Source organism: Vicia villosa, linkage group LG4 (genome assembly GCF_029867415.1).
Source record: "Vicia villosa cultivar HV-30 ecotype Madison, WI linkage group LG4, Vvil1.0, whole genome shotgun sequence".
Classification (NCBI taxonomy): Eukaryota; Viridiplantae; Streptophyta; class Magnoliopsida; order Fabales; family Fabaceae; genus Vicia; species Vicia villosa.
This window is the reverse complement of record NC_081183.1, coordinates 4,789,040-4,861,128: the sequence shown is the minus strand read 5'-3', so window position 1 is coordinate 4,861,128 and position 72,089 is coordinate 4,789,040. Positions and strand designations below refer to the sequence as shown.

General features: G+C 37.9%; 3 protein-coding genes and 2 long non-coding RNA genes across 9 annotated transcripts; 1 reads left to right on the top strand and 4 right to left on the bottom strand.

Moving 5' to 3' along the window:
- Positions 1–30,525: 30,525 nt before the first annotated feature.
- On the bottom strand, positions 30,526–31,523 carry LOC131598733 (uncharacterized). 2 transcript variants are annotated; one of them, XR_009282373.1, is made up of 3 exons: positions 31,410–31,523; positions 31,138–31,310; positions 30,526–30,807 (listed from the first exon to the last, which is right to left on the bottom strand). It is a non-coding gene; the product is annotated as an uncharacterized LOC131598733 (long non-coding RNA). The 2 variants fall into 2 exon arrangements; XR_009282372.1 differs by having other exon boundaries at positions 31,138–31,517.
- Positions 31,524–31,531: 8 nt separating this feature from the next.
- On the bottom strand, positions 31,532–32,153 carry LOC131598732 (uncharacterized). Of its 2 annotated transcripts, none has more exons than XM_058871316.1 (2): positions 31,808–32,153; positions 31,532–31,672 (listed from the first exon to the last, which is right to left on the bottom strand). In XM_058871316.1, exons 1-2 carry the CDS (start codon positions 32,141–32,143, stop codon positions 31,652–31,654), a joined length of 357 nt encoding a protein of 118 aa, XP_058727299.1. In that variant the 5' UTR covers positions 32,144–32,153; the 3' UTR covers positions 31,532–31,651. The 2 variants fall into 2 exon arrangements, with proteins under 2 accessions (XP_058727299.1, XP_058727298.1); XM_058871315.1 differs by having other exon boundaries at positions 31,813–32,153.
- Positions 32,154–38,831: 6,678 nt separating this feature from the next.
- Positions 38,832–39,829, bottom strand: LOC131598731 (uncharacterized). Of its 2 annotated transcripts, XR_009282371.1 has the most exons (3): positions 39,716–39,829; positions 39,444–39,616; positions 38,832–39,113 (listed from the first exon to the last, which is right to left on the bottom strand). It is a non-coding gene; the product is annotated as an uncharacterized LOC131598731 (long non-coding RNA). The 2 variants fall into 2 exon arrangements; XR_009282370.1 differs by having other exon boundaries at positions 39,444–39,823.
- An 8-nt stretch (positions 39,830–39,837) lies between these two features.
- On the bottom strand, positions 39,838–40,459 carry LOC131598730 (uncharacterized). 2 transcript variants are annotated; one of them, XM_058871314.1, is made up of 2 exons: positions 40,114–40,459; positions 39,838–39,978 (listed from the first exon to the last, which is right to left on the bottom strand). In XM_058871314.1, exons 1-2 carry the CDS (start codon positions 40,447–40,449, stop codon positions 39,958–39,960), a joined length of 357 nt encoding a protein of 118 aa, XP_058727297.1. In that variant the 5' UTR covers positions 40,450–40,459; the 3' UTR covers positions 39,838–39,957. The 2 variants fall into 2 exon arrangements, with proteins under 2 accessions (XP_058727297.1, XP_058727296.1); XM_058871313.1 differs by having other exon boundaries at positions 40,119–40,459.
- A 14,898-nt stretch (positions 40,460–55,357) lies between these two features.
- On the top strand, positions 55,358–58,273 carry LOC131595114 (uncharacterized). The gene is made up of 3 exons (XM_058867386.1): positions 55,358–56,503; positions 56,621–57,191; positions 57,681–58,273. The coding sequence occupies exons 1-3, from the start codon at positions 55,358–55,360 to the stop codon at positions 58,271–58,273; spliced, it is 2,310 nt and encodes a 769-aa protein (XP_058723369.1).
- The last annotated feature ends 13,816 nt before the right edge of the window (positions 58,274–72,089 follow it).

The following is a 72,089-nucleotide window of genomic DNA, read 5'->3' as shown; positions in this document are numbered from 1 at the left end:
GAGAGAGTGAAGAGTAAAGATGGTGGAGCAGTGAAAGCAGAGAAATGGGGAATGAATTGGTTCTGGAACGATGGAGATTTGAATGGGAGAATAAGATGAAGATGGGAGAGAGTGGTGAATTGTGATGAAATGGTGAGAAAGGTGATTTCTCGAGAAAAATGGTGGAGAGGTTTGATTTATAGAGATTCTTCAGGCTAGTTTCTCTTCTGATTTTCTGTTGAATTCTGTTATCAGTTAGTTACAAATTGGTTCCAATTCTGTTATAAGTTTGTTATGAATCAGTTAGACAGTTAGAGGTGGTTATAAGGTAGTTAGTTATAGGTTTGAAATTGTTAACTGGTGGATGGAAAAAGAATTGAAATTGGTTTAGGGAATTTTCTGTTAAATGCTGTCAGGATTATAGATTGGTTTAGTAAGTAACAGTGAGCTTAATGAATGGAAAATCGGTTTTGGGACTGTGTTAGGCACTGAAGCATCTCTTGAATGAGCTTGGTTTACATTGTGGGTCTGATTTGAATGTGGTGTGTATGTTGATTTTGTTTGAATTTGATTATGCAGGTTCAGATTGTTTTGGCAGCAGATTTGTATGTTGATGGACATATGAAGGAGACTTTTGGAGCATAAATAATTTTAACATGAAGGACATGAAGATTAAGACCCGTCCCTTTTCCTTATTTGATATCTTTGGTGTGAAATCTTCGTGTAATAAGGGACTGGTTTTGTAAAGATGTAAAGATGTAATAGCCTTGAAAAATGTAATGGTATTCTACTCTTCACATGTGATATTTGAACTTCAGATTTTCCTTCAATGCTTCAATTTAAATTCCCAAATATTTCCCCACATTGCAATATAGAGTAATCCTTTTAATCAACTCTCGACAACACACAATTGTCTTAAGAACTTCAATTCACTTTGATTACCTCTGAACTCGAATCCACTTTGAACTTTAATGAACGATTTTCTAATCCATTTGTTTCTTCAATGAAGCCTTAATTAAAAAGAATCCGTGAATTATATGTTATATCTTTGCCAACTTCTTGATTTGATGACAAAAATAATCCCCATTAAGAAATTCCATCGGTGATGAAACTTGAAGACATGAGACCTTAATCTCATCTTTAATTGATTAAACTCAATAAGCTTAGGTAGAAAATATTTAAAACCCTGATATTTCAACATCCTTGATCTTCAGCCATATATATTAATTAATGATGCATGATGTTAGATGACCTAATAGATGTATGCGGATGAAATGCGAAGCTTAAGCCAGTTAGAAGAAAAATTAGATGGGCAAATTTTGGGGTGCAACAGCTGCCCCTATTTAATCGTCTTAAACCTGAAGGAGAGATTGGCGTTAGCCTTTCGAGCATTCAAGGTGGAAGAAGGTTAAATACCAAGTGAACCTGAAAATTTGCCTTATGAGAGATAAGATCCACTGGGGAAGAAAATGGTGTCAACTCCACTAAGGAAAAGTGTATCAACTCTGGGTTGAGCAAGTTAACTCTGGGTTAGAAATGAAATAAACATCAGCTCTGGGTTGAAAAAGAAAAGTGGGTCAACTCTGGGTCGAAGAATAGAGGGAAGTCAACTCGGGGTTGAATAAGAGGTAAACATCAACTCTGGGTTGAGAACGGAAAGGGAAATCAGTATTAATGGGACAGGATAATAGGCATCAACTCTGGGTTGAGAAAGAAAGCAAGGAAATCAACTCTGGGTTGAACAGGAGAAAAGATAACGGTCAACTCTGGGTTGAGTGAAAAAAAAGACAAGGATCAACTATGGGTTGAGTGGGAAAGAGAAAAGAAAACCGTCAACTCTGGGTTGAGTGGGAAGAGACAAGTGATGGCCGTCAACTCTGGGTTGAGTGGAAAAGAGAAATCAACAAGAAATATCCGTCAACTCTGGGTGAGAGGGAAAAGAAACAAGAGATAATCGTCAACTCTGGGTTGAGTGGGAAAAGGATAATCAATTCTGGATTGAACAAAGGATAACCGTCAACTCTGGGTTGAGTGGGAAAAGACAAATGATAACCGTCAACTCTGGGTTGAGTAGGAACAAGAAACAAAATATCTGTCAACTCTGGGTGAGAGGGAAAATATAATTAACTCGGAGTTAAAAGATGGAGGGAAGGTCAACTCTGGGTTGGATAAGAGATAAACATCAACTCTGGGTTGAATAAAAGATAACCGTCAACTCTAGGTTGAGTGAGAAAAGGGAAGGATCAACATTCTGAGTTGAATAAAAGAAATGATAACCGTCAACTCTGGGTTGAGAAAGATGTTACCGTCAACTCTGGGTTGAATGGGAAAGAAAAATAATCAATTCTGGATTGAACAAAGGATAACCGTCAACTCTGGGTTGAGTGGGAAAGGATAAAAGATAACCGTCAACTCTGGGTTGAGTGGGAAAAGAAGAAATCAATTCTGGATTGAATAAAAGATAACCGTCAACTCTGGGTGAGAGGGAAAGGATGATCAATTCTGGATTGAATAAATGATAACCGTCAACTCTGGGTTGAGTGGGAAATGATAGCCGTCAACTCTGGGTTGAGTGGGAAAGAGAAAAGATAACCGTCAACTCTGGGTTGAGTGGGAAAATATAATTAACTCGGGGTTAAAAGATGAAAGGAGATTCAACTCTAGGTTGAACACTAAAACATCAACTCTGGGTTGAAGAAAGATGAACATGATTGACTTTGGAAGATGACACCACAATGGTAACTCTGAGTGATCCAGTGGAATTTGAATGCTTTTAAGGGACCTCATCTGATGAGTAATTTGGCTTATACTTCATATGCAATGTTTGATTTATTTTATGCACTTCTGGAGATGCAATGCAATGGATTCTATATGCAGTGTACTGATTGATCAGGGTTTCTGCTTTGTATGGAATAGATTAGGTGGAGTTCTGAAACTCTGTTTGAGAATCAAGATAGGGTGGATGCCCCTGATTTGTTGGTGATTGGATCATGCGGGAGAAATGATAATGAAAATGCAATGATATGCATGATGTATGTAAGATTATGAATGGAATGATTGTTTCCAAGATACAAGGAGTTGATGGAGGATGCCCTTGTAGAAAGGTTATTGCTTGTGAAATTGTTGGTGAAGGTGAGGTGTTTGGCTTGACCCCTCGACACTTGTCTCGATATCTGACACTTGATTGAAGATGAAGAGATGAATTGTTACTAGCTTGCCCCAGCTTGTAAGATTTCTTGAGATAGAACTTTGACATGCTTGAAACATGGAGATTTTGCAATGGTGTGCCCCAGTATAGATCATGGAATGGATGCCCCAGCTTGAAGGGAACTCTTCCACCTAATGGATGTTTCAGATATTTGCTCAGTAGATGACCAACCTTTGCTTTTGTAAGATTACTCGATGGAATTTCAATGTTGAACTTTCCTTGGTATCAAGTAATTACTTTCAAGTTAGAGACAATTCTGTTTTGAAAAGGATAATGAGAATGCAATGCACATGTTAATCTCAAAGAAGAGTTTTATTTGTCAAAATGTTGTACTGATACTAACACAAATGACACAGCAACATTAGGAGTCAGTTTGACATGATTTTAAAGTTTGTATGCTTTTGGAACGAACCCTGCTTCAATTAGGACTTTAGAGGGTTGTAATGTGGCCGGGTTCACGGTTTAAGAAACAAAGGATAAAGGCTCAAGTTCTACTTAACCCACCCCTTCTTCGTGATGTCCTCCAGTCCTACGTCCAGCTAGTTCGACACGAGTGTTCACCTTTCAGGATGGAATGTGATGGATGAGGATCCTTTATGGCTTTGACGGAGGTGGCAGCCACCCTTTGGTGCTTTTTGTTGATGGTTACGACAACTTGTCCCTCGGAGGATTTTTCTTTTTGTTCTTGTCTTTTGCTTTCCCTAACTTTTGCCTGGACAAGAAGTTTTCTTGATTTTGGTTTTCGTTGTCCAGCGGGATATGCCCTAATTTTTGCCTAAGTCATTTGCTTCAAAGCTTTTTCTTTTTGACTTAGCGGGCTATTGTTTCTTTCTTTTTTGATCATGATTCAATACTTTCTTTTCATTCTTTTTGTCTCGTTCGGGAACAAGTTGTATGACTTTTGTGATTGAGTTGAAGAAAAGGTTGTGACTGCCTTCTTCTTAGTGAATGAGAGACATCCATTGTGGATTGTGCTCTTCTTCTTTTGTTGTGAGATATGATTGATCCTTTGATGGAATACCTGAAAGATGAGCGCTCGGTCGAACTAACTGAAGACTACCCTGCCCTTGGTTAAGATTGAGAGTTTTGTATTTTTGAAAAGAAACTACTACTCCTTAGGCTCAAAGGGGTTGACGAAGGTTTCACTCCCTTATAACTCCGGTGTTTAGGAATTGAAACAATGCCTGTACATCGTCAGCAGGATCTCTGTTCCAAAAGCATACAATTAGTAGTTCATGTGTTTTTGATTTTTCATCATTCTCCCTTTTTTAGTTGCTTAAGACAAGTGAGTGAAGTATCAATGAACATAATGACAAAGATGAAATGATTTGAGAAAAACATGTATATTGCATTATTTTTATTTATTCAAACAGAATGAGTTTCTTACAATGAGAAGTACTTGATAACAACAAAAGTAATACAGTTGAAAATGCTTGAGAAGTCTAAGCAATGGCAAGATTGGCCTTATTCTGATGCATATGAAATGTTCTCTGACAAACATAAAGTCTTTAGGCTCCACTGGTGGAAGGTGCCCCATGGGTTTGTTTGATAATAGCTTGATCTTGGCTGTAATTCCCCATGATTCTTTGTCTGTTGTCTTTTGTCAGATATCGGTATAGAGGAATCGTCTTGACTGATCTGATGGAGAGGAAGAGTGCAAGAGTCTTGGTAACCATGGATGCATATGCATGAATGCAAAATGTTGATGATGATGCAAATGCGACATAAATCAGGATCAAGGATCAAGGCTTTTTGGATAACAACTTCTCATGGTCAATAAGATATGGTCGAATCCTCCAGATTCAGAGGTTCGACGTTGCTTTCTGGATAAACAGCTTGTTCATAAGTCAAAGATGGTCGAACCCTCCAGATTCAGAGGTTCGACGTTGATTCTGATAGATAGCTTTTGCATAAGTCATATAAGGTCAAACCTCCAGATTCAGAGGTTCGACGTTGATTCTGATAGATAACTGATGTTGAACTTCTGCATAAGTCAAATGTCCCAGGATCAAAGGTTCGACGCCTTTTTAAATACCAGGAGAACCGATAGTCACCAACAGAACATGTACCTGTATCTGTAAAGGATATGATTCCCTCCCCACTCACGGGTGTAGTCTAGGTCAGGGTAGGTCAATATGGCAACCAGCGTTATCAGTTGTCCTGAGATACCACCATTGTTGCATCTACATGCCAACGATGATACCCCATTTGAACCTCGACTGGGCGTGGGTCTCATGATCGCACTAGACAAGACCTGACATCTCATCGGCGTCATGACTATCCACTCTATCCTAGGTATCCTATGTGTCAACTCTGGCCTGGGTATTGGGCCTTTTACCTCATAGAAATAACCCACCCAACCTGCAATCAGAGAAAATATGTGGCCCCCACGGGGACCCATAATATAGTCCAGAATGCGAGAAAATAAACATGATATGCGAGCAATAAATAGTCATGATATGCAAGGCATAAAGAAATAAAGCAATAAAGCAGTAAAGCAATAAAGCAATAAATCAATAAATGAACACCCAAAGGAAAGAAAGCAAACACAAGCTAGGATTGACTAAGCTAGTTCCCCAGCAGAGTCGCCAGCTGTCGCACGCTCGCGAAAAATGAAACAGAGTCGCCACCAATATATTTATCCCAAAGAGGGAAAGGAATATCAGAAAACCTGGAATAAGGAAAGGAAAGGTCTTGCGACCAAAGATCGGGTAAGAAGTCGGTTACGCGAGGGGAAGGTATTAGCACCCCTCACGTCCGTGGTACTCCACAGGATCCACTTATGTTTGTTCTATTCTAAGGGTGTATAAATCTATAGTTTAATGCTAAAGGAATACATGCAAATGAATGAAAAGAAACACGGGGAAAATAAGGTTTTTAAATAGTTGTGCTCGCTTAGGCCCCGCGACCTAATGCCTACGTATCCTTTTCAGGAATCAGAGCGCCGTAGTTCGGCTCTTTAGTTTTTGTTTGTTTTTGTGTTTTTTAGTTGAACAGTTACATTCGCACTCCGCTGCTCGACCTCTGGAGTCTTAAGCTGGGAATGGAGCGGAAATAACGTGTCCGTTTAGGAGAAAGAATGCCCTGAAGGCAAGAGAAAGAATGCCTCGGAGGCAAGAGAGAGAAGAAAGATTGGTTTGTATTTTTTAGATGTAATTCCATGATGGACGATAACCTACTACAAGGCATCGCATCACTTCCTCACTTTGATTAGCTCTGAGCCTTTATTAGATATTTTGAAATGTTTTTGGTTGGGTGTCTTTTAAGGGAAATTAATTTGTGACTTGAATCATGCCATAAAAGAGGGTTTTTGTATATTTAGAGAATGCACATCGAGGCCTACGCCACAATCGTTTCTCTAAATGAAATACAATTTTTGAATATTTAGAGAATACACATCGAGGCCTACACCATAATCGATTCTCTAAATAAAATATAGTTTTTAAATATTTAGAGAATGCACATCGAGGCCTACGCCACAATCGTTTCTCTAAATAACGGTTGAGAAATACACCGAGGCCTACACCTCAATCATTTCTCTTCCGCTAAGTGGAAAAGAACATACATCGGGGCCTACGCCCCAATCATTTCTTTCACACTAAAAAAAAGGCATTAGCATGATTCGCGTCGTCCTTTATTAATGTTTTGAAGTTGAAAAGGAAAAGGAAAACTAGCCTAAAATGAAAACTAGCCTAAGTACGAAGGGAATTTCTACCTAATGTTATCATGGTTTCTACCTAAGGTTAGGATAAAGGAACATGAAAGTAAAGTCACGATTATAAGTCATAAGATTGAGTAAGGATACATTGGCACAAAATTATACACAAGCATGAGGTAGCAAGTCAAAAATATAGTACAAAATGAAATAAAATACTACTATTTTTTATATTGATTTTTATGGGAGAAATTGAATTACAAGTAAGACTAAAAGCAAATAGCCTAAAACTAATGTTTTTTGTGATTATTTTTATATGTACAAAATCATGTATTGAAATCTAAGAATTAGTGGAAAAATTAGCAATTAATCAACTAAAAGAAATGGCGAAAAAACTAATAAAATCTAAAATAAAAATGTGAACAGGGGTGCAATCCTGAATTGCAAGGTGTAAGGAGTAAGGGCGCTGAGCCCACTGGTACAGGCCCAAAGTGAGTATTTTAGTTTACAGATTTTTGTATGCTCAAAAAAAGGGTTCACGGGCCAAGGGGAGGTGCAATAGTACCGGTGGCCCAAGGTTATTTTGTGAAGATTTCATATGAATATCTATCAGATCCAATTTTATATCTCAATTAAATCTAATTAATTATCAATTATGTCCTAAATTAATTCAGACTTTATGGTAAGTAAGTAGTTAAATCATATTATTAATAAAAAAATTGAAAGAGGGATTTAGGGTTAGAATTGAGACCGTTAGACTCCCTTCACTCAGATATGCTTGCGACGTTCCCATTCTCTTCATTCAACGAACTCAGCGGCGGCGGCTGTCTCACTCTCCCTCTGGCTAGAAGTTTCCGCCGTGAATCGATAGGAAATAATCAATGCCTCTTATCTTCGTTTCGCTCTCTCACTGTTCTGATTCCTTCATCCTTTAACATTTTCGATGCTCTCAAACTCACCGTGAAACGGCACCGGAACCTCCTTCAATCTTCTTCTCTTTCGGATTCTTTTTTCTGCGTTTCAGATTGGCTACGATGAAGGGGTCTTGATAGCTATTGTTGCTGTTGTGAAGCGATGATGAATCGCGATGATTGAAGGTGATGATCGGAGCAATGTTGGTGAAAGCGGTTTGAAGCGTGAAGATGGAAAGTGATTGCAAACGATGACGAAGATGATGATAATTCAAGGATACAGATGATCTCGCGGTGAGTTTTCTTGTCACAACCTTTTTCTTGCTATACTATCCTGTGAATCTCTTCTCTTTCGGTTGAACTTTGCTGTCTTCTTGTTGTTGAAGATTAGTGGGGATAGAAGAGATGGTGTTTGCAAGGTGAAGAAGACGATGAGTGGCTGAAGGTTGCAGAGAGAGTGAAGAGTAAAGATGGTGGAGCAGTGAAAGCAGAGAAATGGGGAATGAATTGGTTCTGGAACGATGGAGATTTGAATGGGAGAATAAGATGAAGATGGGAGAGAGTGGTGAATTGTGATGAAATGGTGAGAAAGGTGATTTCTCGAGAAAAATGGTGGAGAGGTTTGATTTATAGAGATTCTTCAGGCTAGTTTCTCTTCTGATTTTCTGTTGAATTCTGTTATCAGTTAGTTACAAATTGGTTCCAATTCTGTTATAAGTTTGTTATGAATCAGTTAGACAGTTAGAGGTGGTTATAAGGTAGTTAGTTATAGGTTTGAAATTGTTAACTGGTGGATGGAAAAAGAATTGAAATTGGTTTAGGGAATTTTCTGTTAAATGCTGTCAGGATTATAGATTGGTTTAGTAAGTAACAGTGAGCTTAATGAATGGAAAATCGGTTTTGGGACTGTGTTAGGCACTGAAGCATCTCTTGAATGAGCTTGGTTTACATTGTGGGTCTGATTTGAATGTGGTGTGTATGTTGATTTTGTTTGAATTTGATTATGCAGGTTCAGATTGTTTTGGCAGCAGATTTGTATGTTGATGGACATATGAAGGAGACTTTTGGAGCATAAATAATTTTAACATGAAGGACATGAAGATTAAGACCCGTCCCTTTTCCTTATTTGATATCTTTGGTGTGAAATCTTCGTGTAATAAGGGACTGGTTTTGTAAAGATGTAAAGATGTAATAGCCTTGAAAAATGTAATGGTATTCTACTCTTCACATGTGATATTTGAACTTCAGATTTTCCTTCAATGCTTCAATTTAAATTCCCAAATATTTCCCCACATTGCAATATAGAGTAATCCTTTTAATCAACTCTCGACAACACACAATTGTCTTAAGAACTTCAATTCACTTTGATTACCTCTGAACTCGAATCCACTTTGAACTTTAATGAACGATTTTCTAATCCATTTGTTTCTTCAATGAAGCCTTAATTAAAAAGAATCCGTGAATTATATGTTATATCTTTGCCAACTTCTTGATTTGATGACAAAAATAATCCCCATTAAGAAATTCCATCGGTGATGAAACTTGAAGACATGAGACCTTAATCTCATCTATAATTGATTAAACTCAATAAGCTTAGGTAGAGAATATTTAAAACCCTGATATTTCAACATCCTTGATCTTCAGCCATATATATTAATTAATGATGCATGATGTTAGATGACCTAATAGATGTATGCGGATGAAATGCGAAGCTTAAGCCAGTTAGAAGAAAAATTAGATGGGCAAATTTTGGGGTGCAACAGCTGCCCCTATTTAATCGTCTTAAACCTGAAGGAGAGATTGGCGTTAGCCTTTCGAGCATTCAAGGTGGAAGAAGGTTAAATACCAAGTGAACCTGAAAATTTGCCTTATGAGAGATAAGATCCACTGGGGAAGAAAATGGTGTCAACTCCACTAAGGAAAAGTGTATCAACTCTGGGTTGAGCAAGTTAACTCTGGGTTAGAAATGAAATAAACATCAGCTCTGGGTTGAAAAAGAAAAGTGGGTCAACTCTGGGTCGAAGAATAGAGGGAAGTCAACTCGGGGTTGAATAAGAGGTAAACATCAACTCTGGGTTGAGAACGGAAAGGGAAATCAGTATTAATGGGACAGGATAATAGGCATCAACTCTGGGTTGAGAAAGAAAGCAAGGAAATCAACTCTGGGTTGAACAGGAGAAAAGATAACGGTCAACTCTGGGTTGAGTGAAAAAAAAGACAAGGATCAACTATGGGTTGAGTGGGAAAGAGAAAAGAAAACCGTCAACTCTGGGTTGAGTGGGAAGAGACAAGTGATGGCCGTCAACTCTGGGTTGAGTGGAAAAGAGAAATCAACAAGAAATATCCGTCAACTCTGGGTGAGAGGGAAAAGAAACAAGAGATAATCGTCAACTCTGGGTTGAGTGGGAAAAGGATAATCAATTCTGGATTGAACAAAGGATAACCGTCAACTCTGGGTTGAGTGGGAAAAGACAAATGATAACCGTCAACTCTGGGTTGAGTAGGAACAAGAAACAAAATATCTGTCAACTCTTGGTGAGAGGGAAAATATAATTAACTCGGAGTTAAAAGATGGAGGGAAGGTCAACTCTGGGTTGGATAAGAGATAAACATCAACTCTGGGTTGAATAAAAGATAACCGTCAACTCTAGGTTGAGTGAGAAAAGGGAAGGATCAACATTCTGAGTTGAATAAAAGAAATGATAACCGTCAACTCTGGGTTGAGAAAGATGTTACCGTCAACTCTGGGTTGAATGGGAAAGAAAAATAATCAATTCTGGATTGAACAAAGGATAACCGTCAACTCTGGGTTGAGTGGGAAAGGATAAAAGATAACCGTCAACTCTGGGTTGAGTGGGAAAAGAAGAAATCAATTCTGGATTGAATAAAAGATAACCGTCAACTCTGGGTGAGAGGGAAAGGATGATCAATTCTGGATTGAATAAATGATAACCGTCAACTCTGGGTTGAGTGGGAAATGATAGCCGTCAACTCTGGGTTGAGTGGGAAAGAGAAAAGATAACCGTCAACTCTGGGTTGAGTGGGAAAATATAATTAACTCGGGGTTAAAAGATGAAAGGAGATTCAACTCTGGGTTGAACACTAAAACATCAACTCTGGGTTGAAGAAAGATGAACATGATTGACTTTGGAAGATGACACCACAATGGTAACTCTGAGTGATCCAGTGGAATTTGAATGCTTTTAAGGGACCTCATCTGATGAGTAATTTGGCTTATACTTCATATGCAATGTTTGATTTATTTTATGCACTTCTGGAGATGCAATGCAATGGATTCTATATGCAGTGTACTGATTGATCAGGGTTTCTGCTTTGTATGGAATAGATTAGGTGGAGTTCTGAAACTCTGTTTGAGAATCAAGATAGGGTGGATGCCCCTGATTTGTTGGTGATTGGATCATGCGGGAGAAATGATAATGAAAATGCAATGATATGCATGATGTATGTAAGATTATGAATGGAATGATTGTTTCCAAGATACAAGGAGTTGATGGAGGATGCCCTTGTAGAAAGGTTATTGCTTGTGAAATTGTTGGTGAAGGTGAGGTGTTTGGCTTGACCCCTCGACACTTGTCTCGATATCTGACACTTGATTGAAGATGAAGAGATGAATTGTTACTAGCTTGCCCCAGCTTGTAAGATTTCTTGAGATAGAACTTTGACATGCTTGAAACATGGAGATTTTGCAATGGTGTGCCCCAGTATAGATCATGGAATGGATGCCCCAGCTTGAAGGGAACTCTTCCACCTAATGGATGTTTCAGATATTTGCTCAGTAGATGACCAACCTTTGCTTTTGTAAGATTACTCGATGGAATTTCAATGTTGAACTTTCCTTGGTATCAAGTAATTACTTTCAAGTTAGAGACAATTCTGTTTTGAAAAGGATAATGAGAATGCAATGCACATGTTAATCTCAAAGAAGAGTTTTATTTGTCAAAATGTTGTACTGATACTAACACAAATGACACAGCAACATTAGGAGTCAGTTTGACATGATTTTAAAGTTTGTATGCTTTTGGAACGAACCCTGCTTCAATTAGGACTTTAGAGGGTTGTAATGTGGCCGGGTTCACGGTTTAAGAAACAAAGGATAAAGGCTCAAGTTCTACTTAACCCACCCCTTCTTCGTGATGTCCTCCAGTCCTACGTCCAGCTAGTTCGACACGAGTGTTCACCTTTCAGGATGGAATGTGATGGATGAGGATCCTTTATGGCTTTGACGGAGGTGGCAGCCACCCTTTGGTGCTTTTTGTTGATGGTTACGACAACTTGTCCCTCGGAGGATTTTTCTTTTTGTTCTTGTCTTTTGCTTTCCCTAACTTTTGCCTGGACAAGAAGTTTTCTTGATTTTGGTTTTCGTTGTCCAGCGGGATATGCCCTAATTTTTGCCTAAGTCATTTGCTTCAAAGCTTTTTCTTTTTGACTTAGCGGGCTATTGTTTCTTTCTTTTTTGATCATGATTCAATACTTTCTTTTCATTCTTTTTGTCTCGTTCGGGAACAAGTTGTATGACTTTTGTGATTGAGTTGAAGAAAAGGTTGTGACTGCCTTCTTCTTAGTGAATGAGAGACATCCATTGTGGATTGTGCTCTTCTTCTTTTGTTGTGAGATATGATTGATCCTTTGATGGAATACCTGAAAGATGAGCGCTCGGTCGAACTAACTGAAGACTACCCTGCCCTTGGTTAAGATTGAGGGTTTTGTATTTTTGAAAAGAAACTACTACTCCTTAGGCTCAAAGGGGTTGACGAAGGTTTCACTCCCTTATAACTCCGGTGTTTAGGAATTGAAACAATGCCTGTACATCGTCAGCAGGATCTCTGTTCCAAAAGCATACAATTAGTAGTTCATGTGTTTTTGATTTTTCATCATTCTCCCTTTTTTAGTTGCTTAAGACAAGTGAGTGAAGTATCAATGAACATAATGACAAAGATGAAATGATTTGAGAAAAACATGTATATTGCATTATTTTTATTTATTCAAACAGAATGAGTTTCTTACAATGAGAAGTACTTGATAACAACAAAAGTAATACAGTTGAAAATGCTTGAGAAGTCTAAGCAATGGCAAGATTGGCCTTATTCTGATGCATATGAAATGTTCTCTGACAAACATAAAGTCTTTAGGCTCCACTGGTGGAAGGTGCCCCATGGGTTTGTTTGATAATAGCTTGATCTTGGCTGTAATTCCCCATGATTCTTTGTCTGTTGTCTTTTGTCAGATATCGGTATAGAGGAATCGTCTTGACTGATCTGATGGAGAGGAAGAGTGCAAGAGTCTTGGTAACCATGGATGCATATGCATGAATGCAAAATGTTGATGATGATGCAAATGCGACATAAATCAGGATCAAGGATCAAGGCTTTTTGGATAACAACTTCTCATGGTCAATAAGATATGGTCGAATCCTCCAGATTCAGAGGTTCGACGTTGCTTTCTGGATAAACAGCTTGTTCATAAGTCAAAGATGGTCGAACCCTCTAGATTCAGAGGTTCGACGTTGATTCTGATAGATAGCTTTTGCATAAGTCATATAAGGTCAAACCTCCAGATTCAGAGGTTCGACGTTGATTCTGATAGATAACTGATGTTGAACTTCTGCATAAGTCAAATGTCCCAGGATCAAAGGTTCGACGCCTTTTTAAATACCAGGAGAACCGATAGTCACCAACAGAACATGTACCTGTATCTGTAAAGGATATGATTCCCTCCCCACTCACGGGTGTAGTCTAGGTCAGGGTAGGTCAATATGGCAACCAGCGTTATCAGTTGTCCTGAGATACCACCATTGTTGCATCTACATGCCAACGATGATACCCCATTTGAACCTCGACTGGGCGTGGGTCTCATGATCGCACTAGACAAGACCTGACATCTCATCGGCGTCATGACTATCCACTCTATCCTAGGTATCCTATGTGTCAACTCTGGCCTGGGTATTGGGCCTTTTACCTCATAGAAATAACCCACCCAACCTGCAATCAGAGAAAATATGTGGCCCCCACGGGGACCCATAATATAGTCCAGAATGCGAGAAAATAAACATGATATGCGAGCAATAAATAGTCATGATATGCAAGGCATAAAGAAATAAAGCAATAAAGCAGTAAAGCAATAAAGCAATAAATCAATAAATGAACACCCAAAGGAAAGAAAGCAAACACAAGCTAGGATTGACTAAGCTAGTTCCCCAGCAGAGTCGCCAGCTGTCGCACGCTCGCGAAAAATGAAACAGAGTCGCCACCAATATATTTATCCCAAAGAGGGAAAGGAATATCAGAAAACCTGGAATAAGGAAAGGAAAGGTCTTGCGACCAAAGATCGGGTAAGAAGTCGGTTACGCGAGGGGAAGGTATTAGCACCCCTCACGTCCGTGGTACTCCACAGGATCCACTTATGTTTGTTCTATTCTAAGGGTGTATAAATCTATAGTTTAATGCTAAAGGAATACATGCAAATGAATGAAAAGAAACACGGGGAAAATAAGGTTTTTAAATAGTTGTGCTCGCTTAGGCCCCGCGACCTAATGCCTACGTATCCTTTTCAGGAATCAGAGCGCCGTAGTTCGGCTCTTTAGTTTTTGTTTGTTTTTGTGTTTTTTAGTTGAACAGTTACATTCGCACTCCGCTGCTCGACCTCTGGAGTCTTAAGCTGGGAATGGAGCGGAAATAACGTGTCCGTTTAGGAGAAAGAATGCCCTGAAGGCAAGAGAAAGAATGCCTCGGAGGCAAGAGAGAGAAGAAAGATTGGTTTGTATTTTTTAGATGTAATTCCATGATGGACGATAACCTACTACAAGGCATCGCATCACTTCCTCACTTTGATTAGCTCTGAGCCTTTATTAGATATTTTGAAATGTTTTTGGTTGGGTGTCTTTTAAGGGAAATTAATTTGTGACTTGAATCATGCCATAAAAGAGGGTTTTTGTATATTTAGAGAATGCACATCGAGGCCTACGCCACAATCGTTTCTCTAAATGAAATACAATTTTTGAATATTTAGAGAATACACATCGAGGCCTACGCCATAATCGATTCTCTAAATAAAATATAGTTTTTAAATATTTAGAGAATGCACATCGAGGCCTACGCCACAATCGTTTCTCTAAATAACGGTTGAGAAATACACCGAGGCCTACACCTCAATCATTTCTCTTCCGCTAAGTGGGAAAGAACATACATCGGGGCCTACGCCCCAATCATTTCTTTCACACTAAAAAAAAGGCATTAGCATGATTCGCGTCGTCCTTTATTAATGTTTTGAAGTTGAAAAGGAAAAGGAAAACTAGCCTAAAATGAAAACTAGCCTAAGTACGAAGGAAATTTCTACCTAATGTTATCATGGTTTCTACCTAAGGTTAGGATAAAGGAACATGAAAGTAAAGTCACGATTATAAGTCATAAGATTGAGTAAGGATACATTGGCACAAAATTATACACAAGCATGAGGTAGCAAGTCAAAAATATAGTACAAAATGAAATAAAATACTACTATTTTTTATATTGATTTTTATGGGAGAAATTGAATTACAAGTAAGACTAAAAGCAAATAGCCTAAAACTAATGTTTTTTGTGATTATTTTTATATGTACAAAATCATGTATTGAAATCTAAGAATTAGTGGAAAAATTAGCAATTAATCAACTAAAAGAAATGGCGAAAAAACTAATAAAATCTAAAATAAAAATGTGAACAGGGGTGCAATCCTGAATTGCAAGGTGTAAGGAGTAAGGGCGCTGAGCCCACTGGTACAGGCCCAAAGTGAGTATTTTAGTTTACAGATTTTTGTATGCTCAAAAAAGGGTTCACGGGCCAAGGGGAGGTGCAATAGTACCGGTGGCCCAAGGTTATTTTGTGAAGATTTCATATGAATATCTATCAGATCCAATTTTATATCTCAATTAAATCTAATTAATTATCAATTATGTCCTAAATTAATTCAGACTTTATGGTAAGTAAGTAGTTAAATCATATTATTAATAAGAAAAATTGAAAGAGGGATTTAGGGTTAGAATTGAGACCGTTAGACTCCCTTCACTCAGATATGCTTGCGACGTTCCCATTCTCTTCATTCAACGAACTCAGCGGCGGCGGCTGTCTCACTCTCCCTCTGGCTAGAAGTTTCCGCCGTGAATCGATAGGAAATAATCAATGCCTCTTATCTTCGTTTCTCTCTCTCACTGTTCCGATTCCTTCATCCTTTAACATTTTCGATGCTCTCAAACTCACCGTGAAACGGCACCGGAACCTCCTTCAATCTTCTTCTCTTTCGGATTCTTTTTTCTGCGTTTCAGATTGGCTACGATGAAGGGGTCTTGATAGCTATTGTTGCTGTTGTGAAGCGATGATGAATCGCGATGATTGAAGGTGATGATCGGAGCAATGTTGGTGAAAGCGGTTTGAAGCGTGAAGATGGAAAGTGATTGCAAACGATGACGAAGATGATGATAATTCAAGGATACAGATGATCTCGCGGTGAGTTTTCTTGTCACAACCTTTTTCTTGCTATACTATCCTGTGAATCTCTTCTCTTTCGGTTGAACTTTGCTGTCTTCTTGTTGTTGAAGATTAGTGGGGATAGAAGAGATGGTGTTTGCAAGGTGAAGAAGACGATGAGTGGCTGAAGGTTGCAGAGAGAGTGAAGAGTAAAGATGGTGGAGCAGTGAAAGCAGAGAAATGGGGAATGAATTGGTTCTGGAACGATGGAGATTTGAATGGGAGAATAAGATGAAGATGGGAGAGAGTGGTGAATTGTGATGAAATGGTGAGAAAGGTGATTTCTCGAGAAAAATGGTGGAGAGGTTTGATTTATAGAGATTCTTCAGGCTAGTTTCTCTTCTGATTTTCTGTTGAATTCTGTTATCAGTTAGTTACAAATTGGTTCCAATTCTGTTATAAGTTTGTTATGAATCAGTTAGACAGTTAGAGGTGGTTATAAGGTAGTTAGTTATAGGTTTGAAATTGTTAACTGGTGGATGGAAAAAGAATTGAAATTGGTTTAGGGAATTTTCTGTTAAATGCTGTCAGGATTATAGATTGGTTTAGTAAGTAACATTGAGCTTAATGAATGGAAAATCGGTTTTGGGACTGTGTTAGGCACTGAAGCATCTCTTGAATGAGCTTGGTTTACATTGTGGGTCTGATTTGAATGTGGTGTGTATGTTGATTTTGTTTGAATTTGATTATGCAGGTTCAGATTGTTTTGGCAGCAGATTTGTATGTTGATGGACATATGAAGGAGACTTTTGGAGCATAAATAATTTTAACATGAAGGACATGAAGATTAAGACCCGTCCCTTTTCCTTATTTGATATCTTTGGTGTGAAATCTTCGTGTAATAAGGGACTGGTTTTGTAAAGATGTAAAGATGTAATAGCCTTGAAAAATGTAATGGTATTCTACTCTTCACATGTGATATTTGAACTTCAGATTTTCCTTCAATGCTTCAATTTAAATTCCCAAATATTTCCCCACATTGCAATATAGAGTAATCCTTTTAATCAACTCTCGACAACACACAATTGTCTTAAGAACTTCAATTCACTTTGATTACCTCTGAACTCGAATCCACTTTGAACTTTAATGAACGATTTTCTAATCCATTTGTTTCTTCAATGAAGCCTTAATTAAAAAGAATCCGTGAATTATATGTTATATCTTTGCCAACTTCTTGATTTGATGACAAAAATAATCCCCATTAAGAAATTCCATCGGTGATGAAACTTGAAGACATGAGACCTTAATCTCATCTTTAATTGATTAAACTCAATAAGCTTAGGTAGAGAATATTTAAAACCCTGATATTTCAACATCCTTGATCTTCAGCCATATATATTAATTAATGATGCATGATGTTAGATGACCTAATAGATGTATGCGGATGAAATGCGAAGCTTAAGCCAGTTAGAAGAAAAATTAGATGGGCAAATTTTGGGGTGCAACAGACATCTCTTCACGTGTTTATAACAATCAGATTCCATTGTCAACCAATAGTATCCTGCTCTTAAGATTTTCTTGGACATCGCATGCCCGTTTGAATGAGTTCCAAAGGACCCTTCATGCACTTCATGCATTAACATGTCTGCTTCGTGTCTATCCACACATCTGAGCAAAACCATGTCAAAGTTTCTTTTGTATAGCACATCTTCATTCAGGAAGAAACTGTCAGAAAGTCTCCTTAGAGTTTTCTTATCTTTGTTTGATGCCCCAAGCGGGTACTCTTGAGTTTGAAGGAAGCGCTTGATGTCGTGGAACCACGGTTTATCATCGATGACTGCTTCAGTTGCAAACACATAGGCGGGCCTTTCAAGGCGTGTAATTCTGACTTTAGGCATATCGTTCCAATGATTGACTTTGAACATGGAAGATAGAGTAGCCAAGGCGTCTGCCATTCGATTCTGATCTCGAGGTATATGATGCAATTCAACTTTGTTGAAGAAAGTCAACAGACGTCTTGCATAATCTCTGTAAGGAATCAAGCCAGGGTGGTAAGTTTCCCACTTGTCTTTGATTTGGTTGATCACAAGGGCTGAATCTCCATATATGTCGAGGATCTTGATCCTTAAGTCAATGGCTTCTTCGAGACCCATGATACAAGCTTCATATTCTGCGATGTTGTTGGTACAATCAAACAGTAGTCTGGCGGAGAACGGGATATGAGTACCCTTAGAGTGATGATGATTGCCCCAATTCCATTGCCATAAGCGTTTACTGCTCCGTCAAAAATTAGGCCCCATCTTGATCCAGGATCAGGACCTTCTTCTGGTAATGGTTCGTCATAATCTTTCATTTTCAAGTACAAGACATCTTCATCAGGAAAGTCAAACTTGAGAGATTGATATTCATTAATTGGTTGATGCGCCAAGTGATCGGCGAGAATGCTTCCTTTGACCGCTTTTTGAGCACGGTATTCAATGTCATATTCGGATAACAGCATTTGCCACCGGGCAATCCTTCCTGTTAAGGCAGGCTTTTCAAAGACGTACTTGATCGGATCCATTTTGGAGATTAACCAAGTAGTATTGTTGATCATGTACTGGCGGAGACGTTTTGAAGCCCAAGCCAAAGCACAACATGTTTTTTCGAGCATGGAGTAACGAGACTCACAGTCTGTGAATTTCTTACTCAAGTAATAGATGGCATGCTCCTTCTTACCGGTTTCATCTTGCTGTCCAAGCATACAACCCATGGATTCTTCTAACACGGTAAGGTACATGATTAGTGGTCTTCCTTCAACTGGAGGAATCAATATTGGTGGTTCTAACAGGTACTCTTTGATACTGTCGAACGCTTTCTGGCAATCTTCAGTCCATACAACCCCTTGATCTTTGCGGAGAAGCTTGAAAATTGGCCCACAAGTAGCAGTCATTTGAGAGATAAATCTGGAGATATAGTTCAATCGTCTGAGAAATCCTCTTACTTGCATTTCAGTCTTTGGTGCAGGCATCTCCTGAATAGCTCTGACTTTGTCGGGATCTACTTCAATACCTCTTTGGCTGACAATGAAACCCAAGAGTTTTCCAGATCTAACCCAAAAGTACATTTGTTAGGATTCAAGCGAAGCTGATATTTCCTTAATCGTTGAAACAACTCCAAAAGGTATTCAATATGTTCTTCTTCTGTGCTGGACTTGGCTATCATGTCGTCCACATACACTTCGATTTCTTTATGCATCATGTCATGGAAGAGAGTAGTCATCGCCCTTTGGTAAGTTGCGCCTGCATTCTTTAATCCAAATGGCATCACTTTGTAGCAAAAGGTACCCCATGGGGTGATGAAAGATGTCTTCTCCATGTCTTCAGGAGCCATCTTGATCTGATTATAACCGGAGAACCCGTCCATGAAGGAAAAGACGTTGAACTTAGCGGTGTTATCAACCAGCATGTCGATATGTGGTAAAGGAAAGTCATCTTTTGGACTGGCCTTGTTCAAGTCACGGTAGTCAACACACATTCTGACCTTTCCATCTTTTTTCGGAACTGGCACTATGTTGGCCAACCATTGAGGATACTCAGAGGTGACAAGAAAACCTGCGTCGAGCTGCTTTTGAACTTCCACTTTGATCTTGTTAGCCATATCAGGGTGAGTCATTCGCAATTTCTGCTTAACCGGCGGACATTCTGGCTTCAATGGCAAGTAATGCTGAACAATATTGGTATCCAACCCAGGCATGTCTTGGTAGGACCAGGAGAACACGTCAACATATTCTTTGAGAAGGTCTGTCAACTTACTCTTGATATCAGTATCAAGCAGCGATCCAATGGTCACTTCTTTTTTGTCTTCTTCAGAACCCAAGTTAATCTTTTCTAAAGGCTCTTTGTGAGGCAGAATGGCTCTTTCCTCGTGCTTAAGTAATCGAGAGATCTCGCCCGGGATCTCCTCTTCTTCCTCTTCTTCGGCTTCGAACACAGGAAACTCAAAGTTGGGAGAGGGCATAGGATTATTGCATTCAATAGGTTTATCAATAGTAAATCTGCACATGTGATTTATATTTATTTCAGAAAATTTATGAATGCAGGAGTGTATGCAGATATTTTTTGAAAAGGTTTTTTTTTTATTTTGGTTTTTTAGGATTACCATTTCCAGAAAAAAGCAAAAATAAAACATATAATGTAGGGAATTCAAAATGACACTTTATTTATGATTCATTTTTGAAACAAAGCCCTAAACACAAACTCATTTGTCTTGGGCAGGACAAAGAAGGAAACTTTTTAAACAAAGCCCTATACACAAAGTTATTTGGGCGGAACATTTAAAAGCAAAGCCCTATAAAACATCTCTCTGCTTTGGGCAAGGCAGGAGGTCAAAATAACAGCGAGGTGATTACTTTGAGCGGCGAACAACATTCGGAACGTCGACAGCTTTCCAGTAGCAACGAACTCCTCTGTGTATTATGTATTCAGGAAAATTCTCTCCAGAATTATCTTCAGTATTGACATTGACTGCTGGTCGAGCAGGATTTGAAGGTCCTGGTTTGTCAACCTTGTTCTTTGTAGAGTTGAAACCGTCTTCTTCTACTTCTTGAAGAGCATATGATGAGTCACAGTCTTCAGAATTTTCAGGATGTTCTTCCCAGTCTTCAGGATGAAGAGACTCATTGTCAGCGACACTTTCTGAGTCAACTGCGGGACCATCTTCCCCTTCATCTTCAAAAATGGCATTTATGTGATAATAACCATCTTCAGGATTATAAACCTTGGCAGGTGCATTGAATCCGAAATCTTCAGTAATTTCAGGCTGCTGAGAAAATTGACAAGGCTGATAAACCTCCTCTGGTTGACTATTATATTCAAAGGAATCTCCCCATCCAGTTGGTTGGATATCCTCAATCGCAATCTTTGAACTTTCAGGTGCAGTGTATTTCACCATATAATCAAATTTTCCACTTGGTTGTCCCAAGGTATCCCAGATCTCTGCAGGAATAGGCTCAGTTTCTTTGCCTTTGGATTCTTCTGAAGGAGGATATGGTTCTTCCTGAGATATATATCCCGAGTCATTGAGATAACATTTCCATTCTCCTTCAGGATCAGGTAGACCTTCTTCGATGCATTCTTCGATAAGGACATTAACCTCTTGAGGAATTGGGTTAAGGAATCCTCCACTAATGAATGTTTCTTTGATCGGACGAAGGGTTTCATCTTTCTTAGTGCAGTTTGAGAATGTCAGTGAACATCCGAGACCTGCTCTGGTTTCATTCTTGGTAGGGATCACAACTTGCCCCCAGCCAGTGGTAGTTCCATCTTTTACTACTTTCACTGCCTCTTTGTAAGAAGAGATTGATGCTTTCTTCTTGGAAGATTCGTCTTCTAACGAGAGACCTTGGAACTGAGTTCCTTCCACATCATGAGCACCGATAAAAGAGAAATTGGATTAATGGCTCACCATCAAGGCTTGTTCTCCACTGATTGTTACCAATTTTCCATTTGTTACAAATTTTAACTTCTGATGGAGCGTAGAAGTTACTGCCCCTGCTTCATGGATCCATGGTCGTCCTAACAGACAGCTATAAGCAGCTTGGATGTCCATGACCTGAAAGGTGATTTGAAATGTTTGTGGACCAATTGTCATAGGAAGATTGACTTCACCGATAACACATTTTCGCGATCCATCAAATGCTTTGACTACTACACCACTGAATTTCATAGGCATTCCTTAGTAAGACAAGCGAGCAAGAGTCGTCTTTGGCATCACATTCAAGGAAGATCCGGTGTCTACCAACACATTGGATAAAGAGTCTGACTGACAGTTCATAGAAATGTGCAAAGCAAGATTGTGATTTCTACCCTCCTCGGGGAGTTCTTCATCACAGAAGCTTAAATTGTTGCAAGCTGTTATGTTAGCTATTATCCCATCAAAGTGGTCAACAGTCACATCATAATCTACAAAAGCTTGATCCAAGACTCTCATCAGGGCTTCCCTGTGGGCTTCTGAGTTTAAAAGCAATGAAAGTATCGAGATCTTTGAAGGAGTCTGCATAAGCTGATCCACAATCTTGTATTCACTTCTTTTGATAAGCTTCAAAATTTCATCAAAGTCAGGATTCACATTGGTTCCAGTGGACTGACCAACATCAGTGTTTGTATTACTGACAGGAGTTTCCACAGGATTTCCTACTGGTGTAACAACAGGATTTTGTCCGGCTGCAGGAGCAACAGGCTGCTTTGGAGGTAGTGGAGTATACACACGTCCACTTCTTGTTACTCGACTCACATCAGCGATGTTTACAACAGATGAAAGAGTAGGTAAAGGAACTTCTTGTCCATCCTTTATCATTGTGGCATTGTAATTGTATGGAACTGCCTTGTCAGAGTCATAGGGAACAGGTCCAGGTAAACAAATGATCAAAGGAGCAATAGGAACCTTCGGCTTGTTGTAAGTAACTTCCATGCGCTCAGGCATGTTGAAATGAGGAACGATGACGTTAACTGTAGGCATTTCCGAGTTGATATCTGAGACTAAAAGCTCATGCGGATAACATCCTATCATGTTAACTTCATTTTCATCCCTATTTCTGTAGATCTGAATAGTACCATTATCCAACAGTACTTGGAGATCTCTTCTCACAATGGAACATCCATGGGAATCCACACAACATATGCTACAGGAACCGTAGTGATGCATGCGGAAATTTTGTCCTTGACAGAGAGTGGCGTACATTTGTACCAAATCTGCTCTTGAGTAATTGATATTATAGACTCGGTATGGACCAGGACATCCGTACACCATGTTTACAACATGCCCTCCATGATTGGGCAGCGGATTTGCTTGCACATTAGGATTCAGATTTCTGAAAGAGAGGAGATTAGATCTAACCAACCTCTGAACTTCATATTTCAAAGCTATGCAATGCTCAAGGTCATGGCCAGGTGCTCCTTGATGATAAGGGCATGAGACCTCAGCTTTGTACCACCATGGTAGTTTCTCAGGTACTGGTGGTGGTGCTCTAGTTTGAATGAGACCTTTTTCAATCAAAGCAGGGTACAACTCTGTGTAGGTCATTGGAATCGGATCAAACTGTGGAGCTCTTTGCACACGATTCAGACTGTTATTAAACTGTTGATCCTGTGGTCGAGGCTGTTGTTGTTGAAACTGCGGAGTAAACCCCGGATTCGGTGCTGTGTTAACGACTGGCGCAATAGCAGCTACCTGTCGTGGACGATTGACATTTCCTTTTGGCCTCCCTTGGGATACCATGTCAACACTTTGTTCTTTCTTCTTTTGGAAACCACTTCCGAACTTTTTGGTTCCGCTTGAAGATCCACCTTCTTTAGTCAGACGTCCGGTTCGGACTCCTTCTTCTAGACGCATCCCCATATTTACCATTTCGGTGAAATCACTTGGAGCACTAGCAATCATGCGTTCATAATAAAACGGACCAAGAGTATTCAAGAAGATCTTGGTCATCTCTTTCTCTTTTAACGGTGGATTAATCTGAGCAGCAGTTTCTCTCCATCGTTGGGCATATTCTTTGAAAGCTTCATGGTCTTTCTGAGCCATGGATCGAAGCTGGTCTCTATCCGGAGCCATATCCGAGTTATACTTGTATTGTCGGACAAAGGCCTCACCTAGGTCATTGAAAGTCCGAATATTAGTGCTATCCAAGCCTGTGTACCACTTCAGTGCGGCACCAGTCAAACTGTCTTGAAAGTAATGGATAAGCAACTGATGATTATCTGCATAAGTAGACATCTTTCTGGCATACATCACAAGATGGCTTTGTGGACAAGAACTACCTTTGTACTTCTCAAAGTCAGGGACTTTAAATTTAGCAGGTATTTGTACACTGGGAACCAAACATAGCTCCTGGGCATTCTTTCCAAACAAATCTTTTCCACGGATAGCTTTAACTTCTAGCTGCATCTTGTTAAACTGCTCTTGGAGATCTCCCACAAGATTACGCTGATTCGTGCTATCACCCTGATCATGATAAATCTCATTACCATCATAAGGAACAGTGTGAACCGTAGGGGTCGGAATTGTCATAGTGGGCTGAGAGAGTGCCATAGTGATTTGGGAAAAAGTTACCCCTGAATGTGGAATAAACGCCGAACCTTGTGCAGCAGGTGCTTCAGTTGTAGCTGTTTGAACCCCAGAGAAATTATGGCAGAAACCTGTACCGAAGCTGAAAGGCGGGCCCCAACCTTCTGGCATGGAGAAAGATGGAATACCGAATGCAACTGTAGAAACTGGAGCAGTGACTTCAGATGTTACTGTTGCTTGACTGTTAGGTGGCGGCGGCTGATTCTGTGCGGCCATTAAGGAGTCAACCAGAGTAGTGAGACTTTCCAAATTTTCCTGAAGGGTGGTCACCGTACCACGAAGCTCAATATTCTCTTGTTCAGAGTGTTCCATTACTCTTCTTCTACTTGAACGAGTATTGTATCTGTGATCTGATTGCGAACGCGGTCGAGAAACTTTGAGACGCGACAGCTTGACGATCTATTGGAGAAAGATCCAAAAGATGAGACTCTATACAACAGACTCGATATGCAGAATGATGTATGCAAAAAGAAATTTTATGATTTTTCCAAATATTTTAAAGATTATTTCCTTGCAAACATTTGAACACAAACAATTCTTTTATTCATTTTTTTTTAATTAATATTTTTTTTTATTGCAATAATGGGAAATGTTACAACATTGGAGCGTAGCTCCTTACAAAAGCAAATGATAAATAAAAAGCTAAACAATCCTAAGCATCTTCATCAGACGAAGAACCAAATGCGTTGTGCAGCTTGAGCTTCATGATTTCTTTCCCATAGTGAGCTTTCAACTCGGCCTTTTCAGCTCTCAGTTTGTCAACAACATTCTTCCAATTGTCAGGCATCGGAGCGTTGCTTGTCGAGGCTTCAAGATTTTTCTTGCTTTCTTTGATGTACCTCCTGATTGCGGCATCTTTCCGACGGATCTTCTCATCTTTGTTCATGAGCCATCCATCCTGATAATAGAGAGTTTCTTCATGTTCTTTCACTCTTTTCTTCAACTTTCTGTTTTCCACCTCAGTGCTACGAAACTTTTCTTCCCAAGCATCTTTTTCTGTCCTCATTTTAGCCAAAGTGTCTTGGTATTCCTCCATAGTGGGAATGTTGGGTCGTTGAGATACTGCAGGAAACATGGGTTTTTCATAAGCATAAGGCATTTGGAACTCTTTTGCTCTTTTCTTTACCCAGCAGGTGTAGGCGTCCATGGCAATGCAATTTCTTTCCTCACCTTTTTCTTTCCATCGGACGTCGTACCAAGCTCTCACCATTCTCGCTTTCAACCTTTTAGGATTATCCCCTTCTCGGTAGAAGTAGCCTTCCACTGTAGGACCAACGGGTTTAATTGAATTTGCATACCCGAGTTGTCGTCGGGCTAGGACCGGATTGTAGTTAATTCCTCCTTGTGTACCAATGAGGGGTACGTTGGCGAACTCTCCACAACTGTCAATGGTTTCTGTACCACAGCGAGCCAAGGTATACCAATGAATATCATTATTAGTAAGAGACATAAGTCTTCGAGGCCAACGCAAACCTTCTTGGTTTTCCGTGAAAATAGGAGACTCGGGTAAGTGTGAAACAATCCATTTGAACAACAAAGGTGCACAACATACAATGATTCCACCGCCTTGGCGATTCCTGTGATGGACAGAGAAATACATGTCACCAAGCAAAGTCGGAACAGGATTTCCAATCAGAAAGATCTTTATGGCATTGATATCAACAAAGTTGTCGACATTGGGAAACAGAACCAACCCATAGATGAGCAAGGCTAGTACAGCTTCAAAAGCTATCATGCTACCAGTTTCGATGAAATCAAAGGCTTTCTTTATAAGGAAGTGTGAGGTTAAACCCGGGAGGTTTCCTTTGGTAGTCCAATTACTCTCTACTTCAGACTTTTTCATGTGGATACTTGCTGCAATGACGTGTGACTTAGGAATGGCTTCCAAACCATTGAAGGGTATTTTGTCAGACACAGGAATACCCAAAAGATTGGCATATTCTTCCAAGGTCGGTACCAACTGGTAGTCTGGAAAGGTAAAACAACGGTAGACGGGATCATAGAACTGAACCAGAGTTTTGAGAAGTCCTTCATCAACATGAGTGTTCAAAATAGGCAAAAGCTTTCCATAACTTTTCCTAAAATTAGAAGGATCTTGTACAGAAGATGCTAACTCTATCAGTCTTTCTACATCAGGTGCTTTGAAACCGTACTTTTTGGTATACCTTTTTTCCATAACTTAATCCTATAATGTTTGCAAAGAAAATTCTCTAAATTGTTTTTGGAAAAATCATGTTTTTTATGGAAAAAGATGGGTTTTTTAATGAAGGTATGAATGCATGAATGCATGGATGCCACATATTCAAACATGGTGAAACAAACATGGTAACGCAAACAGGGTAACGCGAACATGGTAACGCATACATGGCAACACAAACATGGTAACGCAAACATGGTAACACAAACATGGTAACGCATAGGTTCAAAGGTCCAACGTCACGAGCATGAGGTCAGAGAACCAAAAATGGGATAGTTCTAGTTAATCACCTGCATGACATGTTCTACTGATACGTCAGAGTCTACATTTTTCTTTCGGATATTACCGGCCTTCCACAATTAAACTCATGAGCCAGTAATATTCTCAAGAAAAACTCGTCTGAGTGTGGTTCTCCGCATGACAACTAATCCAAGTCTTCACCTGAATAGTTTCTGCACCACAACCTAATAAGGCAAGGATGGGTTGGGGTTCTACGGTCTCTCAGCTTCTACAGTTCAATGAAAGTAACAATGTCTTCGCTACGAAACATGCTAAACATATATTACCAACAAGGAACCTCCACTGAGCGGAAGGATTCTCACGTGCGCCTGCACATGACTATACCCTCCACCTAATTTCTTATGTGTACTTAATCCGGGTTAGGATTTGTCCATAATGTATCACTTGTAACAGAACCACACAAGTAACAGAACCAGAACCACAAATATAACAAAAAATGAAATGAAAAATAAAGCAAATAGAAATAACCCTTCCTTTGGAAACAATAAAAAGATGGTCCCCAATGAAGTCGCCATTTTTCTGTCGCGGGGAAAAATCGTTGTCTTTTTTCGGGATGAGACACCTGATGCCTTCTTTGGGCTCGAGTGCTCAAAAAATGATTTTTCTTTTGTACGGACCAAACTTTTTATTATTTCCAAAGGAGGAAAAGGAAAAAAGCTGCAATAACCTAAAAGTGGGGGGAGAGATCTTTGGGTAAGAGGGTTGGTTATACGAAGGGAAGGTATTAGCACCCAACGTATCTATAGTACTCTATAGGTTTCTTTGCTTTGTTTTTCATTCCATGTTGTTGAGAGGTTCTTGTGAAAAAGGTGGGACCTAAGGTGTTTGTTTGATTATGCTCGCAAAGATCATCGCGATCCTCTGCATACATATCCCTTAGAGGGAATCAGAGCATCTGTAGCTCGGGGTCTACGGGTGCTAAGGTTTGAATGGTTTTTTTTGTTTTGTTTTGATCGCCAAGGATCGACCTTGTGCCTACGTATTCTCAAAGGGATGTTGAGAAAGTCAGAGCAATCGTAGTTCCCACTTATGCTAGTGGAAGCAAAGGAAAATAGACAAATGTCGTCTAAATGCTAGATGTATCTAATCTATATCATCACATACATCTGTTTGATTTTTGTTTGAAAATCTTTTCATTATAAGCCCTGGGCCATGCCACTTATGGCGCTTAGAATGATAAAGATGTTTTTGTTTGTTTAACCAGCCTTGTGGCAAAAACTTTCAATGAAGTCAGCCTTGTGACAAAAAGTTTTGATTAATCAGCCAACCTTGTGGCAAAAGATTCAATGAAGTCAGCCTTGTGACAAAAACTTTGATTAATCAGCCAGTACGGTGGAAAAACGATTTGATTGATTAGCCAGCCTTGTGGCAAGAAAAAGTTTGATTGATTAGCCAGCCTTGTGGCAAAAAAAGTTTGATTGATTGATTGTTTGTGATGATATATAAGAGATACTCCTAGCATAGAGATGAAAAATGTCTAATCTCCTAGGGTATTTGTTTTTGGATATTGGGGGATGCTTATAAGAAGCCCGTGGGTCCTTGTACGAAGCCCAATAGGAGGCTATCCGAGGGTCCTTGCATTGTAAGCCCAAGAGGAGGCTATGGGAGGGACAATCCAGGGTCCTTGCATTGTAAGCCCAAGAGGAGGCTATGGGAGGGTCACTCGTTTGTACAAAGCCCAAAGGGAGGCATGGTATAGTTGGTTTGAGCTCTTAGAGCGATTTCACCGGGAAACCATACTCTATGTCCTAACCTAAACTAGGGAGATTCTTTGCACGAAGCCCAATAGGAGGCTATGGGGAACCTAGTGTTGTACTAAGTTGAACAAGTATATATAACACAATCACAAGTATGGACAAGTACGAACAATCATGAACAAGTACATGAACAAATATGAACAGTTATATGAACAGATATGAACAAGTATGAACAAGCACATACATATGACAAAGTGTGTGTATATAATGGAGTTTATGAAGGAAATATACCTGTAAGCATGATCCATTTGTATACACGGGGGCTCGGGACTCATACTCGGGGAGAGGTCCATTGAGTTTATTCAACAGTTATGTAAACAGGTATTTACAAAAGGCTTGGGACTTATACCTACATGGAGGCCCATGGTATTTTTGGGAAGATTTAAAGAAAACCTTCATTTTTGATTTGTTATTAAAAGTTAAAAAACAAACTGATCGAGGTATGTACAAAAAAGGTGTATGTACAAAAAGGATGTACGATGAAATACCTAATTTCATGTACAGGAATGGGACTTATACCTATGTGGAGGCCCATGTTTTATTTTATAAAACATGGTTGATTCTTTTATTAACAGACGCATCGTTTGAAAAAACAGTTTGAAAGTTTGTTTTGAAAGAGTTTTCTGTACAAAGAAAAACTGTAAAAAGAAAGAAGAAAAGGGACTTATACTCTCTAATATTCGAGAGGCCCATGTTTTATTTTCATAAAACATGGTGGATGGTTTTGAAAAAAAAAGATGTGAGATTTGTTTGTATGAAAAACTGTTTGGAAGTAATTTGGAAAAAAAGTTTTCTGTTTAAAGAAAAACTGTACAAAGGAAGACGAAAGGGACTTATACTCTCTAATATTCTAGAGGCCCCACATTGTTTTGAAAATCAATTGATCAATTAAAAAGATTTAATCAATAGTTTCCTTTGAAAATAAAAAAGAAATGGTTTATCGTTTTTGAAAAGAATCGCGATTGCTTGTTTTAAAACGATTTGAATTTTGAAAGAAGTCAATTTAATCAAGATAAACAAAAGATTATTCTCAATTAACACTTAGATGATTAGGGTTTGCTTCAAAAAATATTTACAAGTGATTAAGTTTGAAAATCAAATAAAAAATAGTATTTAAAAGTATTAAAATTACTTAAAAACAAGTCATTTTAAAACTATTTAAAAATGTATCAAATAAATATTTTTTGATGATTTTTTTTATATTCTTAAAATATATATATTAAATAAGAGGTGTGTAAAAAATGAATGAAAAATGAATTGATTTGGTTAGTTAAATAATTAATTGAAGTTGTGAAAAAAAATCAAAGAAAATAGGTGTTGCACCCCAAAATTTGCCCTCCTAATTTTATTTCTAATTGGCTTATGTTTCTCATTCATTTACATCTTAGGTCGTCATAACTCATGCATCATTAAATCAATAAAGTTGTCTTGGGTTCAAGGATCTTGGAGATTGGGGTTTCTACTTCATTCAAGTATGATTCAGTAAATGTTACTTCGGGTGTTGGATTATAAGATTAAAGCTTTAATTTTTGGGCAGTATGAATCTCTTCTTCATCTAAATTCTCATGAGATTTCATGCCAAGGTGTTCCTTGATGCTTCCACCATCATTTATTTCAAGGAATCCCCATCGTGTGTTCACCAAAGCAAGATATTTTAAGGCCGAGAGCAATTAACCTGGATTAAATCTGATGGTTGAAGATAAGAGTTTTAGCGCAAGACTAATTTAGTTTGATCATAGGGATCCCTTGTTTGGAATTATTCAATGTCATGAATTTAAATGTATGTTCAAATAACTTGATTAGAGTGGGTTGTAAACATGTTGAGTTTGGAGAGAAAATTCGTGCGGGCTAATATGGAGTGTAAGAGTAATTGGAATTCTTTATTCAAAGCTCTTTCAAAGATCACCACAATTTCAACAACAAATGTATTCGTCATCCATTCTCAATATCACATCATTCAAAACCAACATTATTCCAAATATATTCATTCAAGTTCAAATTTACAAATGAAATCCATTATTTACAAACCATACCAATACCCTACTGTTTGTCTACTTTTGGAACATGGAACAGAAAGAAAAAAGAAACATCATATGCTCACTTCTAAACCTAAAACTAATCCCAAGTTCCTCTTCCTTTTTCTTCATGCTCTGCAGCCTGCACTTGAAGTCGAACCGAGCCCGCTGCATGATAAATTCACTTCAGCCCCATATTCCATCTTCAAAACTGAGCCTGTACCTGCAAATCAAACCAGAAAAATGTCATATACACCAATATCAAACAGCAGCCACATCCATATCAAAAACCAGTTTCAGCCAGTACTAACAAACACTGCATAACTCACCTCTAACCAGTTTCAAACCACCAACTAACCTTCCAACAGAAAGCTAACTCATCCTAACAGTTATAACAGAATTGTAACTTCCCTTGTAACTAACTTCTAAAACACCTAACAGATTCCTAAACCAACTCATAACAAACTTAAAAACCTAACTAATTCAGTTATAGCCAATAGAAAAGCTAACAGAATTCTAACTGAATTAACAGAAACTTCAGAAGAGAACCAACCTTTCATCCCTATATAACAGAGACTTCAATCATTCTTGAGCCTCTCCACCATTTTCACTCCATTCATTCTCTCAGTTCCACATCACAAACTCCACGCTTTCACTCTCTTCCATACTCACCCATCTTCAAACTCTGCAACCTCAACCTTCATCTTCATCGAATTAACTCCAAACCTGCACCTCACCATCATCACTATCACAAGCCAAATCCTAAATCCACACATAACAGAATTGAAGAAGAAAATTGAAGAAGGAGAAGAAAAGGGTCAACACCTGAAGATTTCATCATCGTCAATCCATACATAAGTCCGCAAACCTCAATCTTCCTCACAACTTCGCTTTCGTATCGCCTCGACATCACTGCAAATTCTCCAAGAACGAGCCTCACCCAACGTTCATCTCAGCATCACAACCATCGGCGTCACTCTTACTCTTCACCTTCAATCTCCCAAAGAAACGCTCCCATCCACCAACTCCATTCGTTCATCTTCAACAAATTCCTTCAAACAGCATCATCATCTTCGCCTCATCTCTAACTGCAATAACATCAACACAACAACAAATCGTAGAATAACAATCAACAGAGTTTCAAAGCAAAAATTCAGAAATAGAAGAAGAGAAGAAGAAGAAGAAGAGCAAAGAACTGAAGAATAATGGATGCTTAATATTACCTCACCTCTGGTTTTCCTCAACAACCATCTTCGGCTCACATTCAGGTAAGTCTTCGAATCGCTATTTCCATCATTCATCTTCTTTTGCGCCATTGTTGATGCTATACGGTAGATTGTGGTCTTCTGATTGTTTCCCCCATGAATTGAGCAGTAGCGTCCATCATCATCTTGTAATCGCTTTCTTAGGCTTCTTAGGGTTTTGTTGTGAATCAAATACAGAGAATTGAGGGACGAATTAGAAAGAATGAGGTTGGGATTAGAGACGGAGATCGAGGTAGAAGAAGGGTTAGTTGCGGCGGCGTTCATAACGCTCGCCGGAGAGGAGGGGAAGGCCATCGCCGTTTCCACGAAGGAGAAACGAGAACGAGAAGTTAAGAGAAAGAGTTGAAACGGCGCAAAGCCTAACCCTAATCCCCAATTTCTCTTTTTCCATTATTTCCATTATTAATTTGTTTTTTTAAATTTTATTTTTTTCTGTATGAAAATCTGATAAAAACAATCCCTGGGTCGTAATTGCTAAGCACACACCTATGAAGCCCATACAACTTCTTTGACAAGAAAATCAAACAATAAAATCGCACATGGGCCGTTTTACCATTTACACCCCACTGGCCCGTGCTATCCATTTTTGGCCAACAATCTGAAACAAAAATAATGTCCTGGGCCTGCCTCAATGGGCCAGCGCCCTAACTGCTATTACACCACTATATTCAGTGCTGCACCCCCCTATATCTATTATTAGAATTTAGTTTTTAATTAGTTTTTTGCCATTTTCATTTTGATAATTAATACTAATTCTCTCTTATTAATTTTGAGACCTTGATAGAATTTTTGTCACATATAAAAATAGTAAAATAATCACAAAAATAATAGTTTTAGGCTTGTATTTTTAATTCACTTGCTTGATTAAATTCTTGTCTTTTTGTCACATAAAAAAATCAATAAAAATAAATAGTCCTTTAAATTTGATTTTTTGTACTATGTTGCATCGTTCACTTTCATGTCTTGTACCATATTTTCAAGTGTTTATGTTAGCCATTTTACACTAATTCTTGTATCGTTATTTACTTGTATTTTTACTTGTAATTTCGATCTCCGCTTATGCTTATATTCTCATGTCGCTTTTTGCTCCTAACATTTAGGTAGAATCATAACATTAGACTAGTTTTCATTTTAGGCTAGTTGTCCTTCTTTTCTTTTCAACTTTTAAAATACTTAATAAATATCGATGAAGATCATACCGTTACTATATTTCATAGTAAGAAAGAAATGATTGGGGCGTAGGCCCCGATGTATGTTCTTTCCTACTTAGCGGAGAAGAAATGATTGAGGTGTGAAGCCTCGATGTATTTCTTAACCGTTGTTTAGAGAAACGATCGTGGTGTAGGCCTCGATGTGCATTCTCTAAATATTCACAAAAGAACTCTTTTTGTATCTCCTTTACTTAGCGGAGAAGAAATGATTGAGGTGTGAAACCTCGATGTATTTCTTAACCGTTATTTAGAGAAACGATTGTGGCGTAGGCCTCGATGTGCTTTCTCTAAATATGCAAAACAAAACTCTTTTTGGTATGATCTAAGTCACAAATTAATTTCCCTTAAAAGACACCCAACCAAAAACATTTCAAAATATCTAATAAAGGCTCAGAGCTAATCAAAGTGAGGAAGTGATGCGATGCCTTGTAGTAGGTTTTCGTCCATCATGGAATCACACATAAAAGACACAAACCAATCTCTTTTCTCTCTTGCCTCCGAGGCATTCTTTCTCTTGCCTTCAGGGCATTCTTTCTCATTAATCGGACACGTTGTTTCCGCTCCATTCCCAGCTTAAGACTCCAGAGGTCGAGCAGCGGAGTGCGAATGTAACGTCGTTCACTAAAAAACACAAAAACAAACAAAAACTAAAGAGCCGAACTACGGCGCTCTGATTCCTGAAAAGGATACGTAGGCATTGGGTCGCGGGGCCTAAGCGAGCACAATTATTTATAAACCTTATTTTCCCCGTGTTTCTCTTCTTTCATTTGCATGCATTCCCTTAGTAATTAAGCTTTAGATGTATACACCCTTAGAATAGAACAAACATAAGTGGATCCTGTGGAGTACCACAGACGTGAGGGGTGCTAACACCTTCCCCTTGCGTAACCGACTTCTTACCCGATCTCTGGTCGCAAGACCTTCTCTTATCCTTATTCTAGGTTTTCTGATATTCCTTTCCCTCATGGGATAAATATATTGGTGGCGACTCTGTTCATTTTCGCGAGCGTGCGACAGCTGGCGACTCTGCTGGGGACCTAGCTTAGTCGATCCTAGCTTGTGTTTGATTTCTTTTCTATGGGTGTTCATTTATTGATTTATTGCTTTATTGCTTTACTGCTTTATTGCTTTACTTCTTTATGCCTTGCATATCATGACTATTTATTGCCTGCATATCATGTTTATTTTCTCGCATTCTGGACTATATTATGGGTCCCCGTGGGGGCCGCATATTTTCTCTGTTTGCAGGTTGGGTGGGATTTCTATGAGGTAAAAGGCCCAATACCCAGGCCATGAGTGATACCTTAGGAACTAGGAATAGAGTGGCCATGACGGACAGAAGACGTATGTCTGATTGATCCGATCATGTATCCACGGGCAGAGCTTGGTTGAACGAGGCAATATCGTATGATAGCGCCTACTTTCAATCCTCTGTTGGCTTTTTGACCTACCTTATACTAGATCACACCTGTGAGAGGGGTTGGGAAATTTTGTTTTGCAGGAAAACAAGCCTCCATCCCACCCTATGCCCGTTCAGACTATCTATCATAATCAACGTCGAACCTCTGAATCTGGAGGGTTCGACCTTATGTGACTTATGCAAGGTTATCTATCAGAATCAACGTCGAACCTCTGAATCTGGATGGTTCGACCGCCTTTGACTTATGCACAAGCTATTTATCCAGAAAGCAACGTCGAACCTCTGAATCTGGAGGATTCGACCATATCTTATTGTCCATGAGAGGATGTTATCCAAGAGGCCTTGATCCTTGATCCTGATTTATGATACATTTGCATTTTCATTAACATTTTTGCATTCATGCATGTGCACCCATGGTTACCAAGACTCTTACCTTCTTCCTCTCCATCAGATCAGACAAGACGATTCCTCGACACCGATACATGACAAGAGACAATAAACAAAGAATCATGGGGAATTACAAACAAGATCAAGCTATTATCAGAGAACTCCATGCCCCCTAAAGGGGGCACCTTCCACCAATGGAGCCTAAAGACTTTGTGTTTGTCAGAGAACATTTCATTTGCATCAAAATAAGGCCAAGCTTGCCATTGTATAGATTTCTCAAGTATTTTCAACTGCATTACTTTTGTTGTTATCAAGTACTCCTCATTGTAAGAAACTCATTCTGTTTGAATAAATAAAAATAATGCAATATACATGTTTTTCTCAAATCATTCCATCTTTGTCATTATGTTCATTGATACTCCACTCATTTGTCTTAAGCAACTAAAAAAAGGAGGATGATGAAAAATCAAAAACACATGAATCACTAATTGTATGCTTTTGGAACAAGATCCTGCTGATGATGTACAGGCATTGTTTCTATCCTCAAACACCGGAGTTATAAGGGAGTGAATCCTTCGTCAACCCCTTTTGAGCCAAAGGAGTAGTAGTTTCTTTTCAAAAGATACAAAACCCTCAATCTTAACCAAGGGGCAGGGTAGTCTTCAGTTAGTGCGACTGAGCGCTCGACTTTCAGGTATTCCATCAGAGGATCAATCATATCTCATATCCTACAACAAAAGAGCACAATCCACAATGGATGTCTCCCATTCACTAAGAAGAGGGCAGTCACAACCTTTCCTTCAAGTCAATCACAAAAGCCATACAACTTGTTCCCGAACGAGGCAAAAAGAGAATGAAAAGAAAGTATTGAATCATGATCAAAAAAGAAAGAAGCAATAGCCCGCTAAGTCAAAAAGAAAAGCTTTGAAGCGAATGACTTAGGCAAAAACTGGGGCATATCCCGCTGGACAACAAAAACCAAAATCAAAAGAAACTTTCTGTCCAGGCAAAAGTTAGGGAAAGCAAAAGACAAAAGCAAAACAAAAATCCTCCAAGGGACAAGTTGTTGTGACCATCAATAAAAGCACCAAAGGGTGACTGCCACCTCCATCAAAGCTACAAAGGATCCTCATCCATCACAATCCTTCCTGAAAGATGAACACTCGTGTCAAACTAACTGAACGTAGGACTGGAGGACATCATGAAGAGGGGTGGGTTAAGTAGAACTTGAGCCTTTATCCTTTGTTTCTCAAACCGTGAACCCGGCCACGTTACAACCCTCAAAAGTCCTAATTGAAGCAGGGTTCGTTCTGAAAGCATACAAACTGTGAAATCATGTCAAAACTGACTCCTTATGTTGCTGTGTCATTTGTGTTAGTATCAATATAACATTGACAAATAAAAACTTTTCTTTGAGAGTAACATGTGCATTGCATTTCTCATTATCTCTTCCAAAACAGAATTGTCTCTAATCAGAAAGCAAGTACTTGATACCAAGGAAAGTTCAACATTGAAATTCCATCGAGTAATCTTACAAAGGTAAAGTTTGGTCATCCACAAAGCAAATATCAGAAGCATCTATCTGGTGGAATAGTTCCTTTCAATCTGGGGCACTCATTCCATAATCGACACTGGGGCAGACCATTGCAATCTCCGTGATTCGAGTTTTCTCAAAGTCATATCTCAAGAGATCCTACAAACTGGGGCAAGCTAGTGACAATTCATCTTTTCATCCCCAAGCAAGTGTCAGATATCAAGACAAGTGTTGAGGAGTCAAGTCAACACCTCGCCTTCACAAGTGCTATCCTTCAAGCAACAACTTTCCACAAGGGCATACTCCATCCACTCCTGGCATCTTGGAAACTATCATCCCATTCATACTCATACAATCATCATGCATATCATTGCATTCTCATTATCATTTCACCCGCATGGTCCAATCATCAACAAATCAGGGGCATCCACCCTATCTTGAATCAAGCAGAGTTCAGAACTCCACCTAATCTATTCCACATCGAAGCAGAAGCCCTGATCAATCAATCAGTACATTGCATATAGAATTCATAGCATTGCATCTCCAGAAGTGCACAAATAAATCAAACATTTGCATATGAAGCATAAGCCAAGTTACTCATCAGATGAGGTCCCTACAAGCATTCCATTGATAGTCCACTGGATCACTCAGAGTTACCATTGTGGTGTCATCTCCTAAAGTCAATCTTGTTCATCTTTCTTCGACCCAGAGTTGATGTTTTTGAGTTCAACCCAGAGTTGACTTTCCCTCCATTTTTTTTTTTTTTTTTTTTTAACCCCGAGTTAGGGATCTCTTTCCCACTCAACCCAGAGTTGACGGTTATCATTTGTTCAATCCAGAATTGACTATCTCTCTTTCCCACTCACTCAGAGTTGACGGCTATCCTTTATTCAATCCAGAGTTGATCCTTGCTTTCCCACTCACCCAGAGTTGACGGTTGTCTTCTATTCAACCCAGAGTTGACCCTTATCTTTTTTCACTCAACCCAGAGTTGATGGTTATCCTTTATCCTTTTTCCCGCTCAACCCAGAGTTGACGGTTACCCTTTATTCAATCCAGAATTGATTCCTTTCCCTCTCAACCCAGAGTTGATGGTTATCCCTTATTCAATCCAGAATTGATTTCTCTCTCTCATTCAACCCAGAGTTGATGGTTATTCCTAATTGATCATCTTTCCTCTTTCAACCCAGAGTTGAATTACCTTCTCTCAACCCAGAGTTGATGTCTACCTATTGTCCTCAACCCAGAGTTGATTTCCCTTCATCCTTCAACCCAGAGTCGACCCACGTTTCTTTTTCAACCCAGAGTGGACGTTTATTTCATTTCTAACCCAGAGTTGATTTACTTTCTCTCAACCCAGAGTTGATGTCTATCTCTTGTTTTCAACCCAGAGTTGATTTTCTTTCCTTCTTTCTCAACCCAGAGTTGATGCCTATATCTTGTCCCATTAATACTAATTTCACTTTCCGTTCTCAATCCAGAATTGATGTTTACCTCTTATCCAACCCAGAGTTGACCTCCCTTTATTCTTCGACCCAGAGTCAACCCACCTTTCCTTTTCAACCCAGAGTTGATGTGTATTTCATTTTTGACTCAGAGTCAATTTGATCAATCCAGAATTGATACATTCTACCTAAGTGGAGTTGACACCATCTTTTCCCCAGTGGATAACATCTCTCATCAGGCAAATTTTCGGGTTTACTTGGTATTTAATCTTCTTCTACCTTGATTGCTCGAAAGGCTAGCGCCAATCTCGCCTTCAAGTTTGAGGCGATTAAATAGGGGCAGCTGTTGCACCCCAAAATTTGCCCTCCTAATTTTATTTCTAATTGGCTTATGTTTCTCATTCATTTACATCTTAGGTCGTCATAACTCATGCATCATTAAATCAATAAAGTTGTCTTGGGTTCAAGGATCTTGGAGATTGGGGTTTCTACTTCATTCAAGTATGATTCAGTAAATGTTACTTCGGGTGTTGGATTATAAGATTAAAGCTTTAATTTTTGGGCAGTATGAATCTCTTCTTCATCTAAATTCTCATGAGATTTCATGCCAAGGTGTTCCTTGATGCTTCCACCATCATTTATTTCAAGGAATCCCCATCGTGTGTTCACCAAAGCAAGATATTTTAAGGCCGAGAGCAATTAACCTGGATTAAATCTGATGGTTGAAGATAAGAGTTTTAGCGCAAGACTAATTTAGTTTGATCATAGGGATCCCTTGTTTGGAATTATTCAATGTCATGAATTTAAATGTATGTTCAAATAACTTGATTAGAGTGGGTTGTAAACATGTTGAGTTTGGAGAGAAAATTCGTGCGGGCTAATATGGAGTGTAAGAGTAATTGGAATTCTTTATTCAAAGCTCTTTCAAAGATCACCACAATTTCAACAACAAATGTATTCGTCATCCATTCTCAATATCACATCATTCAAAACCAACATTATTCCAAATATATTCATTCAAGTTCAAATTTACAAATGAAATCCATTATTTACAAACCATACCAATACCCTACTGTTTGTCTACTTTTGGAACATGGAACAGAAAGAAAAAAGAAACATCATATGCTCACTTCTAAACCTAAAACTAATCCCAAGTTCCTCTTCCTTTTTCTTCATGCTCTGCAGCCTGCACTTGAAGTCGAACCGAGCCCGCTGCATGATAAATTCACTTCAGCCCCATATTCCATCTTCAAAACTGAGCCTGTACCTGCAAATCAAACCAGAAAAATGTCATATACACCAATATCAAACAGCAGCCACATCCATATCAAAAACCAGTTTCAGCCAGTACTAACAAACACTGCATAACTCACCTCTAACCAGTTTCAAACCACCAACTAACCTTCCAACAGAAAGCTAACTCATCCTAACAGTTATAACAGAATTGTAACTTCCCTTGTAACTAACTTCTAAAACACCTAACAGATTCCTAAACCAACTCATAACAAACTTAAAAACCTAACTAATTCAGTTATAGCCAATAGAAAAGCTAACAGAATTCTAACTGAATTAACAGAAACTTCAGAAGAGAACCAACCTTTCATCCCTATATAACAGAGACTTCAATCATTCTTGAGCCTCTCCACCATTTTCACTCCATTCATTCTCTCAGTTCCACATCACAAACTCCACGCTTTCACTCTCTTCCATACTCACCCATCTTCAAACTCTGCAACCTCAACCTTCATCTTCATCGAATTAACTCCAAACCTGCACCTCACCATCATCACTATCACAAGCCAAATCCTAAATCCACACATAACAGAATTGAAGAAGAAAATTGAAGAAGGAGAAGAAAAGGGTCAACACCTGAAGATTTCATCATCGTCAATCCATACATAAGTCCGCAAACCTCAATCTTCCTCACAACTTCGCTTTCGTATCGCCTCGACATCACTGCAAATTCTCCAAGAACGAGCCTCACCCAACGTTCATCTCAGCATCACAACCATCGGCGTCACTCTTACTCTTCACCTTCAATCTCCCAAAGAAACGCTCCCATCCACCAACTCCATTCGTTCATCTTCAACAAATTCCTTCAAACAGCATCATCATCTTCGCCTCATCTCTAACTGCAATAACATCAACACAACAACAAATCGTAGAATAACAATCAACAGAGTTTCAAAGCAAAAATTCAGAAATAGAAGAAGAGAAGAAGAAGAAGAAGAGCAAAGAACTGAAGAATAATGGATGCTTAATATTACCTCACCTCTGGTTTTCCTCAACAACCATCTTCGGCTCACATTCAGGTAAGTCTTCGAATCGCTATTTCCATCATTCATCTTCTTTTGCGCCATTGTTGATGCTATACGGTAGATTGTGGTCTTCTGATTGTTTCCCCCATGAATTGAGCAGTAGCGTCCATCATCATCTTGTAATCGCTTTCTTAGGCTTCTTAGGGTTTTGTTGTGAATCAAATACAGAGAATTGAGGGACGAATTAGAAAGAATGAGGTTGGGATTAGAGACGGAGATCGAGGTAGAAGAAGGGTTAGTTGCGGCGGCGTTCATAACGCTCGCCGGAGAGGAGGGGAAGGCCATCGCCGTTTCCACGAAGGAGAAACGAGAACGAGAAGTTAAGAGAAAGAGTTGAAACGGCGCAAAGCCTAACCCTAATCCCCAATTTCTCTTTTTCCATTATTTCCATTATTAATTTGTTTTTTTAAATTTTATTTTTTTCTGTATGAAAATCTGATAAAAACAATCCCTGGGTCGTAATTGCTAAGCACACACCTATGAAGCCCATACAACTTCTTTGACAAGAAAATCAAACAATAAAATCGCACATGGGCCGTTTTACCATTTACACCCCACTGGCCCGTGCTATCCATTTTTGGCCAACAATCTGAAACAAAAATAATGTCCTGGGCCTGCCTCAATGGGCCAGCGCCCTAACTGCTATTACACCACTATATTCAGTGCTGCACCCCCCTATATCTATTATTAGAATTTAGTTTTTAATTAGTTTTTTGCCATTTTCATTTTGATAATTAATACTAATTCTCTCTTATTAATTTTGAGACCTTGATAGAATTTTTGTCACATATAAAAATAGTAAAATAATCACAAAAATAATAGTTTTAGGCTTGTATTTTTAATTCACTTGCTTGATTAAATTCTTGTCTTTTTGTCACATAAAAAAATCAATAAAAATAAATAGTCCTTTAAATTTGATTTTTTGTACTATGTTGCATCGTTCACTTTCATGTCTTGTACCATATTTTCAAGTGTTTATGTTAGCCATTTTACACTAATTCTTGTATCGTTATTTACTTGTATTTTTACTTGTAATTTCGATCTCCGCTTATGCTTATATTCTCATGTCGCTTTTTGCTCCTAACATTTAGGTAGAATCATAACATTAGACTAGTTTTCATTTTAGGCTAGTTGTCCTTCTTTTCTTTTCAACTTTTAAAATACTTAATAAATATCGATGAAGATCATACCGTTACTATATTTCATAGTAAGAAAGAAATGATTGGGGCGTAGGCCCCGATGTATGTTCTTTCCTACTTAGCGGAGAAGAAATGATTGAGGTGTGAAGCCTCGATGTATTTCTTAACCGTTGTTTAGAGAAACGATCGTGGTGTAGGCCTCGATGTGCATTCTCTAAATATTCACAAAAGAACTCTTTTTGTATCTCCTTTACTTAGCGGAGAAGAAATGATTGAGGTGTGAAACCTCGATGTATTTCTTAACCGTTATTTAGAGAAACGATTGTGGCGTAGGCCTCGATGTGCTTTCTCTAAATATGCAAAACAAAACTCTTTTTGGTATGATCTAAGTCACAAATTAATTTCCCTTAAAAGACACCCAACCAAAAACATTTCAAAATATCTAATAAAGGCTTAGAGCTAATCAAAGTGAGGAAGTGATGCGATGCCTTGTAGTAGGTTTTCGTCCATCATGGAATCACACATAAAAGACACAAACCAATCTCTTTTCTCTCTTGCCTCCGAGGCATTCTTTCTCTTGCCTTCAGGGCATTCTTTCTCATTAATCGGACACGTTGTTTCCGCTCCATTCCCAGCTTAAGACTCCAGAGGTCGAGCAGCGGAGTGCGAATGTAACGTCGTTCACTAAAAAACACAAAAACAAACAAAAACTAAAGAGCCGAACTACGGCGCTCTGATTCCTGAAAAGGATACGTAGGCATTGGGTCGCGGGGCCTAAGCGAGCACAATTATTTATAAACCTTATTTTCCCCGTGTTTCTCTTCTTTCATTTGCATGCATTCCCTTAGTAATTAAGCTTTAGATGTATACACCCTTAGAATAGAACAAACATAAGTGGATCCTGTGGAGTACCACAGACGTGAGGGGTGCTAACACCTTCCCCTTGCGTAACCGACTTCTTACCCGATCTCTGGTCGCAAGACCTTCTCTTATCCTTATTCTAGGTTTTCTGATATTCCTTTCCCTCATGGGATAAATATATTGGTGGCGACTCTGTTCATTTTCGCGAGCGTGCGACAATAGGGACTAAAAAATTGGTTTTGTCTCCACAAGGGTTTGAACCCACAACCTCACGCTCACCACTCAAAAACATGACCAACTGGACCACGTGCGTGGTCTGTTTAGTATTTGCAACGAATCAGTTATATTTTTGAATCAATTTCTAATTTCAGTTTCAAAATCAGGCGCCAAGAACACAAACCCAATTCAAATTTGAAAATTCTGAAAACTGAGTTGTTTGGATCAAGTGAATAGCCTATCTTGCTCGATTTTTCACCAGGAACATGATGGTATCATTTAATTGCATTTATTTTATCTCTAAGGCTATCAATTTTCTGATGAACACGAAGAACCCTAATTCTGAGTTTCAATATGAAATCGTGTGAGTGCATGATAAGTTGCAATTGATTGAGGGTTAATGATCCATACATATGCAGAAACAAGATGGTATGGCAGTTTTTCATTTATGATGCATGTATGATAGAGTTTGAAGTTCAAGTAGCTTACCTTCAAAAACGACAAAAGTGAGAATCGAATTCTGCAATAGAGGTGTTACAGATGCTTTGTGATGATCTGGATAGCTTCAATGATGATTATGGAAGGTGTCTGGATGCTTGAAGTGAATTGAAAGCATCTGGATCATTCCATGGAACCCGATCTGCAGTAGAGTCAAGTATGAATCGAGCTTAATGATTCTGAGGTTTCTGGGCATGGATGATGATTGGAATAGTTCACATGAAGTATATGGATGATGTTTGGATGCTTAGCTTGGACAGAATTGGCCTGGAACTGATTTTGGCATGATAAGGCTTAGGTTATGCATATTTGGAAGTGAGGTAGTGATTTTGAGTTTTAGGTGTTTTTGGAGTGTGTGAGTGGATCAAACACATCCCATATGATGTTTGTGGTTTGTGGGAAGCATCACTTTGGTCAGAAATTCAAAGGTTTAGAGTTGAGCATTTTACCTCTTTGAAACTTAAGAAACTTGCATTCTAAGAAATAAAGAGAAAGCCTATAATTTGTGAGACTTTGGTGTGATTTTGAATGAGGTTTGGACCTCTACTATTTATAGGCCAAAGAGTCCGCACTCAGAGCTTTGCAACTTGCTTCAAAGTTTGATGATTTAGCTTAAGGGATAGAAAGGAATCTTTTACATTTAATGCATGTGGTTAAAAGTGTGAAGGCAAGCTTCTACAATACTATGTTTTGATGAAGACAACTATCATAAGTATGCATCAATAAAGGATGAGCAAAAAGATCAAATAAGCAATGGATCAAGTATTTTTAAAAGAAACAAGATTCAAGATTTCCTCAATGGTTTCAAGCTTGGTTGATCTAAGGTATTAAGATTTATGGCAAAGCAAGTCTATTAATGCATAACAAGTGTTTTCAAACATATATACATCATCTATAAATCTTACATACATCCTAGAATCATTTCAAACCTTTCCATAAAGGATTTTGAGTTTTTCTTTCTTAGGAACCGGGTTCCAAATTGGAGGAACCGGTTCCCCAAGACTTCTGCCAACTTTTATTTGCGCTAAAAGAGTCAGGAACCGAGTTCCAGTTTTTGGGAACCGGTTCCCCAGTTCAAATTTTGAATTTCTTTTTAACGTTGGGTTAGGGAACCCGGGTTCCATATTTTGGGAACCGGTTCCTCTGTGCGCAGTTTGAAAAATTATATTTTTTCCAACAGCTTTTATGTCATACCTCTTCACCCTTTGTATTGGCAACCTTCCATGGATTATGATCTTTTGTAGGGGTGTTTTAGAGGCTATAAAACACAGAATTTCAGATTTATCAAATCACCTCTTTCATTCAAAAATTCATACAAATCTTATACATCAAGAAATCTTCATATAAACACCAAGTGTCATATACTTCAAATTTCATTGAAACCTCTTGCATATATTTTCTTTTAATATTGCAAAGAAACATTTCATACCATTCATAAACACTTGTGTTACATTAAAAGATTTGTTTACTTGAAAGGGAAGATCAATCAAGTGATTGATTAATTGTATCAAAACTTCTACTCAAAAATATATTTTGTTATTATTGATTTGCTATCCAGGATTGTTGGAAGCAAGAGTCTTTGATTAGTGAGAGGATTGTTCTCATAATCAAGTTGGTAAATCCAAGAGGATTGTTCTTGGTAGTTGTAACCTTGTTGTCCATAGTTTTGGAAACAAGAGGTATCCTTAGGGAGGGTGTTCTCTTAAGGACTTATTGAAATCCAAGAGGATTGTTCTTGGTGGTTTTGTTAGAAGATTGTAGGAGGAGTCTTAGTATAGGCTTGTACAAAGATCTAACAATAGTAAAATCTCTTTCGTGTTTGAAAGGGGACTGGAGTACTCTCGGATTGTGAGGGGAACCAGTATACATCATTGTGTTCTTTACTTTTCCGCAATTTACCGCTTTCATCACTATTATCAAGGAAAGAAAAGAACCATTCAAAAACCTTCAAACACTTAACCAGAAAAATAAGTACAAGTATTCTAAAAACCGGATAAATTTTCAAAGTCCTAATTCACCCCCCCTCTTAGGCGCACTCTTAAACTTACAATTGGCATCAGAGCAAGTTATAGGTAACTTGTTCCTAAAGATCCAGAATGGCTTCCGCAAATCAGAATCCAGTTTTTAGAGATGGTGGTAGTAACAACAAGCCTCCATTATTTTGTGGTGAATACTTTGACTTTTGGAAAATCCAAATGAAGGCTCATTTAGAAGCAAAAGGAGAAGAAGTATGGGAAGCAGTCCAAAATGGTCCCTTTGTTCCTACAACTATCGTTGATGGTGTTGAATCAACAAAGCTTAAAGTTTCATGGAACGATGATGATAGAAGGAAAGTTCTTGCTGACAAAAAGGCGATCAGTCTTCTTCATGGTGCTCTTAGTATGGATGAATTCTTCCGAATATCAACATGTACAACATCAAAGGAAATTTGGGATACTCTTGTAGAAACTCATGAAGGTACCGCTGAAGTTAAAAGATCAAGATTGAATACCTTAAGCCAAGAGTACGAACTATTTAGAATGAAGCCCAGAGAAACTATTCTCGAATTGCAAAAACGATTCGTTCATTTGACAAATCACTTGAAGGCACTCGGTAAGACTCTCCCTACCGAAGAACTAAATTTAAAGGTGCTCAGATCTTTAACAAGAGAATGGCAACCGAAAGTAACGGCGATATCCGAGAAAAAGAATCTATCAAAGATGACTTCCGCAACCTTGTTCGGTAAACTTCAAGAATATGAAACAGAACTCGGAAGACTTGAAACGCATGAAATTCAAATGAAAGATTCAAAAGATATTGCCTTGAAGACAAGAGTCAAGCATCATGATAGCAATCAAGAGGATGAATCCACTAGTGAAGAAGATAATGAGTTTATCAAAAAGTTTGAAAAATTTCTAAGAAAAGAAAAGAAAAAGGAGATCATTAAAGATGAAGTACCAACAAGGAAGATTAAATGCTTTGAATGTGGAGAAAGAGGACATGTCAAAAGTGAATGCCCTAAACTTGTAAAGAAGGACAAATACTTCAAGAAAAATAAAGATAAAAAATCAAAGAAAGCATATGTAGCATGGGATGACAATGAAATAAGTTCATCTTCAGATGAAGAACATGTGAATCTTGCATTGGTAGCAACACACCATTCTGATGATGAAGACAATGAGGTTAGTAATGAATTTTCTCTTTTTGATAATGATGTTCAAGATGCTATAAATGAATTGTTAAATGAGTGCAAAATTCTCTATAAAACTATCTCATCTCAAAAGAAAATAATATCATCTTTAGAAGAGAAGGTTAAGATAATAGAAGAAAAAGATGACAAAGAAAAAATGATTAGTGTTCAAGAAGATAGTGTTGCATGCAAGAATTGTGAATCATTTTCTTTTGAAATTGTTCAATTAAAGAGAGTCCTTGAAAGGTATGAAAAAGGACAAATTGGGTTGGAAGGTGTCCTTAGGCAACAAAGATTCCCTAATGATAAAAGTGGTCTTGGATATGCAAAGTCTAAATCAAGTACTAGTAAAACTATCTTTGTGAAGACAAGTGAACAATTCAACAAATTGAATAAAGTACAAAAGGTTCATCATCATCCTAAAAGGTTTCCTAAAAAGAAACCATATGTTCCTAGATATAGAAATAACTTTGAACCTACTTGTTTTTATTGTGGTATTATTGGTCACACACCCAATGCTTGTTATGTAAGGAACTTTAGTGTTCCTAGTGGACATTATGTATGGGTGAAGAAAGGAACTAACTATGATGGACCCAAAGCACATTGGGTACCAAATCAAACTTAATTTGTTTTGTAGGTTTGCTTGAGGACCACTTAAAATCTATGGTGTTTTTATCAAGTGGTGGTTCTAAGCTTTTGATGGGAGACATATACTAACTTTCAAATCTAGTTCTAAAATCCAAGAGTTATTTCAAATATGGGGAATACCTTAAAGGAAGAATTCTTGGTAAAGACAAAGTTGAAGCACTAATTTTCATATCAATTGAAGATGTACTTTATGTTGAAAAACTAAAGCAAAATCTTTTTAGCAAAAGTCAACTTTGTAACAAAGGTTTCAAGATCAAATTCACTAAGAAAGAATGCTTGATCATTGATGAAGTCACCAATGAGGTAAAACTCATGGGTAAAGAATTATTTGTGTTCATATTTTATAATAATTTATCTTTTTCCCATCCTTTTTGATAATGACAAAGGGGGAGAAGATATTTGTGTATATGTGTATGCTTGCTTGTACCTAACATTTGCAGCCACAAAGAAATAATATTTCTCAAGAATCAAGGGAGAGCTTTGATCAAGGGGGAGTTATCAAATTTAGGGGGAGCATTCACATAAGAGCATTACACTTCATATTTCAAAGGTTGTCATCATCAAAAAGGGGGAGAATGTGAAGGCAAGCTTCTACAATACTATGTTTTGATGAAGACAACTATCATAAGTATGCATCAATAAAGGATGAGCAAAAAGATCAAATAAGCAATGGATCAAGTATTTTTAAAAGAAACAAGATTCAAGATTTCCTCAATGGTTTCAAGCTTGGTTGATCTAAGGTATTAAGATTTATGGCAAAGCAAGTCTATTAATGCATAACAAGTGTTTTCAAACATATATACATCATCTATAAATCTTACATACATCCTAGAATCATTTCAAACCTTTCCATAAAGGATTTTGAGTTTTTCTTTCTTAGGAACCGGGTTCCAAATTGGAGGAACCGGTTCCCCAAGACTTCTGCCAACTTTTATTTGCGCTAAAAGAGTCAGGAACCGAGTTCCAGTTTTTGGGAACCGGTTCCCCAGTTCAAATTTTGAATTTCTTTTTAACGTTGGGTTAGGGAACCCGGGTTCCATATTTTGGGAACCGGTTCCTCTGTGCGCAGTTTGAAAAATTATATTTTTTCCAACAGCTTTTATGTCATACCTCTTCACCCTTTGTATTGGCAACCTTCCATGGATTATGATCTTTTGTAGGGGTGTTTTAGAGGCTATAAAACACAGAATTTCAGATTTATCAAATCACCTCTTTCATTCAAAAATTCATACAAATCTTATACATCAAGAAATCTTCATATAAACACCAAGTGTCATATACTTCAAATTTCATTGAAACCTCTTGCATATATTTTCTTTTAATATTGCAAAGAAACATTTCATACCATTCATAAACACTTGTGTTACATTAAAAGATTTGTTTACTTGAAAGGGAAGATCAATCAAGTGATTGATTAATTGTATCAAAACTTCTACTCAAAAATATATTTTGTTATTATTGATTTGCTATCCAGGATTGTTGGAAGCAAGAGTCTTTGATTAGTGAGAGGATTGTTCTCATAATCAAGTTGGTAAATCCAAGAGGATTGTTCTTGGTAGTTGTAACCTTGTTGTCCATAGTTTTGGAAACAAGAGGTATCCTTAGGGAGGGTGTTCTCTTAAGGACTTATTGAAATCCAAGAGGATTGTTCTTGGTGGTTTTGTTAGAAGATTGTAGGAGGAGTCTTAGTATAGGCTTGTACAAAGATCTAACAATAGTAAAATCTCTTTCGTGTTTGAAAGGGGACTGGAGTACTCTCGGATTGTGAGGGGAACCAGTATACATCATTGTGTTCTTTACTTTTCCGCAATTTACCGCTTTCATCACTATTATCAAGGAAAGAAAAGAACCATTCAAAAACCTTCAAACACTTAACCAGAAAAATAAGTACAAGTATTCTAAAAACCGGATAAATTTTCAAAGTCCTAATTCACCCCCCCCTCTTAGGCGCACTCTTAAACTTACAAAAAGTTACTAAACCATGGTTAAATCCCAAGCTTCTTATCCTCTTCCATTCTGATCTCATATCAGAAAATATCTCTCAATTATTGCTTCTATGCATCATTGCTTGAACCATAGGTCATGTAGTCTTGAAACTTAGTGAAAAATGGTGAAAACTCAAGTGAAAAAGTTCACTAATGTCAAAATTCAAAACCATAGCTACACTTCATATTTTTTCATGCTCTTGGACATTTTGGAAAGCTCATATTACACACTTCAAAACCCTAGTTGAAAGTTTCTTCAAGACCTTTAAGGAAGTGGGTGAAAAAGATCCATGAACTTTGAAGAAAATGAGGTTTTAAGTGAAGTTTTCAAAAAGTACCAACTTTGAAGCTCCATATCTCTTAAATGGTTGATCTTATGGAAAAAAAAATTATATGTGTCAAAGTTGTTTATTGGATCAAAATCTACAACTTTCATGTTGGAAGTTTTTTTCAGTTTGTAGGTGAAATTTTGAGTTATTCCCTTCCAAAGTTTGGAAAAAACCATGGAAAACACTTAGAAATTTTTCTAAGTATGGAAAGTCAAACTTTTGACTTTTTGATTCTTGATTGATTTTCTTGATTTTTCTTGATCAAATGACTTCTCATATCATATATTGATGATTTAAAACTTCAAAAGTCATGGTTGACCAAAATTCCCCAAAAGTCAATGGTGATCTTGTACAGTTGACTTTTTCAGACGAATCGCGTTTCTGGAGATTTCAAATGAAACAGGCTATCCTCACCAAATGAATGGTATGAATGAATCACATTGAAGTATTAGAGGATATTGAGCCATGGTTTGAGTTGTGGCACCATGTCCTGATTAAAAAGTCAGTTGTCCAGTGACTTAGGTCAAAAACCCTAATTGTCGACCTAATGAAATTGATGACTGTGGACCTTGAATTGAGATGCAATTTCCATGGGATATTGCCATAGGGATTATTTGCAGATGATTGAAATCTTTGATTGACTTCCTGGGGATTTTTAGGGCTTCCCAAATGTGATCCCTGATTTCAGTCCCTGATAGTTCAAAACCCTAATCTGATGATTTGAAATTTCACTGTTGATCATTCCTAGTGTAGGAGATGTTATGAGCCAATGGATTAGGTCAAAATGATGCACTTGGGGTCTTGAGGTCATGTCCCAAGTCATTAAGTCAAACCCTGAGCAAAAGTCAGGAGTATACTATCTTCAGTCAAAACCCTAATCTGGTTGATTCAGAGCCTCTGAGCTTGTTGAAATGAATCTTTGAGGACCAAATGTTGATTGTTGATGAAGATGATTCATTTGAAATGGAGGGAGAACAAAACCCTAATTGATTGGTACTTGTACTGATGAGTGATTTCCTGATTAAACCCTGCCGAGTCACAAGTAACAAACACAAGCTATGCAATTTGTTAGAGATGCAAATGATGCATATGCAATGATATGAGGTGGTATCTTAGGTCAAAAATTGGGGTATGACAGATCTCATCCAGAAACAGACAGGATGCCAGCTCTGATACCAATTGAAATTCTGGTAAGACAGACTCAGAATGTCATACACAATGTCACGACATCTTTTCTGTCATCAGCTTAGCTGAGGCAGTACATACAGATCCCCCAATTTTTATTATTTCTAACATCCATAAGTCTGGAAGTGTTGGGATCACATATCAGTTCAGTTACCATAAACAAATCTGCTTTGCAGAGATTCTGTGTTAGCGCAGTCACTAAATCACACACTGATGTCATGCACGATGTTATGACATCCAAACTGAACTTACAAATAAACAATGCAGAAACATAAATAACACAGAGAATTGTTTACCCAGTTCGGTTCTAACTAACCTACTCTGGGGGCTACCAGGCCAGGGATGAAGTCCACTATTAGCAGTATCAATTCAGAGCTAAACTCCCAGTTTACAACTCCTCACTTAATCACTACCCAATGACCCCTCTACCTAGGTTCTCACTAGATATGGAATATCTCCATTCCACTCCCAATCATAGCAATGATGTCTAGCACTCAACAACTCAGCCACTGCATCGACAGCTTAATCACCAACAATTTAAGTATACATAATTGAGTAGTTCCAAGAAAACAATCTTCACTCATTGCTTCACAGCTTCTGAGTGAATAAAATAAACCTCTTACCTACAGGCTTCGAGGCACAAATTAGTGACCATCCCACAGCCTGGGTGGTTCACTTACACAACAAACCCTAATGGCTACATTATGATCGTTAGGTTTACAAGGCTACAAAGATTCCTATATATAACCTGATCCTAGTTGGACTTGGGCTTAAAATCGCAGCACTCCTTGCTGTTACAACTCAGCAGATTTCTTCTGCTACAAACAAGGTCTTTTAATCATAAGTTACCTAATTTATCTCCTAAATTAGTAACTATTGAAACTTCAATCTTAGATTTGAATCTTCAATATTCTGACTTGATTCTTTGACTTTTAAGACTGCGCCACATAGGACTACATAATATCCACATGTAATATTCTGTATCTTTTAAAACCAAAACTGAATCTTCCTTCCTCAGTTCTGCAGGCGCGATGTCATGGTTAATGTCATGACATTCCTTGTAACATCTTGTTTCAGTACCTGTTTTGTTCTTTTTAATATTTGCAAGAGTACAATACATTACATTCATCTGCTATTATGTTTTAGCCAAGCATGGATGCCAATAAGACAATAATACAGAACAGAGCATTAACACAAACCGACGTAGGTAAGGGCGTAGTAAGTCGTTCATGGAAGACTGAAATGAACTAGGAGCGTTAGTGAGACCAAAGGGCATCACTAAGAACTCATAATGTCCATCAAAGGTACGAAAAGCTGTTTTGTGTGTGTCCTCCGGTTTAACCCTGATTTGGTGGTAACCAGATCGTAAGTCGATCTTAGAGAAAATAGATACTGAACCCAGTTCATCACATAGCTCATCTATGGTTGGGATGGGAAAACGGTCGCGGACAGTCACTGCATTTAGGGCTCTATAGTCAACACAAAAACGCCAAGAACCATCTTTTTTCTCACCAATAACACGGGGGAAGAGTAAGGGCTAGTGCTGGGTTTAATTATGCCTTCCTGTAGCATATCATGTATGATTGTAGTCATGGCATCCTTTTGTGAATGAGGGTAGCGGTATGGTTTCACATTAATGGGGCTGTATTGGGTAGGAGGGGAATTTGGTGGTCATGGTCTCTTGAAGGTGGTAGGCCTTTTGGGTGGTTGAAGATGGCAGCATAGGTTTGTAACACTTTTGAAATTGGGGTTGGAAGGTTTTTGGAAACAGAGTCAAGGGTAGGGTTTGTTGGGGTGGCTGAGTTCTGTCATTATCTGGTGAAGGCTGGTATAACAATAGGTGAATGGAGGCAATGGAATCAGTGTGGAGAAGGTGGCAAAAATCATTGTAGGTTGAGGGAGATGGAAGGGAATTTGTGTCGCCAGTAATTGTAATTTCATTGCTGTTATGGGTAAAAGAGATCTTAGGAATGGAAAAGTCAGCCATGAGTGGTCCTAAGGTACGTAACCATTCCATGCCGAGCACAACATCTGCCCCCTCTATGGGAATGAGGTGGAAGGATATAAAAAAAAGGTTATTTTGTAACGTGATAGAAACTTGGGGACATAAACCAGAGCAAATGAGTTTTGAACCGTTACCCACCATGACAGAAAAATTTGGAATGGGCTTTGTAGGAATTTTAAGATGTTGAGCAATCCTAGGCTGGAGTATGTTATGAGTACTGCCAGTGTCAATCAGAATTGTGACACCAAGCCCATTAATAAGGCCTTTAAACTTGAGAGTCTTGGGAGAAAATTGCCCACTAATTGCTTGGGATGAGAGTTGGAAGTATGTATCCTCGGTGGGTGCAATTACTGCCTCAACATCCGTAGGTTCGATGGTTAAATTCGAGATTGGTTCTTCATCATCTATTAGTAGTAGGAGAAATTTTCCCGCTGAACATTTGTGTCCGGTAATAAACTTTTCGTTGCAATTGAAGCACAAGCCTTGTGCTCGACGTTCTTGGAGTTGGGCGTTAGAGAGGCGCCAAATGGGTAGTTTAGAGGTTTGATGATTGAGGGCTGGTTTAGGAATGGGAGTGGGCTGGGCTGCTGGGTTTGTTGATGAAAAACAACGGTTAAAATGGTTAGGGTAGGTTTTATAGGTTTTTGGTTTGGTGTCGTGAATTTTTGATTCAATCAATTTTGCTAACCCGATTGCTTGCGAAATTGAAACTGGTTTGTGGATTGCAAGTTCATTCTGGATTTCTGGAATTAGGCCAGAAATGAAGCAGTTCAAAATAGCCTCATGAGATAAGCCAATAACTTGGTTGCCCAACTTTTCAAAAGATGCTTGATAATCAACAATAGAACCAGTCTGTTTGAGTTTAAATAGTTCCGCTTGATGGTTTTCATAGGCGGAAGGCCCAAAACGTAATTCAAGTGCGCGGGTAAAGGAAGGCCAATCTGTTAGTAATTGATTATGATGTAACCATTTAAACCAACGTAGAGCATCGCCCTTCATGTAAAATGACATCATAGATAATCTTGTCTCCGCGGGAAGTTGATAAATATTAAAAAATTGATCCGCTTGAAACAACCATTCAAGGGGATTAGTTCCATCAAACATGGCTAATTCCAACTTCGGGGTGCGAAAAGAGGGTATTTGTGGGGCTGGGGAAAAAGTTGTGTATGGGATCTGTTGGGAAAAGGGTGGGTAGAAAGTCTGGTTAGGGTTAAAAGTGGTTGAGTAAAGGGGAAAAGGTGGTAAAGTAGATGTACGGGAGTGTTGTGAGATACCTGAGTGTGAAGGGCCTGCGTGAACAGTAACGCCGGAGCCAAGGAAAGTAGCGCCCGGAACAGTAGTTTCGTGAACAGTAGCGGAACTGCCTTGCTGTTCCTTCTGCTTAAGAACCTTGTTCAGCGCAGACATGAGGTTCTCGTAACAGGAATCTGCTAGACGTTCGTTATTGTCCAACCTTGTGTTGATTTTTCCCAGATTCTGTTGGGTAGCATCCAGATCTGAATGAACTTGTAGGAATCTTTCATCCAATTGCTATTGGTTGTCTTGCATTGCATTATTTAGGTGGAGTTGTGCTGTTTGGACAGCTTGGTCAACAATTTCATGGTGAAAGGGTTGGTTGGCTTTGGGAGGGGCCATGGATTCAAGATGAAAGCACCAATGATAATTAGGGTTTAGCAGCTATTCTCTATACTAGGGTTAAACATTAGGGGAAAACATAAAACAAGAATAAAATTTATTGAATAGATTTTTCTGCCTCCTTTAGAAAACTAAGAGGAGTTTAAATACACCATTAAGTTGCTGGATCAGCTAATGGGCTAGGCCCAATTTAGGGAAATAATAATAATAAAAGTATCTTTAATAAAGCAATACTAGAATTCACTTAGGAATATAATCCTTCACCCAAAAAGGCTTGTGTGTGCAGCGCTTGGGCCTGTTAGTGTTGGGCCCGCTATCAATTTCCTTTTCGACAGAAGAAAGATTTTTGCTAATATTCCTAGGTTTCAATGGAATCTTAGTCTCGTATAGAAGAATGAAGAGGAGGGTAGAGGGGGTGGTTCATGGATTATGCAAGGCATACAAGGCAGGTGGCTCATAATCATGGATGAAGTGTCTTTGAGAAGAAAGATTGGAGAATTTTTGCAGAAGTTATGCAGAACTTGGGACCACGTTCTCAGGAAGTGAAAGGTGGTGGAAATACATCTTGTTGGTTGAACTTCTTAGTAGAGGAAGAAGACGTGCGTAGATTTAAGAAAGCTCGTGTAGAGATAGTGAAGAATTCGGGGACAACGTACAACATGAAAGATATTTTCCACAATGAGGGTCTGTTCTCTAACGCATTTAGGTGCAAACTATTGCCTTTTCGAAGATCTGGTTGATGGAGAGGTTACAAACTTGATTGCGGAGCGTAATATTTGGTGGGGGAAATGGTTCAAGAAAGTAAGATTGCGGCAAACTAATGATGTTGACCCTAAGAGCCTAATATGGCTAAGGTGTTATGGAATTCCTTGTTATGCTCGGAGCTCTAGTTTCTGAGTTTATCTCAGCAACATTAGGTTTTTATGCTAACTATGATGTTAACACCTTCACGAATGTTAGTATGGACACGGCAAGGATCAAGATAAGTGACAAAGCATAAAGCTGATGTGGCAGAGTGATGTACAATTGTCAGTTACATGATACTTTCAGTTAGGTTTTAGTTAGGTTTATAACTACCTATATAAGCCATAATGTAACTAACTTGTATCATATTGAATAATCTACAATCTTTTTTTCTTCGTCTCTTAGCTTAGCTCAAGCTTTTCTTCTTCTGCTTTTACACACTCCATCAATGGAGTTTTTCACCATCTTCACGGTGGTTTCAGTTGCTTATATGGTATCAGAGGAGGTTGATCCTGCTCTGCATTCGCTGCGATTCATAATCTTTCTTTTCTTGTTCATGATGATCAGTGTGCTTTCTTGAAGCAATCACTGTGACCTTGCTCTTCTTTTATTTTCTTCGTTTATCAATTTCTTTTGATTCTTGATCGACGACGAGGAACAACAACAATCAAAATCAGGATCATCTTGATCCATATTATGTGCATCCTTCAGAAAATCCATCAACTGTGTGTGTAACTCCGGCGCTATCCAGTGATAATTACCATGCTTGGTCGATGAAGATGAGACGTGCTCTTGCCATGAAGAACAAGTTCAGATTTTTTGATGGTTCTATAGAAGTTCCTGGAAAAGATGATCTGAACTATGTAGCTTGGCAAAGATGCAACAATTTAGTTCATACATGGATTATCAATTCAATAACACCATCTATTTCTCAGAGTGTGGTGTTCATCGATAATGCAGTAGATATGTGGAATGATCTCAAAGATCGCTTCATGAGAGGAGATCGAATTCGTGTAGCACAACTACAACAAGAAATAACAAATCTGAAACAAGGTAACAAGAAGATTTCTGATTATTTCACTGAATTGAGAAGTTTATGGGAGGAACTGGATCAGTATCGACCTATGCCGAGTTGTACATGTCGTGTTGCGTGTGCATGTCAAGCAATGCGAAATAGTAGAAGCTTTAGGGCTGAGGATAGGATTCTTCCGTTCTTGATAGGGCTGAATGAAGAATTCCATTGTGTGGTATCTCAAGTCTTGTTGATGGATCCATTGCCACAAATCAATAGAGTGTTTTCTATGGTAATGCAACAAGAAAGGAAGATATGTGGTCTGAATTTCTCTAACAATAGTGCAATAGAGGAAGCTCCTGGGATGGTGAATGTTGTTGAAAGTTCAAAACAATTTGGAAGAGGTCGAGGCAATGGAAATCCCTCTGCAGGGAGAGGTAGAGGGAATGTGAAAGTATGTACTTACGCTGGTAAGACAGGGCATGTTATTGATAATTGTTACAAGAAACATGGTTATCCACCAAGTTTTGGAAGAGGAAGTGCATCTTCATCATATGCTAATCAAGTTGATGTTGAAGACTCAGATTCAAAATCTGTTGCAGCTTCAACAAGTGATAATGGAGGGAGCATGACACTTACAAAGGAGCAGTATCAGAATTTGATGACTTTGCTAGAGAAAAGCACAGGATCTGTGAATCTAACCAAGGGAGGTAATTATGAGTCTTTCACTGCTAGTTTTAATGCAAAGAATAGTGTCAGTTGGATATTAGATACAGGAGCTACTCATCACATAAGTCACTCTTTAGATTCCTTTATTGAATATGAAAGAATGAGTCCTGTGATGGTAAATCTACCAAATGGTAACTATATAGCTTCATCCATATGTGGTAGTGTGCAGTTAGCTAATGAACTGGTCATTAAAAATGTGTTATATTTGCCTCAGTTTGAAGTCAACTTAGTATCAGTTTCAAAACTATGTAAGGAACAACATTGCATTTTGAGTTTTGAATCTGATTAGTGTGTGATACAGGCAAAGAAGGATTTGAGAAGGATTGGTTCAACTAAAGTCCTAGATGGATTATACTACTTGGAAGCTGCTCATAAAGCTCATAGAAAGAATGATGCTGGATTTGTGTCAAGTGTGTTTACTAAGAGTAATTCTGCTGTTATAGCTCCTGCCTTCTTATGGCATTTAAGGCTAGGGCATCTTTCCTTTGATAGAATGGAATGTATGAATAAATTGTATAGTTTCATACCTAGGAGTGTTCATACAGCTTGTGATGTATGTCAACAATCCAGACAAAAATGTATGCCTTTTCCAATCAGTAATAATAATGCTCAGCATGTGTTTGACTTAATCCATCTATATGTATGGGGACCATTTGGTACCATGTCTGTTCATGGCTTTAGATACTTTCTAACCATACTTGATGATCATAGTAGACAGGTATGGGTAGTTATGTTAAAATCCAAGTCTGAAGTATGTCAAAGAATTCAAGAGTTCATAGCCATGGTTGAAACTCAGCTTGATAAGAAGGTGAGAGTAGTTAGGAGTGACAATGGAACTGGACTACTTATGCCTACTTACTATGCCTCAAAAGGTATCATTCACCAGAAAAGTTGTGTCTATACACCACAACAAAATGGAAGAGTATAAAGAAGACATCAGCACATTTTGAACATCAGTAGAGCCTTAATGTTTCAATCCAAACTGCCTAAGAAATATTGGTCATACGCAGTTTTACATGCTGTGTTTTTGATGAACAGGATCCCTACAAAGATTTTGAAGAACAGGTCATCCTATGAGGTACTATATGGATCTGTACCTGACTTGAGTTCCCTTAGAGTCTTTGGATGCCTGAGTTATGGATCTACCTTGCCTAACAACAGGCACAAATTTGATTCAAGAGCACGAAAATGTGCTTTCTTGGGATATAAGTAAGGTATGAAGGGCTTTGTCCTTTTGGATGTTATTTCTCATGAAATTGTCATTTCAAGAAATGTCAAGTTCTTTGACATGGAATTTCCTTTCCATAGTGAGTCAAAAGCACATATTCCTACTTCTATATATCTTGATCATTCTTTTTCAGAATCCTCTGTGCCTATTTTACATACTCCTTTAGATCCTCCTTCTTCTTCTACTCATAACTCTCCATCTATTGTTCCTATATATTCTGAAAATGATGAGCATACCACTTTAATTGAGCATGATGATCAAGTGTCTAATACTGATTCTGATAATATGCTTGTTGATCATCCTTCTATTTCTAATGATGTTCCTGATCCTCATGATCCTAATCCTTCTGACTCACCAGTGGCTGATGCTACTAGAAAGTCTAGTAGAATTGCTGGACCACCTGCACATTTGAAGGACTATATATGTACTTCTATCTCTTCTCATAGTCAATATCCCATTGATAAATATCTTGCATATGATAATTTGTCTCATTCTCATCATGCATATATTATGGCACTTTCCTCTGAAACTGAACCTACAAGCTATCAAGCTGCTACTAAAGATCCTAGATGGGTTCAGGCCATGAAGTTAGAATTGAATGTTTTGGAGCATAATCAGACATGGGATTTGGTTGCCTTGCCATCTAATGCTTCTCCTATTGGAAGCAAATGGGTGTACAAGATAAAGAGACATGCTGATGGCTCCATAGAGAGGTTCAAAGCCTGACTCGTGGCGCAAGGTTTCAATCAGACTGAAGGGCTGGATTACTTCGAGACATTCTCTCTAGTGGCAAAGATGTCTACCATTCGTGTTCTTTTGGCTCTTGCAGCTATACATGGTTGGTATCTTCATCAATTAGACGTGAACAATGCGTTTTTACATGGTGATTTACATGAAGCAGTTTACATGAAGTTGCCTCAAGGTGTTCATTCCTCTCATCCTGGGCAAGTTTGTAAATTAAATAAATCTCTTTACGGCTTGAAGCAAGCGAGTCGTCAATGGTTTGAGAAGAAAACAACTTTTCTTCAGGAACAAGGTTTCACCCATGCTCATGCAGATCATACCTTGTTCACTAAGTCTGATACTTCTTCGTTCACTGCCATTTTAGTATATGTGGACGATATTATTCTAGCTGGCACTTCTCTCACCATCTTTAATGATTTAAAAAGGGCTTTGGATAGCACATTTCATATCAAAGATCTTGGAGAATTAAAGTACTTCTTGGGTCTTGAGGTGGCTAGATCTTCCAAAGGAATTACATTATGCCAACGCAAATATTGTTTGGAACTTCTAAAGGATGATGGCCTCACTGGTTGTAAGCCTGTCACTACCCCTTTAGATGCTTCTACTCGTTTGCATCAAGACGATGGGTCTATATTCTCTGACATCACTGCCTATAGGCGTCTCGTGGGTAGACTCTTGTACCTTACTACCACAAGACCGGACATTGCCTTTGCTACTCAACAACTGAGCCAATACATGAGTGCCCCTACTGAGTCCCATTACAAGGCTGCTTTACGTGTACTCCGCTACCTCAAGCAATCACCTGCTCATGACATTCTTCTCTCTCAGACTTCAGACTTACAGCTCTCTGGTTTTAGTGATGCTGACTGGGGTGGTTGTCTTGATACTAGACGTTCCGTTTCTGGTTATTGTTTTTTTATTGGTCACTCCTTGGTGTCTTGGAAAGCAAAGAAACAACTCACGGTTAGTTGTTCCTCAGCTGAGGCTGAGTACCGTGCCCTAGCTTCTGCTACTAGGGAACTTCAGTGGTTGTGTTTTTTGCTGCATGATCTCAAACAACACCCATCGCGATTACCAGTTCTCTACTGCGACAGTCAAAGCGCTATTCACATTTCAGCTAATCCCGTATTTCATGAACGCACTAAGCATCTTGATATAGATTGCCATCTAGTTCGTGAGAAACTTCAAGCTAGAGTTATGCGATTGCTTCCTGTTTCCTCAAAGGATCAAGCTGCTGATATATTCACTAAGGCTTTGGGACCACGTCCTTTCCATGAATGTGTTTCCAAGCTTGGTTTGATCAATATATATCAACCTCAAGCTTGTGGGGGGTGACAAAGCATAAAGCTGACGGGAAGAGTGATGTACAATTGTCAGTTACATGATACTTTCAGTTAGGTTTATAACTACCTATATAAGCCATAATGTAACTAACTTGTATCATATTGAATAATCTACAATCTTTTTTTCTTCGTCTCTTAGCTTAGCTCAAGCTTTTCTTCTTCTACTTTTACACACTCCATCAATGGAGTTTTTCACCATCTTCACGGTGGTTTCAGTTGCTTAGAATAAGAACATCTGTGTTTCAGTTATTAATGAGGCTCTAAATGCTCAAAGTAATGGTTCTACGTTCAGAATCATTATGGTGGAAGAGTTTTAAGGACCATTTGAGCTTACGAGTAGAAGGGTGGTTTCTGATACTGATTTGGAGTCTAGTGAGGCTATGGCGGAATACAGCTTCACCGTATTATTCTTAGCATGTATTAGCATGTATTAGCATGTATTAGGTTATCCACCGTATTATTCCCCATATTGTTATTTTTTACCACCTAAGCATAAGTATTGTTCATCCTCAGTCTACCTCCCCACTGCATAAGGTTTCCACCCTCCCTTTGATTGTCCCTCTGCACGAAGTTTCCACCCCCTCGTTGGTTGAGTCTTCCTGCCTGCTCCTTCAAAGGCCTTTTATTTCTGTCTCCAACATCCTCGCACCTTGTGTCTCTATTAAACTTTGGAATATTAGCATGTATTTTCCTCAAATCAATGATGATATTGTCGAGTTTTCACGCCAACACCTTTTCATCGACGTCAAGGAATTATACAAAACCAAACCTCTTCCATCTTCTATCTTTCTTTGGTGGTATAATAACCTCATCTATCTCCCCAAAGTCCTTGAACACGAGATATATGTCCTTTGCACCGTATTCATCAGGTATCTCAATGAAGAAAAATGAGTGTGTTGTGCATGCTGCTTCTGTATTCAACCTTCTCCTTCCCCTTTCGTTGTGCCATACCTTTCTTCCTTATTCATGCATGTTGATCCCTCCCCCTCCTTACTTCTGTCCATTCCTTAGCATCCTTTCTTGAGTCGTCGTGGTTCATTGTTTATGCAAACGCGCTGTGAATCCGGGTTTCTAACTGTAGGATTTGGTGGTTTTTTGGTGGTTGTTCTGATGGTTATTTTGGTTGTTTTTGTGTTAAATTCTATAGAGAAATCAGACCTTCTCTCTCATCTACCATGGTCAACTTATCTCAAACTCCTAATATGCTCTTGAATTTTTATATATATATATATATATATAATATATATTCTATGGATGTAATTCTAATTGTTTTTTTTGTGTAAGCAAGGATTTAATATAAGGGAGAACTAAGGATTCTCCAACCTTTTTACATATAGAATTGAAAAAATTAATAAAAAAAGAAATTAAAAAAGCTGAATTCTAACAAAAATATGTAAAAAAAGAAGATGAATTCTAATAAATATCTAACATTTATTCTATTCTAACTTATTTATTTACACTAATTTATTTTTTTAAAGTATATCAGGAAGTTCCACATTTAGATTTACTTAATTATTTTTTAATAGTTATTAATTAAAAGGGTTAAATACCTTTTACGCCCGGCCAAAATAGCGAGTTTCGTTTTTTCCCCTTATTAAAAAAAAATTAGCCTTTGCCCCTTAAAAAAGATTCTGTTTTCAGGCACCCCTATTCCATGTTTTACTGACTGGGCTTGTGCAATCTTCCTAGTTGGCACTGAATCTTCTTACGTGGCGCTTAAGCTTCGAAAAAGCTGAAAAAATAGCAATTTTCTTAACTTGCAAAACAAAGTCCCGAACCTTGTCATAAGGGTGAATGGAGTGCTACCCTACCACCAAGCCATCAATGATATATATATATATATATATATATATATATATATATATATATATATATATATATATATATATATATATATATATATATATATATATATATATATATATATATATATATATATATATATATATATATATATAGTTTACAAGGCCAAGGAAATATATATATTAGATGTTCAGTTTTCAATTAATTAACTAATGGTATAGAGTATAAATAATATTATTAATTATTTGTTTATTTATATTAATATTATTTATTTTTTTATTTTTTTATTAATATTAGTTCTTTAGTTATTTATTTATTATTTATTATTAATATCAGTTATTTATTTATTTATTATTAGTATTATTAATATGTTTATTAATATTTATATATAACTTAATTTATTTATTTTATTTATTTATTATAAATATTATTAATATGTTTATTAATATTTATATATTACTTTATTTATTTATTTATATATTTATTTATTATTAATATTTGTATATTACTTTATTTATTTATTTTATTTATTTATTATTAATATTTATATATTACTTTATTTATTTATTTATTTAATATAATTACGTATTTAATTTTATAAACATATATATTAACGTAATTTTATAAAATTTATTAAGTAAATATTATTTAATTAGATCTATAATTTATTTATTAAATAACTTGTATAATATTATATAATTACATAATTACATTTATATAATTATTCATTTATTTAATTAATATAACTTTTACATAAATTAATTAATTAAATAAATATAAGTTTAATAATATAACTTTTATATAAATTAAATAATATTAATAATAAATAAATATAACTTTTACATAAATTTAATAATATAAATAATAAATAAATAAATAAATAATATTAATAATAAATAAATAAATAAATAAATAGTATTAAATTTATAAATGAATAATTATATAAATGTAATTATGTAATAATATAATATTATACAATTTATTTAATAAATAAATATTATATAAATAAATAAATTATAAATGTAATTAAATAATATTTACTTAAATTTTTTTATATAATTACGTTTATATATATGTTTATAAACTTAAATACGTAATTATATAAAATAAATAAACAAATAACTAAATAAATAAAGTTATATATAAATATTAATAATAAATAAATAAAATAAATAAATAAAGTAATATATAAATATTAATAATAAATAAATAAATAAAGTAATATATAAATATTAATAAACATATTAATAATATTAATAATAAATAAGTAAAATAAATAAATTAAATAATGTATAAATATTAATAAACATATTAATAATACTAATAATAAATAAATAAATAACTGGTATTAATAAAAAATTATAAATAAATAACTAAATAACTAATATTAATAATAAATAAATCAATAATATTAATAATAAATAAATAAAATAAATAAATAAAGTAATATATAATATTAATAAAATAATTAAATATTATTAATATACTTTATTATTCATATATGTTTATATATATGTTTATTATTTTATTATTATACTAATTATATTAACATTATTAATATATTATTTGTAATACCCCGATCCCCCGACATCGGTATTTTTCTTAAATCGGCTAATTAGTTATTGGAATGCATATAGAATCATTCTATATTAATCTAAGAGGGACTATTAAGAAAGTAAGTGGATTAGTGAGAATCCAACTAGATGGCAAACTAGTAATTTTGGCATGGTTAGAGGGCACATTGGTCATTAAACATGGTTGCATGAGGACTTAAGGCATTGTTTGGTGGTAGACCATTCCAAAATCAGAATTTATGAGAAAAGTGCTTAAGAGTATGGAGGAGAAAGAAGAACTTATGTCCACCTTCTTCATTTTCGCACCTTGGGTACAGCTCCACTAAATCAGGTATATCTCTCAACTCGTAACTCCGATCGTAGCGATTCTGGTCCCATTGGAAAGCTAACGAATTTCTTTTCGATTTGCACCTATGGTTCGCGTTCATAGCTTCTGATTCGAAGGAGAAAACTGACCTTGAAGTTGTGTCAGTGATGCTGAAAGTGGGTACAAGTGTGATTACGGATTTGATGAAGATGAAGTGAAACTTTGGCTATGGTGGGAGTCCAATGGCAGAAAACAACATCTTTCTAAACCTCCATTTTAGCAAGGTGAGTCCTTTAGATAGAACTTGGGTAGGATTTGGGGAAGAATGCATGTCAAGGGTTTAGATTGAGATAAACATATTGCATGCTTAAATGAATGATAAATGTGATAAATTGATAATTGGTAATTTTATGTAATGCATGCTTGATTTAATGCTTCGGTTGTGTTTTATGTATGTAATGTGTACATTAGATCACTATTGCATGTCGGAAATTCGTTCAGAATTGAATCATGATGATTGGAATTGATATAGGACAATTGGGACTAGTCTAGAACCCTTAAAAACGCAGAAAAGTGATTCTGGTACAGTGTAACCGGTTACGGTTGTTGGTGTAACCGGTTACGCTGCTGAAAATGCAATTCTGGGCTGTTTTTCGTGCCCGTAACCGGTTACGGTTTTGGCGTAACCCGTTACGCTGGGCAAAAGTGCAAAAATCAGCCAACTTTAGAAAGTCATAACTTCCTGCTCGGGTATCGGAATTGCGCAAACTTTATATCGTTGGAAAGCTAGCGACGTGTACTTTCTAATTAAATAGGTTCCCAAACCAGAATTATTGATTTAATAATAGTGGAGCCACACTTAGTGAATCAACGAATTAGTATGGGAACTTATGTCTTTACCAATTTAATAATAATTCTTAGGTTAAGCATGGCATAGTTGTTTATTGCTTATTGTGATGTGATATCCATAATTGAGAATGTTATGCCATTATGTTTTATACATGGAAATCTATGGACTCCATCGTTTTGGTTAAACGATTGGATTGATTGCATTGTTTGTGACCTTGACTTTATGTCATATTTTTGTATGCTTGAATCGAAGTGGCCGGCAGGCTAGATTGGGACGTGCTCGGACCGTGTAGTCTATGAGCCCTCCCGGACCGTGTAGTCCAATGGAATAACCCGTTCATATGTATTGATCGATATGGTGTGCATCTGAGCTACCGTTGCAGTGTGCTCGTGAGTTTCCGTACGGGGTTTTACTCACTTGGCGTTAACACACTTGCGTGCTCGGTATGGTGGGGTTATGCGGCTATGTAGGCTAATGCCTAATGTGGTAACTCACCTCTAGTATAGTCACGTAGACTAATACTAGGCTTTCGCCCGATGGGCTCAGGCGTCAAGGTGGCGGTTTGTACTCGGCGTAACTCACTAGCGTGAAGGAGGTTAACGGGATAATGACGCCAATTAGGCCAGGTCATGGTACGGCCATTTAGGCTTGTGGACTCGTTTAACCATCCCGTAGTGTGCTTGTACAAGTCCCTTGACAAATAGGCAGGAGGTTACTCATCGAGGATGCATTTATTCCATAATCCTAGTCGGGGTTGTTTACACTTCTGGATTCCCCGTATGTGGATGCGGGTTTGCATACTTGTTTGCTATACTACGTGTATTTGTTTGAGACAAGTCTAATGGTGGACAAGTCACTTGTTTTCTCCGTGCTTGTACCGGACGTGAGGATAAACCCCGGACCAATGGTGGATTCGATTTTGTGATGCATGTACCTTGTAGAACCGAGAGGACCCATAAGATAGGAGGACTCACTGAGATTTAGTAATCTCACCCCAATCAACTTATTTTTTTCAGGTGCAGTTTAGTAGCGTTTGTCAGATAGCAGGATCGGATTGACGACTTAAAGTGGTGATGGCTCGGAGACCTCGTCAAATCTCATTTTCCGCTGTGCAGATCCATGAAGACACATGTTTTGTAATTATTAATATTATTTCATGTTGTATTTATATGGATCATCTTGTATCTTTAGCTTTTGTATGTACTCAAATACCGATTTTTAACGTTTCATGCATAATATACTAGTCAATTATGTGTGGGGTGTTACAGTTGGTATCAGAGCATGTCGATCCTCGGCCGAGCCATGAGACATCACTAGCAATTCCTTTTCCTCCTCTCAAGTGTGCGTTGCTAGCCTGATTTTACTGATATCTCATTCAGTTGTTGAACTTGATCAACTCATCGACTGAGTGTGAGACAGTAGGATTACGGCAGAGCCGCCACGAGGACTCGTAAGCCTGTAAGGTTGTGAACCTAAGTTGTTGGAGTGGGATGAGTAATGAATTGTTGGACGTTTTAAGTGGATGATATTGGAGTCGTCAAGCCTAAGGAGAGCGTTCGACACAAAGTAGTAATACCCAAACTGTCAAGGTGTGGATGGAGACAGCTTGAACCCCCAGGATATTGATTGGACGAAGTGAAGATTTCTCTAAGTCTTGGTAATAGCAAGGGAAATCCAAATAGGAATGAGTAGGAGCCTTGTAAGTGGGATTCTCCGAAGGTGTTGAGCTGAGAATTAGTAAGATTCAGTGCTGATGATGTTGCTGGTGTTGAGTGCGACTGATGAGCTGATAGGACAGAATAACCCTTGGAAATGCGAACAGAGGAGTCAGACCTTTCTGTTTGTGCTAGTACGGACAGTAATTGGATGGATGGAGTAATAGATCCTGATCCAACTTGAAGTACCCTAATTGAGAGTAGTTACCTAGTAGATGTTGGTGGAACGTATGAGTATGGTAACTTAAGATTGGCGAAGCTTGAATACCTTGTCGATGGAAGAGGGCATGCACTTCCGTTCTTGTCATTTTTTTATTTAAGTTCTAGAACTACGCTAGGTGGAATATGAAATGATGTACAAGCGTGAAATGCAGTGACCTAAGTTCTTGTTAGTTGTTGGTGTCTGACCCCGAGTGAAGCCATAGAACTACGCTTGGCGTTGGGCGTTCAGGCGAGTAAGAACTAAGATCTATCCGGAACGTTAGTAGGATGATCGCAGTTATGTTGGTTGTTAGGAACCATAGTATTCCTATCTGAACTGAATTATCCATGGAATCCTATGCATGCGTGGGACGAGTGGGTACGCGCACTACATGGTAACCCGAAGTTGAACTCCAATCTTCTTGCTTAGCATTTTGGCTTCCCGAGTAAGTAAACCTTGAAGTGTAGCACTCTCAGGTTTTAGCATCCTGAGTAGTGTGATTCGAAGGATTTGAGAAACGATGAACCTATTGGAGGCTGTTCAGACACTTGTCGGTTGTGACTTTAGGATACGCGTGGAGATCATTATACGCCACTGAGGTAGGTTACCTAGATACATGGCCTCGGAGTTGGACCACCATGTTGGTACTACCAGACGGGTATAATGCCACAGTATCGCTATCGTGCACAAGATGCGTGAGTAATCCTTTTTCTGACATGTGTGGGACAAAGGTGATCTGAAGCTCAAGGTAGAATTCTGATTTGGCACTCGTGAGACACAGATCCAGACTCTCGTAAGGTATGTGGGATGAGGATCCATACGTCACGCTCAATAGTAGAGGAATAACTAGACAGCCGATGGTGAAATGGATCAAAATCCAATACTATACTTATAGAGACCCTGAGTGATCGTGATCGCGTGAATTAGTATCAGATTGTACCTTGGATCGACCCGATGTGTGATGTGTCTGGTAAGGTATTGCTAGATGATATGAGTGGAGAAGTGTTAATCTTGGTAAAGCACGGACATTTTGGTTTGAGAACTGCTAAGGAGTTTATAAGAGAGATGTTCAAAGTGCAAAGTGCAATTTCTTGCATTGTGGCTACACTCAGACCGTTGGAAGCACTGCAATGAAGGATGCAGCCGCCGAGGAAATCAGTTTGGTTCAGAGGTAGAACAAACATTAGATGACTGTGTGAATGGAGTGTGGCTATGGGAGTATTGTTATATCGGTAAGTTGTACGAGTTGTCAGAGGTGATACTACGCTAAGAGAATGGGGGTGTATGGTTGAGTAAAAGTTGTGTAAAACTGCTAGAGTTATCATGAACTGTAGTATGTCGTGAAGGATTCGATATACCGGTTGAGCAACGAAGATTTGTTTGAATGGAAAACATAGCAGATGTACACTGTGGAAATCAGTGACAAGGACGAACCTCTAAGTCAGTGAGTGTTTGGGTTTCAATATCCTGAGGATGAAACGTGTACCTAAGTTGTGGTAGATGAACTATATGGAATGGCAGGGTAAGTAGAAGCTTGATTCTGGAGAGTATGCAACTTTGACGAGTAGTAGTTTATGATGGATGTATATGGAGACCTGGAACGTGTTGTAATTGGACAACTGTGGATAAGGAATTATTGTGTATTAAAGGAAACTAAGTGAATTATGGATATAACGTGACTCAGAGGATTTCAAGTTGTGTGACTTGTTGGAATCAGAGTAGCGCAACAGATCAAGGAAGAATCAGATAAGTCTGAGGTAGGAACGAACAGACTATTTGTAGGATTTTATGTTGGGATGAAAGTATCTTCCTAAGGGAAATTGTCGGAGCAGCATCTCGTCCATTCCAGTCTCTCAAGGATCACCATAACTCGAGAGGTGTTGTCAATGGACCAGCTTGGGAATACATTTTTGTGGATGGCATGCGGTCCGATGTTCGTAGGTCATCAGTTTAGCTTGCGAGTCACAAGGGTTGGACTGAGTATCAGACCGTCGAAATGCTGAAGGCTAGAAAGGACATTCAGTTGACGCAAGTTCTTTGTGGTTATACCTTGTGCACTACGATTGTGCAGGAAAGCTTGGACAATAGTTACAGGTCAGCCGTTGAATTTCGCGTCTTATCAGTAGAATCTTGTTCGAAGTTGTCGAATGTCAAGGCGATAGTTGCAAGACGATTACAGCTTCGCGGTTTACGGTGACAGTTGTATAAGTAAAGGTAAATTTGGAACAATCACCCTAAGACCTTGGGAACCGGAAGTTGAGACCAAGACATTTGGCTAACACCTAACAACATTGTATGGACTCGAGTGGAGAATAACTTGAAGTGTTATCGCAGAAGCGACGTTGTGGCGGTAATTCTCAAATGGGAAGTAATTCAAGGAGCAGAGTGAATTAGTGACGTTTGTTGAATGAGGGTGAACGCACCAGAGAATGAAACGAAGGATATCCGACATGAGTGGATTATTGGAGTTTTTGAAGTTTTGGAGATTCAGTGCAGAGTAGTAAAGGTCAAGGACCCTGGAAGGACCCTTTCCCCAGGTGTGTCAAGACGAAGTATCAAATTAGACGTGTTGCTTGAGAGTTAAGGTTTCTAATCATGTGTAGTGGGATGCAAGCGTTTTGGCAGATTAGGTTTCTTCGTATGGAATGACCTTCAGACGGAGTAGTGAGATTATCTAAAGAGAAATGTGAGTAACATTCTTTTCCTTGGTTGGATAGATGTGAAGAGTTGGTTTTTCGCGATGATTGAAAGGAATTCGAGGACGAATTCTATTTAAGGGGGGGAGAATGTAATACCCCGATCCCCCGACATCGGTATTTTTCTTAAATCGACTAATTAGTTATTGGAATGCATATAGAATCATTCTATATTAATCTAAGAGGGACTATTAAGAAAGTAAGTGGATTAGTGAGAATCCAACTAGATGGCAAACTAGTAATTTTGGCATGGTTAGAGGGCACATTGGTCATTAAACATGGTTGCATGAGGACTTAAGGCATTGTTTGGTGGTAGACCATTCCAAAATCAGAATTTATGAGAAAAGTGCTTAAGAGTATGGAGGAGAAATAAGAACTTATGTCCACCTTCTTCATTTTCGCACCTTGGGTACAGCTCCACTAAATCAGGTATATCTCTCAACTCGTAACTCCGATCGTAGCGATTCTGGTCCCATTGGAAAGCTAACGAATTTCTCTTCGATTTGCACCTATGGTTCGCGTTCATAGCTTCTGATTCAAAGGAGAAAACTGACCTTGAAGTTGTGTCAGTGATGCTGAAAGTGGGTACAAGTGTGATTACGGATTTGATGAAGATGAAGTGAAACTTTGGCTATGGTGGGAGTCCAATGGCAGCAAACAACATCTTTCTAAACCTCCATTTTAGCAAGGTGAGTCCTTTAGATAGAACTTGGGTAGGATTTGGGGAAGAATGCATGTCAAGGGTTTAGATTGAGATAAACATATTGCATGCTTAAATGAATGATAAATGTGATAAATTGATAATTGGTAATTTTATGTAATGCATGCTTGATTTAATGCTTCGATTGTGTTTTATGTATGTAATGTGTACATTAGATCACTATTGCATGTTGGAAATTCGTTCAGAATTGAATCATGATGATTGGAATTGATATAGGACAATTGGGACTGGTCTAGAACCCTTAAAAACGCAGAAAAGTGATTCTGGTACAGTGTAACCGGTTACGGTTGTTGGTGTAACCGGTTACGCTGCTGAAAATGCAATTCTGGGCTGTTTTTCGTGCCCGTAACCGGTTACGGTTTTGGCGTAACCCGTTACGCTGGGCAAAAGTGCAAAAATCAGCCAACTTTAGAAAGTCATAACTTCCTGCTCGGGTATCGGAATTGCGCAAACTTTATATCGTTGGAAAGCTAGCGACGTGTACTTTCTAATTAAATAGGTTCCCAAACCAGAATTATTGATTTAATAATAGTGGAGCCACACTTAGTGAATCAACGAATTAGTATGGGAACTTATGTCTTTACCAATTTAATAATAATTCTTAGGTTAAGCATGGCATAGTTGTTTATTGCTTATTGTGATGTGATATCCATAATTGAGAATGTTATGCCATTATGTTTTATACATGGAAATCTATGGACTCCATCGTTTTGGTTAAACGATTGGATTGATTGCATTGTTTGTGACCTTGACTTTATGTCATATTTTTGTATGCTTGAATCGAAGTGGCCGGCAGGCTAGATTGGGACGTGCTCGGACCGTGTAGTCTATGAGCCCTCCCGGACCGTGTAGTCCAATGGAATAACCCGTTCATATGTATTGATCGATATGGTGTGCATCTGAGCTACCGTTGCAGTGTGCTCGTGAGTTTCCGTACGGGGTTTTACTCACTTGGCGTTAACACACTTGCGTGCTCGGTATGGTGGGGTTATGCGGCTATGTAGGCTAATGCATAATGTGGTAACTCACCTCTAGTATAGTCACGTAGACTAATACTAGGCTTTCGCCCGATGGGCTCAGGCGTCAAGGTGGCGGTTTGTAATCGGCGTAACTCACTAGCGTGAAGGAGGTTAACGGGATAATGACGCCAATTAGGCCAGGTCATGGTACGGCCATTTAGGCTTGTGGACTCGTTTAACCATCCCGCAGTGTGCTTGTACAAGTCCCTTGACAAATAGGCAGGAGTTTACTCATCGAGGATGCATTTATTCCATAATCCTAGCCGGGGTTGTTTACACTTCTGGATTCCCCGTATGTGGATGCGGGTTTGCATACTTGTTTGCTATACTACGTGTATTTGTTTGAGACAAGTCTAATGGTGGACAAGTCACTTGTTTTCTCCGTGCTTGTACCGGACGTGAGGATAAACCCCGGATCAATGGTGGATTCGATTTTGTGATGCATGTACCTTGTAGAACCGAGAGGACCCATAAGATAGGAGGACTCACTGAGATTTAGTAATCTCACCCCAATCAACTTATTTTTTTTTCAGGTGCAGTTTAGTAGCGTTTGTCAGATAGCAGGATCGGATTGACGACTTAAAGTGGTGATGGCTCGGAGACCTCGTCAAATCTCATTTTCCGCTGTGCAGATCCATGAAGACACATGTTTTGTAATTATTAATATTATTTCATGTTGTATTTATATGGATCATCTTGTATCTTTAGCTTTTGTATGTACTCAAATACCGATTTTTAACGTTTCATGCATAATATACTAGTCAATTATGTGTGGGGTGTTACATTATTAATATTATTAACATTATTTTACGTAAATTTTAATATTATTAATATTATTAACATTATATTAATAAATAAACAAAGTATATTAATATACATATATAAACACATATAAATAAATAAATAAATAAAGTAATATATAAATAGTAATAATAAAATAATAAACGTATATATTAACATATGTTAATAATAAAGTATATTAATAATAAATAAAGTAATATATAAATATTAATAAATATTAATAATAAATAAATAAATAAATAAAGTAATATATTAATATTAATAAACAAATAATTAATAATATTATTTATACTCTATATTGTTAGTTAATTAATTGAAAACTGAACATCTAAATATATACATTACCTTGGCCTTATTAACCATATAATGTTGATGGCTTGGTGGGGGTGCAGTTACGGTGCATAGATAAAAATCTATGCACCGTGCATAGAGTATTATTGACCATTGGATCATTAGATCAAATTATAATTATTACTCAATACTCAATACTCACTACTCAATAGTCAATACTCAATACTCAGTACTCAATACTCAATACTCAATATTGGATTAAAAATATGATCCAATGGCTTAGATTGACTTATGCATGGTGCATAAGGAAAATCCTTATGCATATTAGCCAATGCCGCTTGGTGGTAGGGTAGCACTCCATTCACCCTTATGACAAGGGTTAGAGACCTGGTTTTGCAAGTTAAGAAAATTTCTTGTATGGGGTGTTGAAAAAGTGAAACATGGCAGGAGTGCTGTATCTTTTGAAAAATTTGCAT

Excerpts from the sequence above, each read along its gene's own strand:
- LOC131598732 (XM_058871315.1), bottom strand. The coding sequence starts at position 32,143 with ATGGCCTTCCCCTCCTCTCCGGCGAGCGTTATGAACGCCGCCGCAACT. Across the intron at positions 31,673-31,812 it reads GTTGTTGAGGAAAACCAGAG|TTAGAGATGAGGCGAAGATG; the intron begins GTGAGGTAATAT and ends ATGTTATTGCAG.
- LOC131598730 (XM_058871313.1), bottom strand. The coding sequence starts at position 40,449 with ATGGCCTTCCCCTCCTCTCCGGCGAGCGTTATGAACGCCGCCGCAACT. Across the intron at positions 39,979-40,118 it reads GTTGTTGAGGAAAACCAGAG|TTAGAGATGAGGCGAAGATG; the intron begins GTGAGGTAATAT and ends ATGTTATTGCAG.
- LOC131595114 (XM_058867386.1), top strand. The coding sequence starts at position 55,358 with ATGAGACGTGCTCTTGCCATGAAGAACAAGTTCAGATTTTTTGATGGT. Across the intron at positions 56,504-56,620 it reads TGCAGTTAGCTAATGAACTG|GCAAAGAAGGATTTGAGAAG; the intron begins GTCATTAAAAAT and ends TGTGTGATACAG. Across the intron at positions 57,192-57,680 it reads TACTTACTATGCCTCAAAAG|AATCCTCTGTGCCTATTTTA; the intron begins GTATCATTCACC and ends ATTCTTTTTCAG.